At 44.1% G+C, this 71049-nt stretch overlaps 3 protein-coding genes across 4 annotated transcripts; 2 read left to right on the top strand and 1 right to left on the bottom strand.

Annotated features, from left to right (window-relative positions):
• Window positions 1–14722: 14722 nt before the first annotated feature.
• Window positions 14723–41829, top strand: exoc3l4 (exocyst complex component 3-like 4). Of its 2 annotated transcripts, XM_030116705.1 has the most exons (14): window positions 14723–15071; window positions 18752–19004; window positions 22033–22143; window positions 23604–23846; window positions 25825–26443; window positions 27873–27990; window positions 28874–28999; window positions 30486–30586; window positions 32552–32647; window positions 35857–35980; window positions 36652–36774; window positions 38222–38374; window positions 38635–38756; window positions 40267–41829. In XM_030116705.1, the coding sequence occupies exons 2-14, from the start codon at window positions 18764–18766 to the stop codon at window positions 40496–40498; spliced, it is 2409 nt and encodes an 802-aa protein (XP_029972565.1). In that variant the 5' UTR covers window positions 14723–15071; window positions 18752–18763; the 3' UTR covers window positions 40499–41829. The 2 variants fall into 2 exon arrangements, with proteins under 2 accessions (XP_029972565.1, XP_029972567.1); XM_030116707.1 differs by lacking the exon at window positions 14723–15071 and having other exon boundaries at window positions 15172–19004.
• Window positions 41830–45329: 3500 nt separating this feature from the next.
• LOC115406586 (tumor necrosis factor alpha-induced protein 2) lies at window positions 45330–55051 on the top strand. The gene is made up of 12 exons (XM_030116708.1): window positions 45330–45379; window positions 48443–48697; window positions 48879–49536; window positions 49856–49961; window positions 50052–50174; window positions 51199–51293; window positions 51378–51470; window positions 51550–51673; window positions 52404–52523; window positions 52601–52756; window positions 52847–52968; window positions 54238–55051. The coding sequence occupies exons 1-12, from the start codon at window positions 45346–45348 to the stop codon at window positions 54386–54388; spliced, it is 2037 nt and encodes a 678-aa protein (XP_029972568.1). The 5' UTR covers window positions 45330–45345; the 3' UTR covers window positions 54389–55051.
• A 1174-nt stretch (window positions 55052–56225) lies between these two features.
• LOC115406386 (uncharacterized) lies at window positions 56226–69435 on the bottom strand. The gene is made up of 11 exons (XM_030116387.1): window positions 69286–69435; window positions 67248–67689; window positions 66385–66478; window positions 66161–66265; window positions 65946–66046; window positions 65731–65817; window positions 63658–63766; window positions 63475–63579; window positions 59036–59191; window positions 58739–58860; window positions 56226–58139 (listed from the first exon to the last, which is right to left on the bottom strand). The coding sequence occupies exons 1-11, from the start codon at window positions 69362–69364 to the stop codon at window positions 57995–57997; spliced, it is 1545 nt and encodes a 514-aa protein (XP_029972247.1). The 5' UTR covers window positions 69365–69435; the 3' UTR covers window positions 56226–57994.
• Between the last annotated feature and the right edge of the window lie 1614 nt (window positions 69436–71049).

The raw sequence follows: 71049 nt of genomic DNA, 5'->3' as shown, positions 1-71049 counted from the left end.
ACAGCGCTCAGACTGTGACTGGCTGGTATGGACGGGCCTGAACGTCCAAGAAAGCACAGTTGCAGCTCGACCAGCAGCAGCCGCAGCAGCAGTCGCAGTGGCAGCCTGGCAGGTTGGCTCAATGGATCCGTGCTGTTGATTCTGACCCGCCATCTGCAGCCTCGGCAGGAACGGCCCATTCCACAGACCAGGCTCCGTCTCCCCGGCTTCAGCTGCCTCGTCTTGGTGAGTTTCCACAACCAGGCAGCCTGTTGGTGGATTCTGGTTTTTAAATGAGACGAGTCAAACCCAAAGTGCTTTCACTTCAGCGAAGCCTCTCAAGCTGCATTTCTGCTAAAAAATACATCTATTCAATCCGAATGCCACAAACTGTTCTACACAAAATGTGAATAACACACAACAGAAACTTTAATCCAGTTTTTTGTTCTAGAGGGTTCGTCTGGATTTCCAGGTTGGGCAGAGACAGAACCTGGACCTCCTCCCTCCCAGACTCTCCCCTCCTCTTGGTGAGTAAGTCACTCTACTCGTTTCCTGCCGCCCCGTGTCTGCATTCTGGGGTTCATCTCTCGTTTCTACTGTAGAGTGCTGAAGCGAAGCGTGTGGAGAGTGAAGGCCGGCCTGTGAGGCTCCATCGATGGCTCCACAGCTCAAACCGCTCCAGACGATCACTCTGGCTCTGAGTGAACGCTGTCAGAACGCACATGAGGCCATAAAGGTCATTATGCTATCTCTGATTCACTCTGCATGCATGTGTGTGTGTGTGGTTTCATTTCACTTTGGCTCACGGCCCATTTTTGGGTCTGGACCCACCGGTTGAGACTCAGTGGTCTCCGTCGAGCTGTAAATCATCTTCAGACTTCCTGTGAAGCAGTTTTCAGTGTTGTGGGAACAGGTGGAGCTTCGCTTCTCCTTCTTTTATTCAGTAAAATGGGACGAAGCCAGACTTTCCCTCGTCGCTGGGTGATATTGAATAAACTGAAATTGTTTTTTGGAGGAATAAATTAGCACCATTTTAATGGAACCTTTTGTTGAAAATTTCTTTCAAGTTTGTATCCCTGCTGGTATGAAGAGTGTCAAAGCCAAATATTTAGTAGAAATGTGTCCTCTCTGTTCCACTCTCACACTGAGTAAAGCCTCTACCTGTCAACACGAACCGCTGGACACTCTTTTCTCACACACAGATCTACGCCAACCTCAGAAAATGTACTGCAAATCCACAGGGAGCAACAAACTAGGCCACAGTCAGTGTCACAGCAATCATTCTCATATTCGCCCCTGAGTTTAGAGGAATGCTTGCGCTGAACGCTCCATGTGTCTGCATGACGGATGGCTGCAGGAACGAGCAGCAGATCTGAACATATCTTCACACATGGAGCCGAAACCCTGCAGGCTTCTTCCCTCCAGCACTCCTCTTCCTCACGTCAGATAAACACACATAACCAGATATTATTAAACACCAGTGACTGACAACTCGCTAATGCGTTACATAATGCAGTTCCTCCGCCTCGTGCCTCCGTCTGATCCTTTTCTCACAGACAACACTCTGCTGCAACACGGGAGCAACGCATGACGGCGAGAAAACTCCCGTTAAGGTTTATTTGTTCTCTGCAAGAGGCTGAGTGGGAGTGTGTGTGTGTGTGTGTGTGTGTGTGTGTGTGTGTGGTGTGTGTGTGTGCGCGCGCACACATGTTTGTTCTTCTGTACTCATGGGAACCTAAAAACTGTTTGTACAAACAATCAAACATAATGGAGGTTCCTATGTCACAGCAGGTTAGTGGTTTCTGCAGTTCCGTGTGTGTGTTTGTGTGTGTGTGTGTGTGTGTGTGTTAAGTGTTTTGTGTTTGTACGAATGTGTATTGGAAACGTGTACATGACTTTTTCAAGTGAAAATGGAAACTTTTCTAGCGTTTTGGGCGTCCGTTTCTATGGCAACGAGGCTCGGGCTCACAGAAAGTTTGAAACTTTTTGAAAATGTGGATCCCATATTGGCAGCTGATGCAGGTGCAACGAAGAGCGCCCCCTGCAGTTACTGACTGTTCCACCGGCTGTGACGCGGCTGTTTTACTTCCCGCTCGCCGTGGCTGAGTGGAGGAAGAGGCTCAAACAGCCGCTTTCGCCGCTGAAACGCAGCCTCGTGTCTCTGATCCACGTCGTTAACTGAATGCAGTCCTAAACAGAACCACGCATCATGAAGCACGACTGATGGTGGAAGCAGAAAACCAACAGCACCAACTAGTGGCCTGGCATGTTAACTACAGCGTCTTCCAAACTGTTCTGAAACGAAAACACAAAAATCAAGCGTTTTGACTTGAAACGCTGTGAATGCGGCTGAAGCTGATCGACTGTGGCCTCATGTCTGCTCACGTGTTCATGAGGGTCACAGTGTGGATTCGAGGCGTGCTCGTCTGTCCCGGCGGTCTCTTTCGACCACATGAGAACAGGAACTGTTGGACGCCACACAGATTCCTCTCTCTCTCTCTGTCTTCAGTCTCCTTCTCAGACTTTCATTATCCCTTCTCAGGCTTTCATTATCCACATTTCCATTCTTTGCCAGCCAGCCCTGCTCATTTGACCCGAAGCAGACGGATCTTTTGTGTCCGCATGCCGAAATATACGGGCGGCTCATATCGGTTCATCGCCTTCACATGAGACCAAGAATTGTATTTTTGGAGGCAGACGGAGCGTGAACCGAAGAACAGAGGAGCAGGAAATATTCTGTGCTGTTAAATCTTTTCAACTGTGCCTCATTGTTTCAAAAACACACCTGAATGTCTCCTGATCCCTTCAAAGAATGAGAGGATTTCTCCTCTCAGTCATGGTTGGGAGGAGTTTTTTTTTTAGGTACTTTTGTTACAACACATTTAAACTGGTTACTCCGCACATTATCAGAACAGGCTGAATTTGAGAAGAACGTCATGCTTTCTTTACTACTGAGACTTCAACAGAAAGGACGACGGCTGTAATGGACAAAAGCAGAATAACTCAACTCAGTTGATCTCAGCTGTATTTCCATCACACGTTAAAAACCAAAGCTGAAGCAAAGTGCTGTGCTTACATAATGAGTTAGACAAAGGAGACTCGAGAGCAGAGCCTCCTGCTGTGTCGAGGAGTCAAAATGTGATTTAAGCGCAGTTTTAAATAACTGAAGCAGCTTGTCTGACGTGCAGATTTAAGTTATCAAGTGGTTGTGTTCTGTTCCAGGAGCAGCTGATCGGCCGAGCCGAGGCTTCCAGTGCGGGGATGAAGCAGCTCAGAGGAACAAGATAAGAACGATTAAAACACAAAAATCTTAAAGTGTGCTGCAGAGTGCACAGACAGCCAGTGAAGAGAGGCTAAAATAAGACGAGCAGCAGTTTGGCTGACTCCATGCGTTTTTGCATCCTGTGTGAAACAGTCACAAACAGGCCATTGTTTGAAATTCTATCTGGAAAATGTCGTGCACACCTTGTGTGAGGATCCTGGAATATTGTGAGATGGAGACAAATTTCAGCCTAGATGTTTCCTGGAATGGCAGCTTGATGTGAAACGAGCTCTGAGAAAGTGGTCTGAGGGCAGACATTTGAATATTTAATGATCTAATATCATCATATGCTCCTCGTTCTCAGCAGCAGCGTTTCTCCATGTGTGGCCTCATTCGAGAGGAGCTGACTGGACACGGGAAATGTCCACCGCCAGCCTTCACAGAATCAGTCTGGAGAGCTAACAGCAGCGGATTACGGACACGCAGCCGGTGCAGCGGCGGAGTGGTGTTGCCGTCCTCGGTCGGCGGCTGATCGGACCGTCGCTGCTCTCCCACTTGTTGCTTCAAAAGGATTCGAGAATACTTCACCCGATTTGCATCATGCAAAGTCCCAATTTGCGTCATGAGATTATTTCCCTTTCATTCATTTCCCTATTCAAATGACAGCCTGCAGTCGGCCATGCGTGCGAGAGGTCTGGGGCTTCAGCGCCGGCCCTGGAGGACCCTTCGCTCTGCATGTTTTAAACGACTCTCAGTTTAATTCAAATGAAAGGATCATTATGGAGCTCCTGAATCACGGCTGCCGGAGCGACAGGACCCGAGGAGAAACTCCCCTGAAGCAAACTGCTAGCGTGTAGCTTTAGAAACATCTGACAGAGAATTCAGGAATAAAGTAACAGTCAAGTCAATCAGCATTTTGCATTTTTACCATTTAAATGAGATCATGAACGCTCCAAAGTGGAAAAAAGGTCTGATGGTTGGTTTAAACAGATGGCCAAATCGCAGTGAAAGTTTTCCATTTTCACTTGAACACATTGTTGTGTAAGCGGGGCTTTTAATTTGGTAAAGAGAAACGGTGTTTTAACAGAGCCCTGGGTGATTACATGGCACAAGTGTCTTCTCCTCCTGAAGTACAGTGAGGACGTTTTATTCAATGCAATTTGGAATCAACTATCCACATTTCAATCAAATCTTTTTTTTCTAATTCAAGTAGATTTTTCTGGATGATTGAATCAAAATATGTTTATACAAAAAAAAAAAAATATATATATATATACAACATTTATAATGTTGAGAATTTCATGTTCTTGAAGTATAACAGTGCTGCCTGACTTCCTACATTAGATTTAAATGTGTTGTATGGAACGATCGCTGGCCTTCCGAGAGCGTTTCCGCCTCGACGTATGTGAATACTGGAAATAACTGGCGGCTCTGAACAGCATTTAATGACCACGACCCTGTTTTATAAGTCAAGCCTTTTGTTTTCAGACGTTACTTCCTCTTCTGTCTGATTTTATTCGTGCTTCATTCGGCCAAGGTGCAATTACCCACCGCCTGTTTTCTTTCCCTTCCCATTTCCAGTATGTGCGCACTGTCCTGACAACTCTGCCTTCCCACATTGGTTTTCCGTCTCAAGTAAACCTCAATTAAGTAAAATGTTCTACCAGCACTGATTAACACTCCAGAGACATTCTTGGGTTAATGATAGCAAAATGCCAACACCTTGGAGAAGGCTGTAATTAGCAATTAGCCATATACACTGCTGTGTTGACTCATCGTGAAAGGATTGCAAAAGTTTGGGTTAATGTAGAGAAGGATGGCAGTTTTTCCTGTTTAATCTGGAGATTCTAGCAGGTGAATTTCAACGAGCTTAAATACACTGGGAAAATTGAAACTGTCACATATTTTGCATTTATTTCACTCACACAACCTGAGATGTTTCCAGCATTTTCCTTGATAATTAGTTATGCTGCTGTCATATTAGTTCAGAATTTCAAACATCCTCCAATAAACAGGAGTTTAAAAAGTTTTTCACTGGTGAAACAGCTTCTGATAACAAAAAAATATGTTTCACAGTCTCAGCATTTCACTTCATTGACAAAAACTATGGTTAGCATGAGATGCTTCAATATGCTTAGCTTTTCCGTTTACACAACAAGGGCGCTCAGAGCCACTGAAAACTCATCTTTTAGGAAATGTTCGCCGTCCATGTCCATGCAGACGGCAGGAACGCTGCTGCTGCGTCCCTAAACCAGCTCTGCAGTCTAGCAGTGGAAAGCTTTCACTTTCCTCAGTGATGTATAGAAACTCTAAAGTGTTCAAGGAGAAAAATGTGAAACACAAATCTGCCTCCCACTTAAATAAACCCAACACTCTTCACCATATGGTTCCTCTTTGTCACTTCATCTCAGGCCGACACTTTCCTCTCCTCCGCTCTCTGTTCTCTGTCACTTTCCTTTCGCCGTGGCTCCACAGCTTCATGTACCTGTCTTCTGCTTTTGTTTCTTTATTCTCTTATTTTTCCCCCCCAACACCTGCTTCCATAAAGCCAGCTCTGACAGCGCGGGTATGGAAACTCAGCTCACCTGTGTGTTTCTTCTTCTGAGCAGAGCGCAGTGAAATCAGTGAGTCACACAGCAGAACTCCAGCAGACAGATAAAGGAAAAGACAAAGAGAGCGTTTCCACTTTGCTTGTGCAGCTGACACTCTCCTGCCATCTGCCTCTTGACTTCTTCTTTTGTTTTGTTTTTTTAATCTTCCTGAATAATTTATGTTGTTCTTTGGTTTCTGCTCCCAAATGCTTTTAATGTCATAATTCTCGATCTATCAGTTGACGTCTCGCTCTTCACACACAATCGAAGATTTTTTTATTAGAGTGCACGAAGTCAAAACACAGAGTAAAGTTTTGAGCATCATCAATAGAACAGAAGGTTCCTGAAGGTAAAATTCATTTCAAACCACCAGTTACGAGGCAGAAAGTAGTACTGTACCCCAGACCACCTAACTTGAGAGAGTCAAGATCAAAACAAGTCCAAGACTTAAGGGAGCTGAGACCAAGTCAAGACCCGAACCAGAACATCCAAGACTTGATACCAAGACTGAATCAAAACCAAGTGTTTGAGGGGCCAAGATCAAGTCAATTCCAAGAGCAAAGCATCATGTGACCAGGATGTTAAGGGCCTGAGGCCGAGTCAAGACCAACACCAGAACATCCCAAAACCAAAACCTGATACCAAGACTGAATCAAGACTATGAGGGGCCAAAAGCAAGTCCAGACCAAGACCAGAGATACCCAAGACCAAGACTTGATGGATGGAGACTGTGTCAAAGCAAAGACCAGAGCATCCCAAGACCAAGACTTACAAAACATGGTCTTGAGACCAAGATCACTCTCAAGTAATACAACACTGTTAGAGACTGGTAGATCCAGACCTCTTCTAAACCAGTGGTCGGCAACTGGCGGCCACGACTGCATTCCAACACACACACGCACACACACTGAACGGACACAACGCAACCGGATACACGACGGCAATGCCCCCCTAATGCTGAGACGCTGGCACTTCTGAACACGCAGAAACAAAAAGTCCAGGGTCCTTCGTTTCAAAATGATGAATTTGGTGGGAAAATGAAACTGCAAACCTCCAGAGCATTTTAACATTCAGTAATGGAGAACTCATTTTGAGGTCTAAATACTCACATGGGGCAGTGGTGGATTAGAGGTTAAAGAGATCAGATGTTTACAGGTTGGAATCCCACAGATCTAGGTCCCTGAGCAAGACCTTTGACCCACATCAGCTCCCCAGAGCACCTTAATGTGGCCCATTCTGGAACAGGACGGGTCAATGCAGAAAAGAGGAATTTCCCCGGGGGATTAATAAAGCATGATTGGATCTTCTGAGTCAAGCTTCATTTGAGGGACAGACCGCCGGTTCAGGCTGTGTGAGGACTCCACGCTTCACGCCGTGTCTTCACGGCTCCTTTCAACAGGCTGATCTCTGACGATCTCTGAGAGCGAGCTGAGCCGCAGCCGCTCCGGCGGGCCGTGAAGGTCAAAGCCGCCGAGAGCCCAGACCACCGCTCAGCTTAATCTGCGGCGCCATACGCTGCACAGATCGAAGAGCACCGACTGCTATACCGCTTAGCCGTGACGGACCGTGAAAGCATTGTTGAGCCTAACCGGATTTCAGCTCTCTGTGTCTTTATCAGATGTGACAGATGTGTTACAGATTCTACACACACACACACACACACACACACACACACACACACACACACCCTCTCTGTCTCTAATATGAAGGTTTAACGAATCAAAATATCCACATGAACATAATGAAGGAGTGAGTTACTTACAACACTACAAGTATTTTTGTCAAAGATTGTAAAAGTTGTATTTCTACTATATGTTTAGGCAATTTCACAGATGTTTTGGGGGAAATATAATTTCTGTTTTGTCTGAGTTTAGGAGAAGAAAATTGACTCATCTCATCCAGATTTTTGTCTTCCATAAAAACTTTTAGTTTTACAAGTTGATCGGTGTCATCTGGTTCATAGATAAGTAGATCTGTGTATCATCTGCATAACAATGGAAGCTAATGGAGTGTTTCTTGATGATATTCCCAACAGGAAGCATTTATACTGTGAAGAGTATAGGTCCTAGGACAGAACCCTGTAGAACTCCAGGTTTAACTTCAGTATACGTTCTAAGACAAAACCCTATGGAACTCCATGTTAATTTTATTATAGGTCCTAGGACAGAACCCTGTGGAACTCCATGCTTAACCTTAGTCTGAGCTGAAGCGTCATGAACATGAACAAAGTGGAACCTGTCTGATACGTTCGAGTCTCTGTCAGATGTTCTTATCAATAGTATCAAGTGCAGCAATGAGCTCTAACAGAAGGAGAATCAGAACAGAGACCAGTCCTGCGTCTGAGGCCATGAAGAGATCACGAGGAGCTTTGACCAGAGCTGCCTCTGTGCTGTGATGAGCTCTAAAACCTGAGTGAAAACACTCTAATAGGTTGTTTGTGTGTGAATGTTCCCACCGCTGACCTCGGTGCATGAATCCCCTCGATGTTTCTGTGAATCCTTCTGTGTTGATCTGTTGATGGAGATGTGGCTCGATACAGGCTCCCGTGCTGCTTCCTGTGATTGATGGGAAGAATACCTGCCAGGGGTCTGGGTCACATGAAAACAACGGACTGACTGACTGACAGGCATGAATGGATCTCATTTCCATAAACCGAGCGTGTAATTCTCAGTTTCATGCGATATTTCACGCTGATAAAATGACTCTGTGGTATTTCTGTGTGCTTATCAGTGTCAGTGCATTTCAATGAGCAGCATCAAGACTCCTCTCCTCGGCTCTCCTCTCCGGGGCTGCCCATGGGCACAAGGTGACACCACGCAGTGTTGGTGGGTGGTGTGTGTTCGTGTGTGTGTGCGTGTGTGTGTGTGTGTGTGTGGGTGTGTGAAACTAGTACTGAGAGACTAGCAGCTAAAGCACTGAAGAAAAAAATCCACATCAGAGCAGAACAGAGCAAAGCACAACCGATCTGACAAAAACTGAGCTGAAACACAGCGACCGTGTTGCAGAATTCAACATTTGGAGTCCACTGAACAGGACTTGTGGTGTATTTTCTAATTACTGTGTAAAATACAGTGGATTATGTAACAGTGGGAGCGCAGCAGTCAGAAATAGAGCGACTACTAGAGAACACGATGGAGTGTTTCGCCTGAAGGTTGAGAGAAAGCTGAGCAGCACACGGAGCGGTTACCCGATCAGATGAGCTGGAGAAGAAATGCAGGACCGACCACCTGATTCACACGCTTCCACAGCAGCGGGCAGCCGTGAGCAACCCCCCGTCACCTGGGTCACAGGTTTCCAACCTCTGATTCCCTGGAAAGTTACGTTTTCATCCGTCTCCACGGAGACAGAGAATTTTGAAAGAGTTTTTAAAAGTGACTCTGAACACCACTATTCTGCAAACAGACGGCCAAAACGTAATAAAACTTTTCTGTGATCACTTGAAGATGTGTAAACGGGACCTCAGCTGCTCTCATGGGAGTCCGGAACAAATAGGATTGATTACACAACTCTCAACACAAATACAACACAACGCTCACAAATTCTTAAATACAGGCGTACAAATTCTATTTTACACGTCACATATTCAGAAACTTACATGCTCCTGCTGTTACAATAAATTTGGTGAAAGACATATTTAGTGCTCCCGTATCAAACAGTGTGGCGTCTCAGACTGTTTCCTTCAACCAGGACTCAGATTGCGGCCGTCTTCTGAGACACCCGCTGAAAATGGAACAGACATTACAAGAGGCTGTTGGACACTTTTCACTTCCTACTGTGAAATAAAATTGTTGCTGATGCTGCCACATGTGTTCGGGTTCGGCTCAACTCGTTGATCAATGATCAATTAAAAAAAAGCTCAAATCAGTCTGATTTAAATGAAGCCAGGTTGGAGTCAGGCTTTTTTCTTTCTATTTGTTGAATTATTCCTCAACAGTCTGACACTAAAGATGTCCCAAAGCCGAGCTCTCAGGTGAATTGCATCAGAGAAATCCCTCGTCCACGCCACGATTACTCCTCGGCGTCTCTTCAGCTGCTTCGAACCATTTCCTCCATCCACTTCCTTCATTCCAACAATGAGTTCAGTCCAGGGATTTCCACGACGCTTCTTAACCACACAATGGCTGCTATTGAGCACAGGCATCAGATTAGTGTTGCATAATGAAGGGGAGCGGCGGTGTGAACCGTGTGTGTGTGTGTGGGCCCAGATGTCCACCAGCTCAGAGCGTGCTGCAGGTTGGATTATGCGGCCGTATCGCGGCACCGGGGAAAATGTAATTGAGATGATCTGATAGCGCCTTTTGTGTCGTCGTGTTCTCAAATGAAGAGATGTCCCTCCACCTCGCCTCCCATATTTACTCTGGGATCCTTTCATTGAAGTGTCCTCGGTTTGTGTTTATTCCAGTCATTTGCATTTTGTTACCACAGAAACTAGTTTGAAACGGCAGGTAGTTGCAGGTAAATGTGATATAAGGGCCTGAGAGCAGCAGAGAGAGAAGCAGGGGAGCGAGGTTCAGGCCGAGGCCTTGGCTGGTCCTACAGCGCTTCTACATTGGATACCCTGAGATAACTCGAGTGTTTTCATTCACTTTTCACTGTAAAACTGATTTTCCAGCATCTTTTAATCCGGGGGATGAACAAAGCTCGCATTGCGCTTATGTTGCTCCAACAAAGAGTTTAGCATTACGCTAAGAGGTTAAAAGCTGCGGACAGTAAATCTTCAGCCCGGCGTTTTGCATGTCGGTCTTTATACGCATCCTCAACCCTGCCTCCACAGAACAGAGACAACTGAACTGCATCCTCATTTATATCCTGCTCAGAAGAGCGAATATTGTCCCTAATTCTGTTCATCTGCGGCGGATTTTCATTACGTTAAACTCTATGAGCATTTCCTCTGACAGTGGGCCGCATGCTCGTCGTTACCACCGGCTCTATAAACAGGCTCGTCCCGAGCTCCACACCGCCGAGACTGCTTCAACATGTGACCAAGACGCAAAGCATGATGGGAACTCGTCAAAACAACAGCTGCTAACCAGTTAGCCTTCTGCTACCGGACAGCACTAACTGCTCAGGTGAACGAATAACATCGACTGGACCGAGCTAAAAGGAACCAGTTGAGGGGGGTTCGGGAGTTTAAAGACAGACAACTGTACTTGAATTTTTGCAATTTTATAACTGCTATTATTATATGTCGTGTTTGTTAAAATCAATAAAGAAAGTTGGAAAAAAAAATGAACCAGTTGATCTGAACCGTGAAAGATGAAAAGGGAAAAAAAAAAAACACACACACACTTCCTGGTTTATTGACGCTAAACGTGACCGCTCTACCCCATGGGCTGAAATCCAATCTGGCCCACCAAACCACCAAGCAAATGGCAAAAATTTCAAGTAAAACACTGATTTTTAAACAGATTTCTACAGAGTAACGGAAAAAAACACAACCCTGAGAGCCGGGCTGCATCCTGCTTGATCTCACACTGGCCTCCAAGCTACGCTGTCAGGGGGAGTTTGGAAAAACTTTGGAAACTTAAACCATCGTCTGAAAGCAACAATCAAGCAAGAGCAAGAGTCTGAAGGGTCTGCGCTTGGTGAGTTTCTAACAGGAAACGACGTTTTCGCGTGTCTTTGCGTGTAGAGAAGCTAGAGCTAAAGAGCTAAAGCTAGCCCTTAGAGAAGCTAACGCATGACGTATTTGTTTTGAAGCTCTGATTGGTTGAAGTACGCTGTCAGTCAACGTCCACAGGGGCAGAGGCGGGATTTTCAGTGAAACAGAGCGTTTAACGCCTATACTAGGGTTTGGACTAGCTAAAAAAGCATGATACAGCCCCTTCAAAGCTTAAATGAGGGTAAATTAAACAAACAGCAAACTTTATTAACAAGAAACACAAAGAATTGATCCATAAGTAATTACACAGCATTGTTCAGTGGAAAATATGCTCATATAGAAAACTGCAGACGGGTTAAAGTTAAACTGAGTGAGTCCTGCCGTTTGATTATTAAATGTACAGAATGAAATATTTGAGTTTCAAGTATATCAACATTAAATGAGATTATCAGCAGAATGAGACAATGATGTGAAGCCTCAGAGACTGTTTTAAATCCTCTAAAACCCGCAGATCTTCCACTGCGCCCTGTCCTGGTTGGTCGACCGCTGGAGGAAGGTCACATGGAGGCGGAATGTTCTTTACCATGAGTTTTATGAACCCTGTTCCCCAGAGGGCAGAAAGAGGATTCCAGCTGCACCGCATGATTAAAAGATGCATCTATTATGCTGAAGAATGATGAACACTACTCAAAAGGACACGAGGGACCTTGAACCTTAACCCCAAAGCTTCAATTAAAAAAACAAGAGACCCTTTGACCCCTGAGGAGCATCGACTGCAGGGTTTCTAAGCCTGCTGCCACGAACATTCAACCAGAGCACAGAATTATTTGACTGGACTTTGAGATGCAAACAGTTTCATCAAACTTCTCAGATCAGGTAAAACCAGAGAGCTCAGTGAGCCCATCGTACCTCTCAGCTCCGCCACGCTCGGTGCGTTCCACGGATCCACTGATCCGCTGACTTCCCCGTGAGAGGACGGAGGACTTCCTGCTTCCTGGTTGGACGCTGGACCTGGGACCTGCTGAGTGAGAACAAACCATGAGAACCAGATCTGGCGACCGTCTTCTGATCTCTGGGCCCAATGTGTCAATATTCCAATGTCTGTAGAAACGATGAGGACATGGTGGATTTGCAGACAGTTAGCAGAAAGCGGCGGGGCTAAGCTAGCAGGCTGGAGCCTGGACCGTCCAGCAGCAGGAACCAAGCCGGGGGACAACGACACGACGTTCAGCCACTCATCGGGCCTTTCTGAGCACATGGACTTCGTTTTCCATCGTTTTAAAGGAGGCATTCAGTGCATTAGGATGTTTGTGTGTGAATATGCTGCAATTACTCCCAAAGAGTTGTAATTCTACTGCTCTGTGTAATGAAACAACATGTAAACTACACTGAGTTAATACAGATATTTTCATCTTTTCTGTCATTTTCAAGAAGCTGTGCCTGAATCTGTGAAACCTCCGCTCTGTCCAAACTTCAGTCTGTAGCGGCATAAAAAGACGTGCAGAGGAGGAACGATGGATGTGTTGACGGATGAAAACAGGATGCGATGACTTCTGATAAGCCGACAGGGACGACAGATCAGCGCAGCAGTTTGTTCCATTTCCTTCTTCCTATAATCCCACACACACACACACACACACACACACACACACACACACACACACACACACACACACACACACACACACTTCATATTGTTATTCCTTATGGGGGCAATGTGCTGAGTTACACTCACTTCCTTCAAACCACCACACACACACACACACACACACACACACACACACACACACACACACACACCAATGACCAGCTCCAACAAACAAACATCCACAATCCTCACTCAAAACCTGATTTAACTGCTTCTTTTTCTTCCGACTGCAGCTTGAAAATATGATTTATAAATAAAATAGGGTTTATATTTATTCAAACATCTTTACAAAAAGCTTAACGCAGTATAGACAAGCACGGAAACAGCTGTGAAGGACAGCGGGGGTCTGGATTCATTCGTCCAGGATCATCCAGTCTAGAACCAGTTCAGGATTAACTGACTGCACTGCAGACCGACCCAGGATGAGAAGACGGGGATTCACCAAGCAGGTGAAACTGATCCTGGATCAGTGATTGATTAAACAGACCACGGAGACGCTGAGAATGGCTCCCAAGGTGAAATTTTTGGAAAACACTGCAATTCCATTGAGAAGGTGAAAAAATATGCAACTTTCTGGAAACACTTAGGCTCCGTCTCCTGGTCCTGGTCCCGGTCCAGATCCTCCCGGTCCTGATCCATATTCAATCAGAACTCCACTGAACTCCATCGATCCAAATGAAACTGCTTCAAAGTATTTTTATTACTTTTAATTTGCATTCATGAGGCAACAGTTGAACATTCAATGTTGTTTCAGGTCAACAGAAAGAGATTTTTCTTTACATTTTTTTTGTAAATTTCAAAATAAATGAATCACAGTCATGAATATCAGCATGACAACCAAAAATAATTACCGAGAATCATGGGAGATTCATGACAACATTCAAAATGGCCACCTCTGTAAATCTGGGGAACTTTCAGCTTTTGCTGACATATGATATTCAGGGGGAGGAACGGCAGCTATTAGCTTGTCTTTTTCACATTTTACTGGATAAAAGCAGCAGAGGAGTGGAAACCTCGAGCGCTGCGACGTAGAGGAATGCATAAATCTATACAGATCAATACCAGAGACATTCTGTTGACTCTCCGCTGTGGCGAGCAGCTGCTCAGTGTCCTGCTGGAGCCGGGGACACACACCTGAAGACAACCAGCAGCAGACCACACCAGGTCTGGTCCTTCACACGACTCCAGCTCTGAGTCAAAGCAAGGGGGATGCATGCTGCCCCCTAGTGGCTGTAAATGACTTATAACTGTCTGAAATCAGGATTCATTCAATATTAGAGATAATTTTTCCCTGCTGTTAAGTGAAAAAATTAGGTTTTAAATCAAATGTGCATGTTTATCTGATAATAAACAGGTTTTTTTCTGTCTTTAATTCCTTCTGTTTAGCTGAAGATATTTTACTTTCAATAAACAGTTTAGAATCTGGATTAAACAGACAATTTTGCGAGTGAAAGGCTACTGCCACTAACTTTTCTGTAATAAGGGACTATCTTTCCACACTTTGCCTACGCTGGAGATTCCTGATCTTGAACGAGTGCTGAAAGAGGCTCTTGAACGCAGCATGCTTTAATGCCACATTCCTGGAGAGTTAAAGAAAAAAAAAAAACTGTAAAATGATCACATTCAGCGCTTTAAAGGAAAAGCCCAGTCGTGAGGGCTGAGCAGGAGTTTAGAGGCTACGAAAGTGTTTGTTATAATAAGTAATCTTGTCATTACATCCTGCCAAGCTCAGTTTAATGATTAACTTCCTTTCTTTCTCTTCTCCAATCAGAGCAGGTGATCTTTGAAACAGAGGAGCTGGTTTTTTCCTTCACAGGTTTTTATGCTTGATTTCACCTTCATGTTCTCTTTTTGCTCTTTACTCAACGTTTTGTTTTGAATTGAGCACAGAACCAGACCGACCTGAAAAGGCACAGAAAGTGAAAGTACCGTAAATTAAACAGGAGCCGACAAAAGTGTGTCGATCACCTAAGCAGGTTCTTCTCAAAGGTAAGGCGACACCTTTCTCTCCTTATTCTGTTAGTTAGAGGCGATCTGCAGCTACAGGTGAAGTTTGATCGCTTTCATCACGACGAGGCATCTGAAGTTTTTATTTGATAAGTTTTAGCGGGTCTATAAATCTGTACGGTTTGTGATAACAGTGGAGTCAGTGGAAATGTAGAAGCTCTGATAGGCTGTCTGCCCTCAACAATGTGGAATGAATACAGTCAGTTTTGTAAAGTCGTGACTCCAACAGGGTTTATATCTGAACGATTACATCTGGAATGCTGTGTAGGTTTTCAGAAATTCAGCAAAACTGAACACAAAAATGCACACTTTGATGTGTTGGATGCTGTGAAATTAAAATAATGCTGTGATAATATCTCATATTATTCATAAATTCCACATAATCTATACAGTCAAGGGCAGTGTAAACGCCACACAGCATCCCAGGAATACTGTAAATGTACCATCGATTTGCTGGTATTCACACAATCAAAACTGAAAGAAGCTGGAGGCCTGAGAGGCGACAGAAGGAAAACTGTACATTCACTGAAAACTGCCGTGTGGAAAGTCCCGGAGGTTTTAGATCTGAAACACTGCGTCGCAAATCCTGCAGACCTTCTGTAAATTCTGTGCTACAATCGTTAAAGAAGAGTGTAAAATCTCAATCTGACTGTACTGGGATGCTGTGAAATTAGAAGAATGTAAAATCATAAATTAATGGTACATCCCATTAAATTCGCAGAGTTGAAAATGTAGGACACTGTGAACCCCAAAAAAGATCCCAGAAATACAATAAACTTTCCATAAATCTATTAGAAACAGTCAACATCCGACACTCAATCAAAACTGAAAGAAGCTGGATACCTGAGCGGTTATGGCAGAAATGCAGTAAATCTACTGTCAATAAAGGGTTAGTGATGAAAATATAGGAAGCTATATAATTATGAGAATACAAATTTACCATAAAATTTACCCTCAAATCTGCACATTTGAAAATCTGGGAGACTGTAGATTTAAAAACCAATGTGAGAAACACTAGAATTCTCCCATAACTCATCAAAATATGCCTCATAAATCTCTGGGAAGCCAATTCCCGTAACATTAATGCAGCAAAAATTACAGAAATATGTGCAGTTAAATCTCTGAAACCCTGAAAGATTGTCGAAGAAATATTTTAAATCAAATGAAAAATGCACGGCTGAAACCGAACGTCATGCATACGCCTTAAAATTAGAACGCATCCTGTAAATTTATTGCAAATTCACTGAACACTGCGCAGTCGAATGTCCGGGAGGCATTGTTCTTCAAAGGAAAGTTGGGGGAATATTGTGAATTTCCTAAAATGTCATCTTCATTCGCACAGTCAAATATCTAGGAGGCTGCAGAGCTAAATGAACGTGACTGTAAATTCCCTGGAAAATGTGCCGCCGAAATGTCGGGTGATCTGCACCTTTAAGATGTGGCAGGAAACAGTAACTTCACCTCAAATGTCCAGTGAAACATCAGTATTATTGAATACTTGGAGGACTGTGGGAGAAGTATTTGTAAAGCCACCATAAATTCACCGCTCGATGTGCAATCAAATCCTGAGTGTCTGTATTCTCCACAATAACTGGCAGGAAGGCAGTGGCGGAGCCTGAAATACCTCGGTGACACATAAATCATCATTATAAAAACACACATATGTGTCTCATTCAAAAACAGTCGTCTGTTTAAATGGCACAGACACCAAACACCGTTAAATGTCTTTGAACATGCAGATTTGTTGCAGGTTGTCTTTGCACTGTGGAAACATGTCTATTTGACGTGGCTGTCATAAATACACATCCGTCATCAGACCACAGTCTGTGTGTTCTCGAGTCCAGACTACCTGCATGAGTCTGCAGGGTCCTGCAGCCCAGGACGGTTCTCTCCCCGTCTCCCTGCAGCGTTTCAGTCCCAGCTGGATGATGGGACGTCCTGTTCTTGCTTTGGATTGTCTGTTAAAAAAAAAAAAAACAAAAAAAAAAACGTTGCATCAAATGCTCAATTGAAGCAATCAAGATGTTTAATACGCTTTAAAAAAAATTCATGATACTTGTGATCATTCATGTCTAAGCTGATATCTTTTTAAAAATGCTGTGAAACAGACATATAGGAGGATGATCAGGCCGACAGCTCTGTTTCCAGTGGATCACATTAAAACGGAAGTGCAATTCAAGTGTTTAGTATGTTATTTAGTAAACCTTGAGTCCCAACAGCAACTTCATGTCATTTATCCGATTAAAAACAAGCAACTATTGAATTTCTACCCAACCACATGATGCACTGATATTTTTCGGTTTACTAGCAGGAACCGCGGACACCAGTTAACTGGGGCGCCAGTTGAACCGTAACACCTGTGCAGTGCTCTGATTCCCGTTATATTTGATATAAATACCACACAACGCGCGGAACACAGAAACCTGACCACTTGTTGAGATTAACTGATTACACTTGGACTGAATTGGTGTCTCAAATAATGAAAAGTCCGAAGAACGTTTCTATAGGTGGGGGAAACTTTAGCGAATAAAGTTAACCGATGCTAATGTCAATAATAATTAGTGATATAACGTCAAATAGGCTAATTAAACTTCTATACGCATAAATTCGTGGTATATTTATTATAATTACATGTGTGGAAGCACCGTGACATTATAAATTACCTGTAATTATTGTTTTTTATCTTTCGCAAAGGTGCTGCAGGTGGTGCGCGGTGTTAAAGTGTCCGGTCGTCCTGATGTGACGGAGCACAAAGGTTCCTACCGGGGTCAGGCAAAACACTTTAGATATACCAGATTCACCAAAAATGCTCAACTGGATGTCTGGATGGGAATTTAAAATTCTGGCAGGCTGTACCTGAATTGCAGCAGAAATATTGTAAACTGACTAAAGATTCACTTAAAAAAATGTGCAGTGAAGGATAAAGAAGGCTGTAGATTCCCCCAAAAGTAGTCAGTACTAAAAATTTAAAAGAGAGAAAAGTTTAACAGGCTGTATTCCCCCATCCTGTAAATTTATTGGGGAAGGCTGTCCTTCTAGCAGAAATCTTCTGAATGTATCATCAAACCGATGAAAAATTAGCAAAATTTTTGTTAATTTTATCCGTCCAAAAAAAATCAGTGTATCTTAATTCCCCTGCCAAAAGTTTAGGAGACTGTACATGTGAAAACCGCTGCAAGAAATTTGTAGATTTACTATAAATTCACTCAAAAATATCTAAAGATGGCAATAATTTACTGCAAAATCACAAAAAAATGTTCAGTTTAGAATTTGTGAAGTGATTAAAAAAAAAAAAAAAAAAAAAAAAAACCTGTTCTCTGGCCGATATTCACTTTCCTCATCACTGGTTTTATCTGGATCATGAAAGCTGGAAATTGATTCAACTTATTATTAAATTATCAGTGTTTTAATGAAAACTCAAGTTGAAACAACCGTTCTACTTGTTTGGGTCAGTTCCTCTGGGCTTCTTGCACTTGCTGTTCTCCTTCACGTCCACAGGTTTTCTCACCTTGTCTTCAGCTCTGTCATGTTGTCAGTAAACAAAACTCCTCCTGATCCAGCTGACTGTCATATTGACTGAAAACACACTGTTTCACACGCCTCTCTGAGAAGAGAGCGCAGGGCCGCCTCGCCGTGTGGCTTTAACCTCTTCTTCCTCGCAGTGGGATGTTGTGATGCCTCAGACCATGGAGTCCATGGAGAACTCGGACGAGGACAGAGTGTCCCTCCGCAGCAACGGGAGGACGCCGACCGAGGCCAAGGAGTCTCTGGGAATGCTTCAGAGCCTCAGGAAGAGCTTGAGACGCACCGCGGAGAAGAGCCCGCTCTCACCCAGAGGCAAGGGGTCAAAGGTCACACCAAACGCAGACACCAGCGAGTCGGGGTCTCCCGCTCTGGCGCCGCCTCCATCACCCAGTGAGTACCGTCCCGAACCCTCAGAGAGCCACAGTAACATGGCCGCTCAAGGTCAGAGGAAGCAGACCCAGGGAGGAATGTGGAAATTCACATTTTTAAAGTCTGCCAGCAAAGGTCGACACATCTCTTGCATTTTACTGTAGATATAAGAGCTGAAAAGACATGAAATATCAGCAAAATTCATTTAGTTTGTATTGAATGAACTCTTCTTCCTTTAATGTCTCTTAACTTTTTTGTTTTCACTGGTATACGACAGCAGAAAGAACGTTTCAGCACTGTGATGTGAGCGTGCCGTGAAACACCATCAGTTACTGAATGAAAAGTATTATATTAGCTGAGACCACAAATATTTTCTACAAACATCTCGAAGGTATAACTGCCAGGTAAGCAAAAGTGTAACATAGGGGAAAAAAAAAATCAACAACAAAGTCAGAGTAAAACAGGAAATTGACTCAAGCAGTAGCCGATGTACTGATAAGACTGAGCGTGGATGTGAAAACCTACAGGTTGACTTCATAATGTAGCTATACCACAAATCTCTGGAATAACGTTGTCAAAATCTTGAGTTAGAAACATAAAAATGTAGTTTTTTAGCTATTAATGTGAACGGAATATTGTCTGAAACATTCCAGATATTCCATATACACAGGGTTAAACCTGCTGAATGGAAATTAAGTGTTTATCAGCCAGATGTGATCCTCAGTGTGTCCTAACAGCAGATCGAAGACGAGTACAAACTCGCTCCACCCAGCTGTGTGTGTGTGTGTGTGTGTGTGTGTGTGTGTGTATGTGTGTGTGGATGGTACTGGCAGAGCAAGAAAATAAACATTTCCAGTTGAGAAAAAGACATGCAACATCAACAAAAAAGGTAATAATAATGATAAAAGATCAAATGAGATTAAACCTGTGGGTACATGTCTGAGGCAGTTTTCCAAACCGATGATTTGACAGATACAGAATACATGACTGTATAGTTGTGTAGTAGTTACACACTGAGGTAGTTTTCCCATAATAAACCCCTGAAAGGCTAATTCAGAGTCAAAGTGAAAGTTAGAGTGATTTGAACTGTTAAACACACTGAAGCTGCAGATGGTCAATCAATCATTCAATCAATCATTCAATCAATCACTCTTTAAATGCAGTTTTCAAATTTAAGTAATGCAGCACAAAATATCCAACCAGGTCATGAGTGAATGATTGAGTTACATCAATACTGACTGTTGGTGAAGACTTCCTGTTCCTACCACCATCACTGTTATTTTTACACTTTTTTTTTTTAGTTTCTCACTGAACATCAAAAGATTCCATTTTTGCTGAGTTGCCTGTTTAACAAAAAGGATGATATTATGTAGAACTGAAAAAAGAAAAATCTATGTAATATTGTTTAAATCACAGCACATAATATCTCTCATCATCCCATCATTACTGCATTTCTCAGATTATTCTTTTATTACCCAGTCTGAACGTCTGTCTTCCTGAATCGAATGACGCTGCACATTTTGGACTCCTGTTTGCTTACACAACACAAACCAGGCAGATTTATTGAGTCTTTAATGATTCACCAGCCTTTTATGAACACCATCTCTGTAATTGTGAGATTTGTTTTGTACATGAAACGTTCATTAAAACAAAACCCACAAACAATCATTAACTTCTTGTTCATCGCTGAGCTTTAAAAAGGACTTCTGAAAGGACTTCTGTGGGTTTTTCTGCTGCTTCTCAACATCTCCCATGACTGAAGAAGCTACCGATGCTGCTATGAGCCATTACCATGGAAACCGGCAGATCAACAGTGGATGAACAGCAGAGTAGAAAGGAGGATTTTAACTTGCTGTGTGGCGATGTGGGCGTCGGAGGAGGAGAGATCTCCACACGTCAAACCGAGGAGAGACGAATGTTTGATCTACCGCTTGACTGCAGTCGGCATGTCTGACGTCCCTGCGCCAGATTAATCCTACTGCAAACTGAATCTCTCCAGCATTTAGTTAGATTAACTGGCGCAGTCTAGTTAACAGCCTGAGTTCATGAAGCTGTTTGGAAGAGAGACGAAACGACAAATGATCCAGTTCACTTGATCTGATTCCTTTAGCTCTGAGAAGCTTCCTGCTGGAACACATGAGACAAAGTTGACAAGAGTCCCGGGACAAGCTGTATTGTCCATAAACTGACTGCTAGTTAGTACTCCAACCACTAGGTGGCACCATTTCCCATTTGGTACAACAAGGTACCAACGAGGTGCAAATGAAAAGGTGTCAACTTTGAAATGATTATCTGTAAATAGAAGCTCCAGTGAACGTGCGACGCACTTTATTGGATTGTGGTGGTGAAAAGCATCTGATTCTTCATGCATCCTCAGAAATGCACATTAGCTAAAGCTGCTAGTGTCCGGTGCTTTGTGGTGATGGGCAACATCTGCCAATGAAAGCATCCTGAATCTGTGCAGAGACTGGACGATCGCACAGCTCAAAGAATCGATCGATCACACACGCTGGTAGCTCATGCATGGGTTAGAGTTTGTCTCCATGTAAAATCAACAAAAGGATGATCAATGCGTTGCGACCATTGCATGTTAATTTGTATTTGTTAAAATGAGCAGCATGATTGACAGATTTCTGTGCAAATAACGGATCCATTATCTGCGTAGTCCAATCAATAGGTCATTTAAATCACCCAAAAGTGCTTTGCAGTAGGATTGTCAGTGCGTGCTTCGCCACATCAGCAGCAGAAAATGACGAGTTTCCTGCGAGTGAAGCTTAAACAGGAGCTCCGTGTGTTTGACTTTGTCTGTTTTTGAAACTCTGCTGGTGACTTTCATTCTTGCAAGCTGACCTCCTGTGTTTTCATCATGGTTTAATCTCTGCATTCCTCAGTTGATCTGATAGGTCACAGCCAGGACAAAGCATGCACACGCATGAATGTCAACATGGAGCCTTTTCCAGTTTGGTTTCTTTTCTGTCTACTTGACTTCATTGTGAAATGAGGAGGCAGTTTCCTGGAACCATTTTAATGTTATCGCCTCTCTTTTCAGGTCTGAGCACCAGCTCTCTGGTCACCTCTCCCCTGAAAAACTTCTTCCAGAAAAAAGAAGAGGAGAATGACGCCAAACCATCGAAGATCAAACTGGCGCGTTCGAAGACCGGTATGAAGCTCTGTGGTTGGGATTAACGTTCGGAGCTGGTGAAGGGAACCTCGATCCATACATGAGCACTAGAAAAACACATTCAGCAACTGATCACAGTAACTGATAACAGCCACGAGTTACATCTGAAAATAACACACACACACACACACACACACACACACACACACACACACACACACACACACAGTCACGCCGCTGACCGTCCCTGACCTGGTTTCAGACCTCCTTTTGGATTTTTGCTTGCTCTCGGTCACAGAAGCATCAGAGAGGTGCTGCTCTGATGTTTGGCGATAATGAAAGTTTCAGTTCATCCCCGGCGGAGTGAATGTCCTGAAACGGGCCTGCAGGGCTCCTCTCATGCTTCAAGGTCAGGAATGAGCAGAAAGAGCTCAAAGCAAACATTATTTTGGGCTTGTCAACACCATTTTTTTAAACGTGTATTTTAATCACAGTTTGGAATGTTTTTAGATCCACAGTCACCTTTAGCCTCATGTATATGTTGATGTTGTCTCTCGTGACATGTTAGTGTGAAGATGGCCGACATACAGCTGCTAGAAAAAAAAAAGAAATCACATCACCGCACTTCATGGCCAAGAGGTCTGCAGCACACGAATGATGAACACGTTCCAGTTGCATGTTGTGTAGGATACAAATGCTGCAGTTTGAAGGCATCATGGACATGTGGTTGGCGCGACTCTTCAGTGGTTAGAAATGATAATTCACAGCAACAATTCCTGGGTTGGATCCCAGACCATGATCTCTTTGTTGTTTGCACATTCCCCCTGTGCCTGTGAATCTCCTTTTGTTCAGTTGCTCAGTCAGTCAGTCAGTTACGTAGACATTCTGGAGACTGGTTGGTCGGTTAGTTGATCGGTTGTTTGATAGGTCACACAGTCAGTTGCTCACAGTTATTGGTGTGATGGGTTAGTTTAGTTAGTTAGTTGGTTGGTCAGGTGATTGGTTGGTTAGTTGGTTAGTTGGTTAGTTGGTTGGTTGGTCGGATGACTGGTTGGTTTATTTTTGGTTGGCTGGTTGGTTGGTTGGTTGGTTGGTTGGTTGGTTGGACATTTGGTTCGTTTGTTCAGTCAGTTGGCTGGTTTAGGTAGCCATTTTGGAGATTTGTTGGTTGGCTGGTTGGTCGGTCGGTTTTTTTGGTTTATTTTTTGGCTGGCTGGTTGGTTGGTTGTTGGTTGGACATTTGGCTTGTTTGTTTGATGGTCAGTTGGTCAGGCAGTCAGCTGATCCGATGGTTGGTTGGGTTGTTGACATTTTTGAATGAGCCATGAAAGAGTTGTGAAGCTATAACGAATGTGTTAATAACAGTTTTTTAACATTCAAGAAGAATAATTCAAAGCTAACATTACAGTTTTCAAAAGATTTACAATAATAGAAACATGCCGATCAGAAATAAAGACCGAAAATAGTTTATATTAATGAAACTTGCTCTCTTTTCTCAGATCCTAATATACCCAAATTCATGAAAAGAGGAGGGCAGATCCGTCGGAGTCTGAAACTCAGGATGAAGAAAGACAGTGATAGAACTGACAAGCCGGAGGAGCTCGGACCCGTCGGCGAAGGCTCCACCAACGAGGAGGTGCAGAGAAAGGAGGATGAGGAAGAGGAAGAGGAGGAGGAGGAGGTGGAGGAGGAGATGGAGGAGGCGTACACACTTCCAGAAATACCACACACTCCGCTGTCAGGTACAGTGTACACCCCTCAGATCAGTCTCCTCATGTTCCCAAACTGTTTATTCAACTCTGTTCTTAATCTCACCTTGTTTTCGCAACAGAAACAGATCTGAATCTTGTTCCAGGCATAAACACAAAGCAGCTCATGAGCAGACAACTGGTTTTTCAAGCTTTAACTGTTGAATTACAAACATTCATTCAAATCTCTTCAAACCTCTGTTTCTCCTCACTGTGTTCTCTTTTTTTTTTTTCAATCGAAAATGAAATTCAGTCCCACTGGTTTATCAAACATGAGTGTCAGATAAAAAAATATCTGTCAGAACTTTTGAATCATAAACTGGACTGTTAGTTCAGACTAAAGTAGACCTGGACTCATGTCCCAGACTTCCGAAAAGAAACGATCACGTAGGGTTGTTGACATTTTTGAATGAGCCATGAAAGAGTTGGATCATCATCCTGAATGTACCTGCATGCTATTAATCCAGGAAACATCTGATGAATGGAGATGATTCAAGTGATCGTCTGAACAGCAAAATGCTTAATCAGATACAGTTAGCAGATTGTGACGAGAAATAGGATATTCTTCCAGGAGCTCCAATTGTGTGTGTGTGTGTGTGTGTGTGTGTGTGTGTGTGTGTGTGTGTGTGTGTGTGTGTGTGTGTGAGTGAGTGTGCGCGCGTTTTTCTATGCTTCTGGGGTCCAAATGTCCCCACAAGGATAGGAAAACCTGGCACGATGTGCCTTGTGGGACCTTTTTCCGGTCCGAATGAGGAGAAACAATGTTTTCTTGACCATGTTGTTGTTACTGAAAAAAGTAAAAGTGCAAAAACATTTCTTTAGGGTTAGGCTTTGTTGTGGTTTGGGTGAGGATAAGTGTCATGGTTAGGGGCTAGTAAATGCATTATGTCAATGAGTGTCCTCACAAGGATAGAAATACTAACCTGTGTGCGCGTGTGTGTGTGTGTGTGTGTGTGTGTGTGTGTGTGTGTGTGTGTGTGTGTGTGTGTGTGTTAAAAAAATAAGAGATTGTACAGAATAGAAGTAACATGATCAGGGGACAATTGCTTGATAAACATCTAGTGCAGCAGGAAGGTGAAGGTAAAAAGAGAAGGTGAACTGGACGTCAAGACTAAAAATGTTAAAACAGCAGACAGAGTTGATTTAAAAGTCAACGGTAAAGCCAACGACAAAATAATGACAAAGCTAAGTCAACGATAAAACAATTTTTTAAGGTAACGAAACCAATATCGATAAAATCTAATAAAAAGGTTAACAAGCTGATGAAGTAAATATAAATATAAAGCAGCAGACTATCGACCTCACCATGTTAAATATAATTAGACTAAACACTTAAAGGTGCATTAAGGAGTTTGCACGTTTTATGCGAAACACCAGCCCCTGCAGGCCTTGGGTGTAACTGCAGCTTAATGAAATGCTCGTGTCTGTAGCTTGCGCCCACGGAGGAGGGGATCTTCTTCCTCGCTCTTTTAGTAGCGCTCGAGTAAAATTTAAGTTTCTTTTGCCTGGTGGGTCTGTGCTGGAGTTGTGGCCGTGCTAGAAGCCGGTCCTTTCTTACTTTCTGGAAGCTCCATCCTCAATACTGCTCGGTTGCTGCTCGTTAAGCATCTGGTGGAGTAATGGCGGACAAAGCGAAACTTAAGGATATCAGGCCAGCCGGAGCGCGCATTACGTCACATCATCTCAAATTATAAGCAAAAAAATTCTGGTGCTGGACCGGCACTGCAACTTTCAAGTGACAATTTAGCGCTGTTAGCGGTACTTACAGTGAATATATCAGGGCACATTGTACACGTTATTGAATATTTGTAACATATTTATGGTGGAAAATAAGTATTTTTAAAGTTGAAAAACTCCTTAATGCACCTCTAAATAAACACCAAAATAACAAAAAGTTTGAATGGCTTGGCACCAAGATGGAGCTGATGGAGCTGGTGGAGCTGATGGAGCCATGTGTTGTGTTTGCTGGCAGTGATGCAGATCAGCAAGCTGATCGAGATGGAGGTGCTGGAGGAGGCTCACCTCAACCTGCTCGCCCTGCGCCGCGAGTTCCAGCAGCAGCGGGAGCAGCACGCCCAGGACTCGCCGATGGAGCTGGCCAAGAAGGAGAAAGACCTCAACCTCCTCTACGGAGACCTGAGGAAGAAGATCTGCACCATCGTGCGCGACTCCAACTCGCTCCCCTCCAGAAACAAGGGCCTGCTGGTCCCCGTGGCCCGGATCATCCAGGAGGAGGAGCGCAGGGCGGAGGAGCCGGGGGGGCTGCCGGACAGCTGGATGGCGGCCTGGAGGGAGGCGGTGGCGGACGGCGTGCGGGCGAAGGTGGACGGCGTCCACCTGGAGAGCGCCGAGCAGAAGGCCTCCTGGCTGGCGGTGCACCTGGGCCTGCTGGGGAAGGCCGTGGTGGAGGACCTGGAGGGCGTGCGGAGGGAGCTGCGCTGGTCCTACCCGCCCAGCTTCGGCGTCTTCGGCACGTACGTGAGGAGCTACCACCGGGTGGTGGGGCAGCACCTGAAGAAGCTGGAGCGGCAGGCCACGGAGCTGCGGGACCTGTACGCCCTGCTGGACTGGATCATCAACAGGTACCAGAGGTCAGTGTCTGCAGGAGCTTCACTCCCACTAAACACCACATGAAGGAAGGAGAGCCAACTCACGACAACCCCTGGCACGAGGGGTAGGGTCAGAGGGATTTGAACCAGGGAACCTCCAACCGTATGACCTGTATACCTGTGTTTTTTTAAAAGCCCTAAAATACTTTACAACAAGAATCACTGCATGCAATCAGGCCAAAGTGTGCTTTAGCGGCTTGCACTCCCCTGCTTGGAGTCCAGCTGGAGCTTCATGTTCTCCCTGTGCATGTTTGGGTTTCTTGAAGATCGTCTGGTTTCGTCCAACAGTTTAAAAAAAAAAAACCTGTGCTTGAGGTTCATCAGTGTTAAAGGAGTGAATGTGTTAAAGCAGCATCAGAGAAGAATGAATAGAGAGGACAGGATAATAACGAGAAATAAAACAGTCAGAGGAAGATTTGAATATTACAAACTGCATGCGCTGTGATTTCACTGCGAGTTAAAATAGCAACAAAAGCAGGTCTGACTGTCTTCATGTTTATGTTCTCATAAAGAGTCTAAAATTACAGCATGGCTGCCCACATAACACGCAGTCCTGCAGATGGAGCAGACAAAGAGGGGTTTGGACGGCGCCTGCCACGGGCGCAGCGCGGCGGCACCGCGGAGGACGGAGCTCCTGACACGACGCGTTGAATCAGGCCACGCCGAACCAGAACAAGAAAAAAAAAAACAACATTTAGAGGAGCGAAAATAAACAGCTGATCTGATGCAAAACGAGGCACAAAACTCTCTGGAGGCCCGAATGGAAAATAAGAATCAGGTCATGTCCACATTTCGCACACAGGATGTAAAATAGAGTGTTTTTATAGAAAGTTACTCACAGCACAGACTGGAGGTTTCATACTGAAGCGTGTTTACTGCTAGTTTGATTTCATAAGAGAAATTCATGCATGATGCATCTTTTTTTTTTTTTTTTTTTTTACTTATTATGATGCCGTTATTCTCATTACAGGTGCATCATTATCATGCTGCTGTCAATGTGAAAGCAGAATCAGTGGTCTTGTTTATTTATGAATAATTCTGGAGGGGTTTGAGCTGACGAGGCAACAACAGGACCGATCTGCCGCAAACAGCAAATGAGCATCAGTGTAGTAAACAGTGAATCAAATTCACTAATGAGACATTTTCTTCACTTCAGCAGTGTCAAAGTGTTTTACACTGTTATTTACACACAGATGGCTACCCACAATGCCTTGCTATTTCCACTGTTTCTAGTGGAAACCCTCCCAGGATCCTTTGCTTTTCACTCAATATAAAGCATGCAGTAAAATATGGAAGCAACTCTAATTTTTATATGTGTAAAAGAGGAAATCAGATCTTTTGTTTCTTCTAACCGTGTGTGTGTGTGTGTGTGTGTGTGTGTGTGTATGTGTGTGTGTGTGTGTGTTGACAGTGAGAGGATCCTGGGCAGTGTGTCCCTGCAGCTGGACATGAAGGGTGAGAGCACCGAGCTGCAGCTGGACGACGACTTCCTGCCGCAGCTGAAGGAAAAGTACTGCTGCAGAGTGAAGGTGCAGACACACACACACACACACACACACACACACACACACACACACACACACACACACACACACACACACACACACACACACACACACACTCAGAATGTTCACACTGTTATTGATCCACTTACCTGTGGAAATGCCCTTATCAGGGTGTGAAACTCATTTCAGTTCTGTTCATCTCAGTTCAGGGTTGATGGCAGGGTTTAACCTCTAGAGGGCGCCAGTACATCACAGAGCAAACCGACACACACAAACTGCTCATAGAACACAGAATCAAACCAGGATTTTTCAGTCATTTGAGCAAACCACTTCACCGACCAGAAAAAAAAAAATCACACTGTAAACGTGTGATGATTATTTAACTTGATAAGTGTTTGATGTTTTGGTTCTACAGTGGTTTGCTCTATCACATCACAGTAAACACTCCTGGGTTCGAGCTCCAACGTTGGAGTGTCCTGAGTTTGCATGATCTACCTACATGTGCACTGGTTGCTTTTTAAAAGTTGGATAAATAGGTGAAGAAGACGCACGGATGAGGGAGGTTACTAAAAATGTTGGACCTGTACTTTAATTCAACTGTAATGTAATCTTCAATAACAATTTCTTGTAATCTTGATATTTAGGCTTCTAAAAAAGTTATTTTTCAACTTGAGAAATTTCCAGCCACCGCTGTGCTTTTAGTTTAAACAGCTAATTTAGTGTTTGAGTAAGGAAAATGCTTGAAACATTTGAGAACGATGCCTTCAGGAGCACGAACTGCGTGTTCAGAAAAGTTGTCAGTCAGCGTCAGTGAGACTCCAGGTTTCATTATCCTCATCAGAATAGTGTTCAGAAAGCTAGAAGCCTTCAAAGTCTGACCTCCACCCGCACCTCCACCCACCTGCAGGAGGACATGAAGTCTTCTCTGGAGAGAGTCATCGAGCTGGAGTACGAGGAGGTCTGGAAGGACAGCAGATCCCCGGAGAAGGAGGACACCTTCCTCACGTCTCACTTTCCCATGGACATCTGGACGGTATGACGGTGAAAGAGTCTGAACACAGAAACAAAAAGAGGAAGAAACCCTCAGACCAGTTCGAACTACATTCATCTGAGTGTTTCATCCAGCATCTGTTCTTCATGGCTGCATTTTTCAAACATTTGTTTGTTGGTTTTATTATGAATATGTGTATTCCTTCCTTCCTTCGAATACTTTCCTTCCTTCCAATTCCTTCCTTTGAATACTTTCCGTCCTTCCTCCCTTCCTTCTTCATTTACTTCCCTTCCTTCTATTCTTACTTCTGTCCTTCCTTCTTCGCATCTTTTCTTGTCACTTTAACTTGTGCATGACTCATTCATTCATTCAATGATTCGTTTTCCACAGTGGCTGAGAAGAGGCCCAATGACACACACACACCATTAAATGCCACAACACAACACAACACAACACAACACAACACAACACAACACAACACAACATTATGAATCCAAAACGGAAGCGGAGAACAGGCTTTGTTTGTGTTTCGGTCAGCAGAGGTGTGTATTTTCCCGTCCCACCCTCTGTGTTAGCTTTACTGGCTAAGATCTGGTAATTCTACCTAAAGAAAGGTCCTCCATTGTGAGTGCCTGCTTTATTTCCACAGAGAAATATTCTGTCCTTTGGGGGCCTTAGATAATTGGGTGTATAATGATCAAAACAAAGTATTGTTTATGGTCAGTGGAAGTAATGTAGCTGAACTAACTTTGTTATTATGTAAAGTGAAGGAACGCTGCTTCTGAGCAATTCATTAAATTATTATTGCTATTATTCGATACATTATTTTATTTTCACTGTCTTTGTAACATTATAATAAAATATTTCATTAAATTCAATTCAATTTACTTACATTCATTATTCTTTGGTTCCGGGCGGGGGGACAATGTTTTCTGACGGAACCAAACGATTGCCAGCGGAACACATACGTAACGTTTTCATTATTTCAACACGATGACAAATATTACTTTTTAAAAAAAAAAAAAAAAAAAAACCGCATTATTCGAGCAGCAATGTTTTACTTATATTTAATTAAACTCCCTCAAGTAAACAGTTCGTCATGAAATATTGTCCCCTGGAAACAAAGCATGTTCTCCACTTCCGTTGTGGTTTTTTGGGTCCACTTGTGTTTGGTAATGCACTGTGACTTTTTGTTGTTTCACTGTGGCTCTTGATGTTGTATTTTGATTTTTGTTGATGCGTGGTGACTTTTGGTGTTGTGTTTAGGTTTTTGTTGTTGCATTGTGGGGTTTTGGTGATGCACTGTGACTTTTTGCGGTTGTATTGTGGCTTCTGTTGTTGTGTTTAGGTTTTTGCTGTTGTTTTGTTGATGCATTGTGACTTTTGTTGTTGTGTTGTGACTTTTGCAGTTGCGTTGTGTCGTTGGGCCCTCTGGGCCACCATAGTTTTCCGTCCTGCAGTGTGTGTGTTTCTCCAGGTTGTGGCAGCAGACAGCTTCACTCCTCCCTCTCACTCTTCCTCCCTGCAGAATGTCAAATCAAATGTTGTGAACTCTGGGAAGATTGACCCTCAGCTGGAGGTCAAAGTGTGTTCATCCTGCCTGGACGAGCTCAAACATTTCCCCAAAAGGTACCAAACATCCTCACTTCACACGTCTCCGTCATGTTCTGCCTTTTTGTTCACCATGAAGAATTCACTTTGAGTTCTTACACAGCTGCAGTCAGACTCATGTAAACAAGTTCATCTCTTCGTGCGGCATGGAAAAGTCATTTCTGCTTTTTTTTTTTTTTTTCGGGAGGGCATCATGTGTCTTCATTTCACTGATTCTCACGTGAGATTCGTCAGATCATGAAGCAGTGATCACGAGTCTGCAGACTGAACCTGTCCCGGCAGGCCCTGAAGGGAGCGGCCCTCCAGAGACTTAAAGCTTTTCTTTGGGGCTTGGAAAATCCCAAAGCACTGTTTGTCATGAAATAAGTGAATTCTAACAAAGGGCATGCTTACATGAAATGATTTGTGCATTTTGCTGGTGATTTACTGAGAATTACACTTCATGCACAAAGAGAAGTGTTCAGATGAAGGTTTCTGCACAAGCTCGATCATCTGGAAAAACATTATATCATCAGTCACAAAGTCACAATTTTAAGGTCCAACAAAGAAAATAGGATAAAATTCACAAACAGAAGTTTTGGGGAGCCAGCTGAGGAAGTGTCTCTGTCTGCATTAACAGCAGCACACAGCTGAATACTGCAACAGTCTGCGCCTCACTTTTACTCACTGTAAAAACAGGTGCAAAGCAAGAATTTTCAGATGTGTTTGGTTACACTGTACATTTTACATTATTTTACAGCATTTTGCCCGATCGAGCTGACATGTCCGATCTTCCATATTCGCCGTCGTCGTTACCTTGTGTTATTTGCTGTATTTGATAAGCTCCTCAGCCCTGTTAACAGATCAACGTTCACACGTCTGTCCTCACTGTGATCCGAGCAGAGCTCAGAGTTAGTGTCCAACAGCCCAGACTTTTCTTTGTTCCATTCATTTATTCATCTCAAAAACATAAACAAAAAAAAAAAAAATGAACAAATTAAACAGGAGAACCTCTTTTTAGACTATATGAGACATTTCACCAGCTCCAAACCAGAGAGTTGGTCAAACACTCGATGGAGACTCCACATCTCACACACTGGGGTGTAAATGAAAGCCTCATTTCTCCACAGAAATACCAGACGTGTTTTCAAAGGTTCAGTTATGACTCTGCACCAGAGAAAATTTGATTTTTTTGTTGAAAGAAGAGGAGGAGGGAGCCAGAAAACAGGATCCTGACCTTTCTGCTCCAAACCACCAACCTTCTGCAATCCTCCTCTTGGCTAATTTGAGAATCTTCAGTGTTTTGGAGGATCCTGTGTGGGACTTCCCCTCCCTCCTCTGCAGACGACTCTAATCTGTCATAATAGACATGGAAGTGCCTTTTTTATTTCTTTATTACTTTCATTTTTTTTATTACAAAAAACACAAAAGACCTGCAGAGAACTAATGCTGGTCAAATATTCTGTTTCTTTCATTGTGCTCAAAGAGGAGCAGGAAGAAGAAAAGTTGTTTAATGAAACCCCAAAGTCGCCATCAGTCTCTCCACATCATGACATTTCAAGACTTCCTGTTGTCATTTAACTCAGAACCAGTTGGAACAACAACATCTGAAAGGTCAGGGGTCAAACACAGCCACTCAGTGAGCAGCGACAAACACCAGGCAGCTTCGTTGGACAGAATATTGATGAAGTATTGAGACCTGCTGTCTTCATACGGAGACCAGTATCAGCACATCGTCTGCTTTTACAGCAGCTCGTGCAGACAGATGTTGTTGCAGCTTGTGTTTGATTTCCAGGCTGTTCCAAAGTTTCACTCCACACACAGACATCACAAAACATTCACTGGTGTTTCTAAATGTTGGTATGCTCTCAGCTTGTGAGTTCTCCATTGAACTGTGAAGAGTGTTTAGGTTATACTGGATATGTGTTGTTTGTGTTTTCACTCGTCACCCGGTAGTACTTGGTCATATAGTTGTGAGTCGCCTGAACTTGAGCTGTGCTGCAGGTTCGAGTCGGAGTTCAGACGTCTCTGCAGCAGCTCGGCTCTGCCTCTCTGGACCGAGTACCACATCGCCTACATCAACAGCTTCACCCTCTTACAGTAAGTCATGTGACGCACGGCGCAGCGCGACCACAGCTGCCAGGGACGGATATAGAAACCCGTCAGCTGTCCCAGGCCACTCCAGCCGGCGGAGGAGGAAATGTAAACAGACCCGCTCTCCTCTGACACTCAGATTACACCATCAGCACCGACCACCACCTCAGATTACTAATGTTTCAGATTAAAGTCCAATGAAGCTCAACACATTAGGATTTTTCTTTTATATTTTTATATTTAATATTCTATGTATTTGGCAAACTTCATAATCTTTAGATTAGATTAGATTAGATTAGATTAGATTAGATTAGATTAGATTAGATTGTTAATGGTTGTTTGAGATATTAGACATTCCTGTAAATTCAAATAATTTCTTTAAGGAAAATAACTAATAAAGAGGAATTAATAACAAAATGGAATAAATATTTGTAACACAAGTAAATATAAAAATTTTAATAATAATGTCATTAATGTTATTAATAATAATAATTTGCAAATATTTATTCATTTTAATGTAGTTTGATTGAATACATTGCAAGATGAATATTCAGTGGTGGTTAAAGGGATACTTCAACATTTTGGCAAATTGGCCCATTTAATGCAATTCTATAGTCATTTCGAACAGCATACTTACTTTTTTTGTGAGGGCGAGCTGTTGTTTATTCAGAGGTGAGTCGGGGAAGGTTTTCGGGACGGACACAATGGAAGTGAATGGTATTTTTGGTTCCCTTCTTCAAACTCATCAAATACACAATCCAACAACCCCAAAACACTTTGGTGGACACGTTATAATCCGCACATTCACTACGCTGTGAAATATTAAAGGGGCTGTATCATGCAAAATTCACTTTTTGTATGTTTTAACCTTGTTATATATTTATGTACTCACCAAAAACACCCCCAAAGCATTTTTTTCCTTCGTGCCTGCATGTTTTAGCTTTCCTCGAGTTTGTGCTGCTCAGAGAGGCAGCCCCTCCCATACCCGTGAAAACACTCTGTTTCCCACGTGCAAGTCACACGGAGAAGACGGCTCCCCTGAGCCCCCCCCCCCCCCCCCCAGGCTCTCGGCAATCAGCGTTGCTGCTTTTTTCTAACTCTGATTACGGAGATAAACTTTAACCATCGTCTGAAAGCAACAGTCAAGCAGGAGCAAGAGTCTGAAGAGTCTGAAGGGTCTGAAGGGTCTGAAGGGTCTGCGCTTGGTGAGTTTCTAACAGGAAAAGATGTTTTCGCGTGTCTTTGTTTGGAGAGAAGCTAGAGCTAAAGAGCTAAAGCTAACCCTTAGAGACGCTAACGAAGCGCTGGTTGGCTGAAGTACGCTGTCAGTCAAAGTCCACAGGGGGAGAGGCGGAATTTTCAGTGAAACTGAGCGTTTTCTCTTCCGGGTTTCAGAATTAGCCCGAGAAAATCTTCTATTTCACACAAAATGAGTTTTCCTTAGCGCCAAATAAACAAAATAAACAAAAATAAACTATTACCATGTTAATGCCATTTCTAGGGTTTGGACTAGCTAAAAAAAGCATGATACAGCCCCTTTAAAGCAAAATTACCAGATTGAGTTGTTTATGCGAAGATTGCTAAGACGCAACTACTTACTAAACATGGCGTCTGGGCGTAGTGATTTCCAAAGAAAAAGTAGTTCCCAGTATTTGCTTCAGTGTCGTAACGCTACAATATTATTTGTTGGTGTTCCACAGCGTAGTGAATGTGCGGATTATAACGTGTCCACCAAAGTGTTTTGGGGTTGTTGGATTTTGTATTTGATGAGTTTGACGAAGGGAACCAAAAATACCATTCACTTCCATGGTGTCCGTCCCGAAAACCTTCCCCGACTCACCTCTGAATAAACAACAGCTCGCCCTCACAAAAAAAGTAAGTATGCTGTTCGAAATGACTAAGGAATTGCGCTAAATGGGCCAATTTGCCAAAATGTTGAAGTATCCCTTTAAGAAATGACATTACAAATGCATATAGTAACATGTTATAACTTATATAAATAGACATAATATAAAACAATGAGCTCTTTTCCTGCTTTTCGGACTCCTGCAGTTTGAAATTCTGAGCTTTATGAGTCTCTGCAGACTGTCAGTTACATAACAGCTTCTGTGCAGCACAAATCAAAACCTGAAGCTTCACTTTAATGCTGTGGAAAACTGAGGTGAGGCTAAATCTGCAAAACACACTTTTCTTAGGACATGTTAGTGTTTCTTTTAAAAGCAGATCACAGCAGCAGAAGCTGATATTGAAGAGTTTCCAGAGTCCATGCTGCAGGAAGAGCGAGGCCCCGAGCTGGGAGGCCTTCTATGGAGCTCTTGTTGACTGCTGGCAGATATTCCCTGTTTGTGTCGTTCTGCTTGTCGAGGAGTCCATTCACAGCTCGGATCTGATTACACGCCAGCGCAGACAGAGTAGTGCCTGTGGCGTGTTAATGGAAGGGGTTTGTTCAGCTGTGGAGACGCCACCAGCTCACGTGACTTCTGGGAAACCGGGCTGTGAGAGAGAAAAGGCGCAGCGCTCTGAGTGGGGTTGAAGCGAAAGCAGTTACAGCACACATGCTGAACCTCCAAAACCGCCGAAGTGCTTCAGTCGGGCCCAGCAGGAGGAGGAGGAGACGTGATGTGTGTGTTTGATGCCACAGCTCATGTGACCCTGTCTGATCAGACAGTCATCCGTCTGTTGCCTTTTCTCAGCTGTAAAAGTCTTTTTACTGCTGGTGGACGAGCGCCAAGCCACAGATTCAAACATTACACACTTTCCTGCTGCAGCATGAGCAGCAGCTGCAGCCACAGGAGCTGTGATTAGCATTAGCATGCTTAAATACAGGCTAGCTTCCTTTTGCAGGAGCTGTCTGCATGTTGGAAGTTGCTTTGTCTTTTCCTCTTCTTGTTCTTCTCATGAGTTAAGAATGAATTAAACAAATATCCAGATTAGAGAGCATTTTCCTTCTACTAAGCTACATACAGTATATCACAAAATACTGAACCGTGATTATTCATTCTTAAAATTTCATCGACAAACATCTCGCCAAAAACTAATTAAACAGAAAGCAACATGTCAGATTTACCAAAGTCCAGACAGAGCTGCTGTGGAAATAGAAAGAGCACTATTTGGAAGAGCACAGACATTTCTATCATCGACATAAGTGTTTGTATTCATCAGGAATGGAAGCGGTACTGCATCCAGTGATGCTGATGCTGTTTCTCCTCCGGCAGGCAGCACATGGAGGGATACCAGGACGACTGTCCCAGGGAGGTGGAAGGCTTCAGGAAGGAGGTGAAGTGGCTGCTGGTCCGACTCCTGCAGAGTCTGGAGGACCAGTTCAAAGACGACGTCAAGGTACAGCACCGTCCTCAGAGACCCGACGGGAGGTCCGTCCGTCAGGCCGGGTGTGGACAGACGCCTCTGGCAGGCGGGCCGTCTCGCCACGGTGGTCACAAAGTTCACGTTTGATCACAAGAACCTGAGAAAGTCAAATATGGCAAAACATGTACATGTGTAAGTGGGGATGTATGAACGGAAATACTGAGGTTTTCTGTTCAGCACTTCAAATTTATTTAAACCAAACTACGTCAGAAACAACCTTTTAACAAGCCAAACCAGTTTTCATGCATGAATGTGTAATAAAACGGATCAATATTGAAATGTAGTTTACTTTTTGATGACCTTCATGTGACAAAATCACGTCTTTGTCCTCAACATTACGAAACGTATCGCTCTTCATCTGCCGTTCTTTTCTTTACTGTGTTCACACGGTTTGTGTGATTTCCTCGTCTGAGCTCACGTTACGGTGGATTACTGCCCCCTGATGATGAGGAGTGGGATTACTGTCATTTGCAGCGACCGTAAAACTCTTGATTTTTATCTTGCGCCTTCAACCCGCCGCTGCTCGTTTCCTGAACAGCCCAGATGTGAACTCATCCGTCCTGTACTGTCTCCCTGTCAGATGACAATCATACTGCAGAGGGTTAAAGGTCGTGTCCTCTCCCCCCTCTCCTCCTGTCTTCCAGCCTTTCCTGAGGAGGATGATGACCAGGAAGTGGCTGACCAACGACGAAGACTTTGAGCAGCTCCACAAGCGGACGAAGCAGCTGTCGGAGCACTGCGAGCTCATGAGACCTCCACACAGCCAGGTGAGGGGGGGGGGGGGGGGGTCTCAGGTCACCTGTCGTAGTGGAAGTTATAAACTTTTGCTGTTCTGAGCTTCAGTGGATTCTTCTTATCTCACCAGAAGATGGAAATAATTCTCTGTGAAGTTACGTAAACTGACCCAGTAGGGTTTTTTATTTTTAATTTAATACTTAAGTTTGTTCAACACGCGTGTTTTCTTTTTGTTCCTTTTGGGAAATGTTTTATGATAATGAGTTTTTGTCAGCCTTGCTTGGAGGGACAATCACGTTACTGCGTGTGTTTGTGCAGAAGTTACATCTTAAATTTAGTTTTTGTTTTACCTTCTCTGTTTGCTTGAAGGGACGTTTTTCTGGTTGAGGTGTAACCTTGCCGGCAAGCTGAATGCTCGCAGTATTTGTTCTCACACACCACGAGAATCCATCTTGTACCGCTCGTGCTTATGTGCTCGGGATCGGATTTTTTTCGGTTGGACCAATCACGCATCGTTTAGGGCGGGACATGAAGCTTTGATGGAAGCAGGAAGCGACGGACTGCTAATAGTATTAGCATGTCTAGCGAAAACAATGGATATCCCGACAGCGATTAAATCTGTTTGGATGAATCCTCTATTGCGTCTTTGAAAAACGATCAGCAGGAGTTTTTTTCTTTGCAGTGATTGGCTGAAACCAAACATGGTTAGGCGGGCGCACTGTGTCCTTCCGTCCAATGAACGCAAAGAGTTCTACAGCCAGTCCCTCCTTCCCCGAACGGATTTGCCGAGTGAAATCCCAGATTGACATGTGAAGCAATTCGTTGCTGCACATGTCAAGATGGCTTTTGCCAGGTTAGTTGAGGTGGATACTTTGTAAAGAACGACGGAAGTCCCTGCTGAATATGGCACTCAGATTCATTTCAACTGAACATTTCTGTATTTCAGTAACATTCAGCATTTTGAGTTCTTTCTATTTCATACAGTTTTAGTTTCACACTGAAGTCGAGCTCTCTTTTTTTCTTTACATGCACCAAAACTCCATCATAAGGGTGTAGTTTTATACCAGAGATCTAATCCATTGTTTTCATGCTGATATATTATTAACTGCTTTTATCAGGCGTCATCGCAGTCTGTGCTAAAAATACACTTTGCTGGACGGCGTTTTTGAACATTTTCTGCTGAAAGTAAACCCCGGTGAGCTTTCCTGGCAGCCCGGCGGATCACTGGCCGCTGCATTGTTTCTGTGCGGATGTGAGAGTGTTGAGTCCCGGCAGCAGGGCGGATGAATGTGTGGAAGTGGAGGTGCGAGGCCAGATGATCACACGCTGCTGCTGCTGCTGCTGCTGCTGCTGCTGCCGCTGCCGGTCGCGTGACGGATAAATAAAGACTCCGTGGCCTTCTCGCTCTCTGCGACCCCTCCTGCTGCGTTTCCTCATATCGCCCGTGGATGTGTGTGTTTGTGTGTTTCCTGGAGACAGGACTTTGCCAGCCGGCTTCACTACCACGTGGTCAAGGAGTACGTCGGCCAGCTGATGAAGAACAACTACAGATGCAAGAACCACAAACACGAGAAGGCGGCGAAGAAGATCCGTCAGCAGTGGAACAAACTCAGAGATCTGTTCCAGGACATGGTGAGCAAACCCCTCCACCCCCCGTCAACCCAACTCAACGCCACCCCACCCCCTCAAACACCCCCCACCCCCACGTCAACCAAATATCTGGTCCTTTAGTAGAGCGTCCTGTGTTACGATAACATTACAAAACCTTTTTAAAGAATGCTCTATAATCTAGATGTTATTGGGAGGAAGATGCTCTATATTCTGGGTGATGATCTCTCGGTCAGAGAGCGACAGCAGCTCTCTTCCATCATCCTTCCCGTTGTGTTTTGCAGGATTCCAGTCACAGCTGGCTCGACCCTCTTGGAGACCACCTGAGCGACATCATCGGACAGAAAAACAAGAGCCAGATTAAGAACCACCTGCAGCCTCTGGTGGAGCTCTACCCCGACTTCAGGTAAGGGTTATCCTCCGACGGCGGCTGGGGGTCTGTGTGTTCACGGTTGTCCGGGTTTTGCTCAGTTCGGAGTCAGAGCGGGGATTTTCTGCTCAGTTACTGATAAACCAGGCAGCTCTGCTGGACTGAATCACGCACTGGGATTAACGGAGCGCTGCAGTCTGGGATTCTGGAACAAGTGAGAGAAAGACCAAAGTTACAACACATGGGACGACTGAGCGGCCTGAGAGGTCACACTGTGTCTGTGAACGTTTTCCCAGACAGAAGAAGAAGGAATGAGCAAGTTGGACGTGAGCAGCGATCCTCTGGTTTTCAGCTTTAATGGGGAAATGACTGAACTGAGTAACTTCTGCATTTCTTTGAACTACAATAATCACAGTTCATGAGCCAAACATTAACTTCATTAACCTTGTTCATCTGATGACTGCTTGCTCATCATATTGACATTTTTCTAACATGTAAATCAAATGAAGTGATCACGGTGTGACTTTATTTAAACACTCATATATATGATTTTAATCTTTCTGTTGCTCGTACAGCAAAGGAACGCTGCTCTTTTTTATTCAGGACCAAGTTTTGACCTTTTTAAAATGTTTTCTTGTCACATGCACACCAATATGTGCCAACAGCCTCATTTCAGAAGTGAAACCGTTGGATTTCCAACGCTGGTGATTCATTTGTGTGGCTTTGTCTTCCCCGTTTGCTCCAGGTTTTATTATGTAACACTGGAATATGAGCGGAAGTGAAATATAACCAACACAATCAGGTGCAGAAAGGCTCGGTGTGATTTACTGACATGCAGGGCGTCAACGCACAGCGCATGGAAACGCTTCATTCAGTCTCTACTGAAATGTTGAAATCACAAACAAGATGAATTTTCAATACATCGTGTAGACAACTCCACTGAGGATCTATGATATTTAGATGTTTTCAAAGCTGTTATGTCGATAGGAGGTGCTTTTGAACGGTTGCCTGAGGTTTTAAATGGGTTTTAAACCGGGTCCTTAATATACATCCTGAACACTAAATCCACCAGACACTCTGCAAAAACCCAAACAGAAAGTTTGAACGGAATGAGTCACTCACAACAGAGGCTACAATATATGTTTAGAAAAAGGTCTCACAGCATTCCTCTGACTTCACATCGAGGAAAAACACACAAACCGAACCCCAACACTTCACCTCAAAGCAGAAGTGGAAAAGAATTTAAATCCATCTTCTTATTTTAGGGAAATTTTTGAAAAGAAATCAGGTGACTGCATGCATTATATTTTTTACTAACATTATTACTATCTTTTTTATTTATTGCATTTTTCTTACTGTTGTTGTAGAAGTGTGACTATATTTTAATTATTGTTACTATTTATTAAATTTCAATTATTAATCCTTTATCTGGACTTATATTTCCATGTCTTACTCATCTTTTTTGTATTGTTACATAGTAATAAACATTTGAGGAGTTTTTCTTCGTTGGTATTCACCATGATTTGTTTTGGTCCTGTTCCTGCAGCAGGAAGCATCTGGTTGCCATCATGGACTTCCGGGGTCTCCTGAGGGGCCGCGAGCACCAGCTGATCGTCCAGCGCCTCGCCGCGCTGAAGAAAGACGCTGCCGGCGCCGCCGCCGGCGACAGCAGCGCAGAGAGCCGGGTCCTCTTCGGCGACATGCACGTCACCGTCAACTCAGACTGCCTCTCCAGCCTGCCGCTGGTCTGCCTCGCCGTCCTGCGGCCCGACAGCTAGGAGAACGCCGGCGGCGTGCCGGGTGGCGTGCCGGGCGGCGTGCCGGGCGGTGTGCCGGGCGGCGGTCCGGAGCACCGTAGACCTGGACGCTGGAAAACCAGCGCTCTCTGTGGGAACACAGCGGATTTAACAGACTCAACAGACGCTTCACGTGATGATCCACATTCACTCCAACGCTGAAGCTGCTCATGGGCTCGTTGGCAGGGCGACGCTGGGGATCGAACTGCCGTCCTGTTGAACAGGAGCTGATCCACTGCAGCGCCCGAGCTGACAGGGAACAATGACGAGGCTTCTGCGGTGGTCTGATCGAAGATAAAAACTGCATTTGTACTCACAGATTTCGTCCCTCGGCCACTGACACACACACACACACACACACACACACACACACACACTAATACACGACCTCAGTGTGAGACCTGAGTGTGAGATGGGGAATCGAACCGCTACCCCTGGATTTTGAAGACAGGCCTTTTCTCCGTCTCAGCCCACGGACAGTTGTTTCTACTGCTTCTTTCAGGAGTTTAAAGACATTTTTCGTGCATGAGTTCGATGTTGTGACGTCCGTGCAGAGTTTGCATGTTCCCTCTGAGCATGTGTGAGATTCCACCTGACTCCCCAGTTTCCTCCCACGGCACCAAACAGCCATCTGACCTCAGCTGGTGACTCAACTGTTCATGTGTGTGCATGTGTGTGTGTGTGTGGTTTCATTACAAAAACAATCGGCACCCACACGTTGCCTCATAAACACAAAACCTCTCAAACATAAACACAAAAAGATGCACTGTCACCTGAAACGTCGTTGTGGAAACGGGAGCCTGAATGTTAATAAACCGAATTGGACAAAGTGATAAAAAGAGACGGATGTGGTTTTATGTTTCATGTTGCATTGATTTAAAACCAGTCAGATCATTTTAGAGAAGCCGATGCAGGTCTGTGGTGAGAAGGTTTCATCTATTCAACTCAGTGTTTTGTTTTTCTTTCATTCTGAGAGGAAAATGAGTTCAACATGTGGTCTGGAACAGTCCAGGATTCCTCATATGTTCCCGATTATGCCCCTGATCGAATGTGACGCGCTCACGTATTCACTTACAAAACATCTTTATGGGAAGAGTTCAGATAAAAATCTGAGAGAAAAAAAGCAAGATTACTAAACCTTAGAATGTGAAACAGATTTTAAATAAGTGATCCGTCAAAACGTCTCATTAGCTGATAAGCAGAGAAGCTGAAGGTCAGCCAGGAAACTGTGCAGCCCGGAGGTCGACGGACAAAGTGAGGACAAAGAGAGGGACAGACTGCGCCTCCCCAGGGTTAATATGAACTGAGGAACTAAAAAAAACAGACCCGCACACACATAAAGCCATGACAGGAGACAACGGCTTCAGTTCAGCATTCCAGTCCCGTCCCAGTGGACCCACCAGTGTCCATCAGCAGACGAGGGAAGATGGCTGATAGGTGGGGTGTGTGTGTGTGTGTGTGTGTGTGTGTGTGTGTGTGTGTGTGTGTGTGTGTGTGTGTGTGTGTGTGTGTGTGTGTGGTGGTGTGTACTGTTTGATCTCAGTTCTCGTAAGTCTTCTGGGGGAGTTGTTGTTGAATCTAGTTGCCAAATGAAATCATTGGTATGTTTGTTTAGACGAGGGAAGCAGCCATTCTGCTTTGCTCTCAGCTCTCAGACAGTGAGGTTAACCCTTTCCTTGCTGTTATCCACCTTGTGTCTCAAATCGACCACAACTCCAATCAGATTGTCCATCTTACGATTCAGTTCCCCAACGTCACGGTCAACATCAGCCGTTGGACGTCTTTTATTGTGGCGGTCTATTTAATCCTCCAGCAGCTCAAGCTGCAGCACAAGCCGATCAGCAGCAGACCTGTCATCATAAATCCCAGTCGATAAACATCTCCCAGGCACCTGGCCCCCCCTCCACTTCCCCCTGGCATCGATCACATACCCAGCAGGCCGAGTCCCGTCCCAGCAGGAAGGTTCCCCCGTACCTTTGCACTTTGTTGCGATGACCAATAGCATTGAGAGACCTGATGATCAATTCCATGATTATTGGTATATTCAAAAATCCAAAGCCAAGCTACTGCTCAAGTCAAACAGACGAGACAAAGTTTAGCAGCAAGCAGAGACTCTTGGGAGAGGGAGAGGCAAAGAGAGAGCGACAGGAAAAGCCTCCTGCGAGAGCCGAGCAGCTTTGGTCCTTTTAAATGTTGCCTGGAAACTTTCAAGAAAAGCCCCAAACCTGTTCTTATCTGCACATTTATTCTCTCATTAATTTTTTTTTTTTTTAATTTTTAAAAAAATTAATTAAAAATCAAATTTTTGTTTATGAAAAGGTGAAAACCTCTTGGTCTCCATCTTGGTTTTTCTCACTTCTTTCATCTGATTTTGGGAACAACTGTCAGAAACCCGACCTGTGTGTGAATGTGAACTTAGGTCAAAGGGCGTCTAATGTTCCCTGGATATTCAGTCTTACATATCAATAAAATTCATCATACAAATACCACCACATCTGTCTGTCTGAGAGATATCTTGTGGAAAAAACAGAATACATTATAGAGAAGCAATGTATTGTTTAGTAGCGCTGATTTCTGCACCTGAAAGTACAAACTGCTGAGTGAGCTTAAACTCTCTGAAGGTCATCATTGAACAAGATCAGTTTTACCTTCATGTACCTCCATCAGTTGGACCTCTGGACAAATCAAGGTCTTAAGTCTGAGTCCGCAACCTTCAGCTGTGGAGCCACATGAGGCAACGCAACAGTGACTCCAGGCGGCTCTTTGTCATTTATATCTCAGTTTGATTACAGGCGGAAGCATCCAGAATGGTTATACTACCTGAATATCCAACCATCCAAAACATGCACAAAATGGCGATCCAGCTCCACCAATTAAACAATAAATCGACAGAATGGGTAACCGCATCAACCAGCCAACTACTAAACCAACCACCAAATGTACAGAATCCATCTGCAACAAGCACCCAATGACCAAACCAACCAACCAAACACCAAACCAACTAACCAACCATCAGGTCTGCAGGATTTATCTGTACCACACGATCAATCAACAAACAAACAAACTTCCAGCCAACTCATCGCCAGGATCTATCTGCACCAACCAACTAAAACCAAATCAACCAACCAACCAATCCTGTCCATCTCACTCATTTTCTACTATTGGCCATGTGACGGTGTTTCAGGTAATCTCACTGGCTCTAACTCCTTCCTCTGAGGAGCACGGCCAGAAGCCGGGGCCATACTGTTCTGTTCTGTTTATTTCTATCTGTGGTTTCTTGCCTCATATCAAGACGGTTCACCACTTTGAGTCTCCGTTGGGTTTGACTACTGTAGGATTTCTCCAGCGTCTTCTAAAAACGTGCACTTGAGCGCAGAAAGGCCTTCAACCATAGCTCGCTGGGATTCAGCCCTCAGGCTCTTGAAATGTCCCTGCATTTCAGTGGATTTCACTTATTCAGCACTTGTTCTTTTCCTGCTCCGGCAGTCCCAAAGTTCCATGAAATGTACTCAACGTCAATTGTCTTGCTCAAGGACACTTTGACATATGACAGGGCGGACAGAGGATCTTATCTGCAACCTTGAAGCTGAAGGACGGTACAGTCCACCAACTGAGCCACAGTCGCCCCACTTCAGCTGGTTTTAGAGGATTCTCTGTATGAAAAAAATCCTTTTGACAGGATGTGCATGTTTTTATGTAGAAGTGACACATCTGAGCAGGCAGCTCAGGCCGTCAGCCACGATGAGAGACCGTAGTCCAGTAAAGAAAGCTTGCTGTGACCTGTTAACTTGTAAAGAAGGTGATTTTTTGGTCATTAAAGCATTCCACACGTTCCCTGTTCAACGTATATTCTTGTAAACTGACTTTATTGAGACGTAAAGGTTGACAATCTGGAACTGAATCAGAGTTACTTCAGGATGTAGTCCAGCGTTTTACGTCCGTGGGAATCTGCAGGACTGCTGTACCTTGGATCATCAGCTGCTCTGCCATTGGCTGAGTTGGCTCGCGGCGCTATGCAGCTTCTTTAAGTCAGTGACTTCGAAGAAGATCTCAGGCGGTCTGTGGTCGGGTGACTGTGACAGTCGACTTCTTATCGAGGCCACAGTGGCTTGTCTGTCCTCACACGGCTGAAACGACGCCTTGGGCTGTATTCAGCGTAACAGAAGATAGGCGGAAGATGGAAAGAAAAGAAGACCTTGTTTCCAGTAAAGACCAGCTTTTCTGAAATAGGCTGAAATCTGGAGAATTTTCTGTGGTCTTGGTGGCGCTTTGTTGCTTCCTCTTTTTGAGAAACACCTGTTTCTTCTTCCACTGTTGATGCAATCCAAACCAATACACGTTTCTGCTTCTTTCACTTTTCCTTTCATGCTTTGCAAAGCAACGCAGTAAAAACCCAGTCGGTGGAAAAGTCTTGCAATACGACAACTTCGACAACTGCAGGAAAGAAATTCTGCTGTGATGAAACTTTTTCAGAATATTGTAGACTTTCTCGCATTTTAAATCATTCCATTTAAAATTCAACCAATCTGAACAGATCATCGTTATAATTATTATTAATTCTGTGTGTGTGTGTGTGTGTGTGTGTGTGTGTGTGTGTGTGTGTGTGTGTGTGTGTGTGTGTGTGTGTGTGTGTGTGTGTGTGCCTGTGGCTTTTGCAGCCTTGTTTTTCTACTTGCAGATTTTGAAATCTTTCATGCAGCAGTGTTTCGGCTCACTGACTTTCAGGGAAATGTATATTCAATTCACCACGTCACGTTGCTGACTTCCTGACATCAAAATAAATCTTCTGCACTGACTGTCAGGCGACAAACACACCTGCGACCACAGAGATGTGCGGCTGCTTCAGGTTCTGCAGAAGGAAAGGTACGTGGCTGGACTCAGTGTGCTTGTGTGTTTGTTTTCACTGATGTGTCCTGTCCTCAGACACTGCTGTACCATGCAGTGGTCATGCAGGGGTCATGCAGGGGTCATGCAGGGGTCATGCAGGGGTCATGCATTGACACATTGAGATCTGTGGTACTCCTGGGTTAATATAGGATGTGCTAATTTCTCACTTGGAGGGTTTTTTTTTTTTTTAATCTTATTTTTAGCATTAAAATCTGCGGAATTGGAGAGTTTCTCTCTGGGATTAATCAAGTGTTTCTATTCTATTCTGGTCTGTTTAAAACATCGTTCATTACATTTAAAACACAACTGGAACAAATCTGATCTGGAGCCTGTTTGATGGGAGGTTTTCAGGTTGTGTTTCAGGACTGGGATCAATGACATGAGGACGTTTCTTTGGTTTGTTAAAAGTTTGCTGCATCCTGAAGTTCATGCAGACTTTGGCAGGTAAAAACAAGAACAGGTGTGGCCGGGAAAAAGTGTGTGAAGACTAATCATCCTCAGATGATTTAAAAAAACACACGATTTCTCACATTTTGATGTGTGAAATTCAAATATTATCATTTTATGCAGGTCATGTAACATGAACTGTGACTGTGTGACTGGATGCTTTAAAAACATTACAAAACTATCACTGTGAGAGGTTTTATGGAGATTACCGTGTTTTTGGGGGGGGTTATTTTTGCACTTTTAAATTAATAAAACAGGCAGTGTAACAGGATGCTGAAAGAAGACATTTCCAGTTCTGTTTTCATCTCAGGTTGCTGTTGATTCAGTTGTTCATTTGGCTGTTGTGTGTGTGTGTGTGTGTGTGTGTGTGTGTGTGTGTGTGTGCGTTCATGCTACAGAATGGGAATCGGAGCAATTTTTTGAACACCAGACTGAGGACGTCTTCAGAGGCAGACTCGCCTCCTCAGGTCAAACGGATTGATCGGATTATCGAAGTTAGGATGGGAAATTACATAATAATTATTTAATTACATTTTCAGATGTTTTTGTAGCTGATTTCAGTGGATTGGTCCTTCATGTTTGGCATTTTTCAGACAACGTTAACATTTTAGAATAGCACAGCCATACTTGATGACTCTGAGGGGGAAATTCCTTGGAGCCGGTTGTGTCACACAGACCCTGGAGGACTGCAGCCCCGCATGGTTTCCACCTCTTCCTGCTTCAACACAGCTGACTGGAACCAGTGTGTGTTATCGGCTTCCTGCTGGCCTTGGTGATGGACCTTCATGACAGGCAGCTGTGTTGACTCTGGAGAACATGGAGAGCGGAGGAGCTCCAGGATCTCAGTTTGACACCCCTGATTTTAATTATTATGGGTTGTTTTACCCACTTTGAGAAATTCGAGTTACTGAATCATTTTTCCAATTTCATTGTTACCATTATAGACATTGAGCCTTTTTTGAGTCTTTTTTTTTATTCGAGAAATAAAAGTGATTTTGAAAACAACTCTGCTGTGTGAATGAAAAGAAAATGAAATGTTTCTTTTTTAGTTTATCCCTGCAGAGGAGCTGAAGAGCCACACTGTGGTCGACAGCGACCAGACAAACATTTCTAAACGCATTCTCAGCGAGGAAAATGTTGTGCTGTTTGTCCGGCAGGAGGTTCTGAACCGGTTGCTTCTCGTAGTTGTGAGTATAAAGGACGAGGAGAGTATCAGTGACATGCTGTCTAAAAATAACAAACCATCCGTCTGCCTGCAGTGAGGGAGCCAGTCCTCACTCAGCGGCTCCATTCGCTCGATCCACACTGGGCAGGAAGTGTGTGTGTGTGTGTGTGTGTGTGTGTGTGTGTGTGTGTGTGTGTGTGTGTGTGTGTGTGTGTGTGTGTGTGCTCTTGGATTTTCCAAGGGAGGAGGAGTCTAATTTTGGGTGTCTTTATATAAGCAGCCTCTCAGGCTCTGTACAGCTGAACTCTTTCTAACAGAGCACAGGGTGAGTAACTACTGACATGAAGACGCTCCACACACACACACACACACACACACACACACACTTTTTCTGCATGTCTCAATGTATTCATCATCTTCCTACTCCAACGTTTTCTTCCAGTTGAATCGACCCGAACAGGGTTCGATTCAACAGTCTTCTGGGACGCTTTATTGATCAGTGAGAAGCTAAAATGAGCTTTTCCGTGATCTTTTTCACCCTCTGTGTCCTCACCCTTCATGTTTTAGGATGTGTATACATATTTATTGGCTTTTGTACCTTTATTTTACTTTGAAAATAGAGCTGTGAGTGGTTCAGGGCTGCGCTGCTGCTGATTCTGTGGCGTGACGACATGGTAAAGCAGTGGATCGTTCAGAATAACAGACAGAAACGGGTTTAAACGCTCCACTTAAGCCTCGTCAGCATTGAAATGCTCCATTATATTCTTACTTGTGGGTGTGTGTGTGCAGCTCTGCTTCTTTTGTGCCATGTTTTTCTCCCAAGCTGTCTATTTCTTGTTAAGTTTTTCAGCTGCTTTTGATCAGTCTCAGAGTAATTTTTGCTTCTTTGTTGTAATTTTTGGCCCTGATTCAGTTATTTAGCTCTTCAGCTCATTTTGAGCCATTTTGGTTGTTTTCTTCACATTAATCATTTTTGGGGAGAATTTAGTTTTGTCTAGTTTATTGATTGTAAAAATGAAAACAAAACAATTCAGTGCAATACAGAACCAAAGTTTTTTAAATTCTGAATGAAAGGGAGCAGAAAGAAGAAGAAGCTCCAATAATGTGGCCCTTCGGCTCAAACAGTCCTTTTCATTGAGCACTGCACAGCAGTGGTTTTGTTTTGGTGCTGTTCCATCATTGGACCTTCTCTGTGTCTCGTGATCATTTTGGCGATTTTCAGAAGCTGTTCTGGATTTCTTTATAACCACAGTAGTGGCTTTCTGTGCCATTGTGGTACTTCTGTACGATTTTAAAGCTGTTGTGTGTCTGTTTAGTGTACATTTGGCTGATGTTATTTTGTATTCTGGTCCTCTTGCATATTTTCGGCGTCCTTCTGTGTCTCTCGTGATGAAGTTCTTCTGACATTTTGTGGGGTTTTTTTTCAGCTTTCTGGCCCCGTCGCGCCGCCAAGATGAAGATGCGTTCACACTCAGACACGTCGTCGGTGGACGGCTTCGGGAGGAACCACCAAGACAAAGGGGCCAGATCTGCAGGAGCAAAGCTGATCAAAGGCATTCAGAGAATATGGGGGGGCCCCACCAACCAGCCCCCGCCTCAGATGAGCAGCAGCACTCCGTCCAGCATCGATGGACTTCATGCAGCCGTCCAGGAGGAGCCTCAGCTCGACACACCACTGACGGGTAATCTCCTTTTTTCCAGATTATATTCTCAACTGGCAGTGAGAATCGATGTTCATTCTGCTGTTTGGTCAGAAGTGAGTTTGCGTCTCTCTCGTAGAGTACGTAGCTGTATTTCTCAGAATTAGTCTGAAAGACAAGCGTTTCAGTGGGAGCTCTTATTGTGACGTGTCTGTCCGCTCAGGGGCTCGGACGTTGGAGCAGTGCCTGGAGGGCCAGTTTTTCCATGAGGCCAGCCAGCTGCTCATCGAGCGAGAGAACCGCCTCTTCGGAGATATAATGGGGATGGAGAAAGTGGAATCTCCGGAGGAGGAAGTGGCCAAGCTGTCGGCGGAGCGGGCGGCCCTGGAGAAGCTGATCCTGCAGACCGTGAAGCGGAGTCTGTCTCTGAACCGGGACCTGAACTTTCGTCTGGCCCCGGCGCTGTCCTCGGCCGTGCGGGCCATCCAGCAGGAGGAGCATCAGGACCAGCTGTGGAGGCGGAAAGGCTGGACGCCTCCGGACTGGAGGCCCTGCGGCTGGAGGAGGCTCCACGACGCGAGGCTGCGGGAGCTGGTGGAGGAGCGCATGGAGAACCCCCCGACGCCTCCGTCCGAGCCGCAGGCCGGCCAGTCCTCCATCAAGGCCAGCATCCACAGCATGGGCCTCCGCATGAAGGAGGACCTGCTGCTGGTGGTGGAGGCGGTGAGGACCTGCTACCCCCCGGAGATGGACATCTGTAACTTTTACGCCGCTCAGTATCACCGGACCTTCAGCTCCAGAGTCAGCAGCCTGGCGCAGTTCGTTCTGGATGACTCGGACTGCAGCTTCCTGCTGCGCTGGGTCAACGACCATTACCCCAGGTGAGACATGGCCGCGGCGTCTCGCCTGCTTCTCCTGACGCGTCTCTGCACAGCGCTTCAGTCCACATGTTTACCTGGAGCTTCAAGTGAAGCTTTTACTGGACACACAGCTCATCCAGGCACCGGCTTCGTTTTTGTTTCAGAAAAGTTTCACCTTTACACGTCGACGTCTTTAAAACGGCGTCTGTTTCCACGGAAACAGCAGAAACACTGATGTCGTTAGCATGAAGTTTCACACCTGCAGGACATTTACAGCCAACAAATCTCCTCGGAAACCCTGAAAATGATTGTACTGATGAGTGTTTGGTCGGTGTTTCAGAATCCTCCAGAAGCTGTCAGCTGAGATCGACTCTTCGGCGCTGGGAAAGCTGCTGACGGACGATCTGCTGGAGCCTCTGGAGGAGCAGTACCTGAGCAAACAGCAGGTGGGTTGGCTCGGCCTAGCTCGACTCGGCTCGGCTCGGCTCGGCCCGGCTCGGCTGTCCCAGAACCCATGGCGTTTGTTGTGTGTTCAGACCGAGCTGACCACCTACATGGACCGAGTCCTGGAGGAGGCCAGAGACAACTTCACCAGCGGAGAGGAGCCGGCCATGGAGGACGGCTGCTACGTCAGCACCATGGCCTTCGATATCATCCAGGTAGAGTTTAAACTGCCGCATCAACGTGTCAGAAGAACAGGAAATGAGTGCAGCACCTCCCGCGTGGAAATATTCCTTTTGTTGCATATTCAGCCTTCTAATTTACTCACATTGCAGTCCATGTGATATCGTACTGTATTATTTTGTTCATTGGCATCCATTGATGCTTTTTCTGTCTTTAAGAATCGAGTCCTTGCTTTAAATATTGACCTGTCTCTACTTATGTACGACTAAACAACGTGTGTTTGCAGCCTTGGAAGAAACAGTGCAAACTGAACGTCTCCTGTTACAGTTTACACAGGAAGCTTTGCTTGCTTCATAACATTTCCTGACTTTCTTCACACATTAACTGGAGCCAAACTGAGGAAGAGTCCAAACTTTTTAGAAAATTGTTGACCAGCAAAGTCCAGGGGATCATTCCTGTGGATCCAAAGATCTGCTGAAAGCTGCAAACTCACGCGATTCAGAAGCTTTTTGACCCTGGTTTTTTGACTTTAATCCAGTGTTGTTTGATTTAATCTTTAATCTTTTTCACTGTTTCATGTGAGTTGTCCAGCACTTTGCAACACAGCATTTTTATTTCTGCAGTTCTTTTTGACTATTAGTGCTTATTACGTTAATGTTATGGGGTTATGGAAAAAGAACAAAAATAATTCATGGAATTATTAATTACTATTATTGAATAATTTTGATTTTTTTTTACCTTTAAAAAATAATAATAATGTACACAGTAGATTAATTTTATGAAATGTGATGTGCCTGATAATTATTTAAATTAAAATAATTTATTAAATTTCTGTTTTTGCTGCCAAAATCTTAAATTATTGAGTTTGAGTCCATTATTTTTATTTAGATAACACGAGTCTCTACGCTCATCTTATGAATTGAGGTTTTCTTTAATTCTTGTTGTGATTATTACTACGATCGGTGGATTTCAGTCCATGTTGTCTGAACTGACTGTGCTGTGAAATCGCCTGTTAGCTGCTCGGGATTCTTGGTCAGTGTGAACCTTGTCTCCTCGCAGTTCATTCACGGCATGGTGACCTCCGCAGAGGCCATCGTGGGAGACCTGGCCAAAGCCCAGAGGATAACCTGCGAGCTGAAAGGTTTGATGCAGAGGTACGAACGTGCTCCAGCTTCTTGGAAGCGTCACCGTCCTCGCTTCTTCTTCCACGCTCAAAGTTTCCCCCCGACCTCCTGCAGGTTCCAGAGCTTCCAGGCAGCCGTCATCAAGCAGAACCGAGCGACCAGCAGAGCTCAGGTCAAAGCCAACCTCAGCTGCATCGCCCAGTTCAGGTACGCTTCCCTCCAGACGGACTGACTCCGATCCGGCTGCTGGATCCGGGCTGACTCTGGCTCTCTGTGGCGTCTGCAGCGACGTCCTCAGGAAGAAGCAGCTGCTCCCGGCGGACCTGCAGGAGAACTGCCTGTCGGTGCTGAGCGACATGAAGCAGAGTGCGCACACTTACCTGCTAACTCCCGTCCACAAAGGGCTGAAGGTGAGTGTGAGCTTCACTGTCTTCTATCACCCAGTGGCACAAACAAGTGAAGAAGCTCGAGTGTCTGATGTGAAAAATGCTCTGTCAAACATTTCAAACATTATTATATGTTTTTAGTATATTTAGAGGATCTGAGATTGCTTTTTCAAGAGCTTCGGGATAATTAACAGGATTTTTCTGCCCCACTGAGTTCAGTTCCCACCCAAAAATAATGCAGTGTGACACCAGATAACAAATAGAAAGATGAAAGGTGATGCAAACACAAACTTTTCATATTTTCATGGGATTTTTAAGGTTTTCTCAGGATAATTAGTGATAATCCTGCCATACATGTTGAAACCCAGATTTCTTTTATTTATCGAAATACCACAAAGCTCAATAAAAGCCTGAACAGAATTAAAGAAAACACATAAATGATCTCCACTGTTGCACCAAAATGACAAATATCAGTGTTAAAAGAAGTTTAAATTGCTCATGATTCCAATACCAATTCCTATTGATACTGTGAACTCAAGTTAGACAATCATAATTCTTGATATATTGATTTATACTATTTCTCTGCACCACGGTGCTGAATTTTGCCCCATAACCAATAAAAGATGAGTCAAAAATGTCTGCATTGATTTCTGATGTTAGCCACTCACACCCTCAGCTCTGCTGCTCATCTCACAAATGCAAGTGCAATAATCAGGGATTAAATGACGGTGTGTGACGTTTGTGCCGCTCGCAGCCTCATTACCAGAAGCTGGGAACCAACGACTGGCTGCACAACTCCCACTTCGAGAAGCTGCTGGTCGCCGTTGAAAAAGAGCTTCAGGAGCTTCAGGGTTCGATTCCGTCCAGCAACCAGGTAACGTCGGGAGACGGAGGAGCGCCGCGCCGACCGCCGTTCCTCCCAGGAGGATTAAACTCTGCTGCGGGTTTCAGGAGCTGATGGGCCAGCTGCACCGCGAGGTGACCGAGGAGTACGTCAAGAGGCTGCTGAGGGGAGAGGTCAGGCTGAAGGACAAGGAGAAGCAGCTCAAAGCGTACGCCACGGTGAAGGACGACGCTGACAGCCTACACCGGCTCTTCAGCAGGATGGTGGGAATTCATCCAGCATTACTCAACAAAAGAAATCCCCCAATAACCTGAAGAAACACACTGATGTGCTGCCATGCTGCGTCTGCTCAGGGATCACAGGAGGACTGGTTAAAGGAAATCCTCCACAAGATCGCCGAGGTGCTGAGACTCCAGGACGTCCCCGCCCTCCAAATGCAGGTCGTCTTGCTGGGATCCGATTATCCTGACCTCAGGTAACCTTGGCCGACGCTGAAGGAAACCCTCCCCGGTCGGCTTTCTCCTCTCTTCCGCCTGGGAATGACCAGAGTGGTGTCGCAGTTATTAAGGCGGCAGAAGGGTGAGAACAACACGGCGGTGATGAAGGGAGGAGGAAGCCGAACGGCTCCGACGGGCCTCAGATGTTTCCTGGAGTTAGCTTATCCACACTTTACTGAGCTGCGGTCAGAAGAAGTGTGCAGACGCAGGAAGGGTTAGTCCCCAGAAGCGTTTCAGGAACTGAAGCCGAAGCTGCTGCTGACGATGGAAACGACTTGTTCGAGCTCTTTCCAGACTCTGACACAGGTTTGGTCCCGTTTACACGACAACGTTTCCAGTGAAAACACGTTGTTCTCACTTTCATGTTTCAGACCATTTGAAAATGAGGTCTGTTTCCATGGAAACAGCAGAAACACTGAGAACGATGCCCCTCATGTTGCGCCATGAAGTGGCGCTGTTTACTGTTTCTATGATGAAACCACACACACACACACACACACACACACACACAGAACATTCCCTACAGCCGTGGTGCCATGTGCATCCATGGTGTTGTTTTCGTGGCTCCATTGTCGTGTAAACGGGGCCTGAAAGTGCGGTAAATCTTTAACTCTTCACAAAAATATAAACTATAAACAAATGAAAACAACGGTCGTGTTCGTGCTGAAGTTTCCAGCGAACAGCATGAAAAGAATCTTGATAAGGAATTCATTCAGTAATTCATTCTTTTGGATTATTTCACATTTTTTTCTGTGTATATTTACTATCAGTCTTTTTATGTTTGTATTTGTTTTGCTCTGATTTGTTTCTTTGAATTGTTTAATTAATTTAATTATTTATTAATTAATTTTTCCTTTTTTTTTTTGCTTTGCTATATATTTTTCTCATTTTTGAAAGTGCTCGCATGTTTCTCATTTATTGGAGCTGAAATCCATTGTTTAAACCTGCAGCAGACCGATAGAAAACACAGGTTCAAGTATTTAAATAGTACATTTATTTTTTTTTTACAAGCTAAATAAAACTCCAAATTTAAGAAAGATACAAACAATAATAAAGGAATGAATGTTCTTTACCTTGGTGAGCCTGGTAATGGGAAGTAAAACAGTAAAGAGAAGTGATGTTCTATAATGAGAAGACAAGGAGGGAGCTGGTTGCTGAAAGTTGTTTCCTTTTTCCTGATTGGACTTCCTTTTTCTTATCTTATTGTTGATGTTTCATCTTTTCTTCCCGCGTTGTTCCTCCGGCAGTGAGAAACACGTCTCGGCGCTGCTCAAACTGAAGACGAACATCAGCAAAGTGGACCGCAGGACGATCAAAGCCACCCTGGTGGAAACGCTGGACGGCTGCAGGCCCGACGTCAGTACCCAGACCTTCTTCTCCAGAGTGGACGTCAGATGATCTCCAGCATCTGCTCTGGCCTTTAAACACTCCTGTCCCTTCACACAACAGCGGTTCTCAAAAAAGACTTTTTGGAAATGACTCACACGGTGGAACTTTTTGAAATGGCGCCACGCCCTCAAGTAAATAGTTCTTCTGCACATGTGTGACTAGATGGACAACAAAAATCATGTTGATGATGTTTCTAGCTTATCGTTCTCTGCACGTGTGCCTGTGTGGTTTCATCACAAAAACAAATAGCACCCACCGGTGGCCTGGCATGCTAACTGCATCCTGATGCCATGGATACGGACATGGTTTTCAGGACACTGCTGTGTAAAAGCAAAACTTTTCTGAAATGGAAACAAAAATGAACCGTTTTCACTTGAAACATGGTGGTAAAAAAAAATGGACCTCGATGACTAGAAGCCCGTTTGTGTGTTTTGGAAGAAGTGGTAGTTCTCAGTGTTGCTGGACGACGCGGCGCCGTTCACTGCTTCGCTCCTGTCAGCGTTCGTCAGATGGTGCGTATATTTTTTTTTTTAACAAATCTTTGTTGTTGTTTTCCTGTTTCCTTTCATGCTGTGCATTAAGTGTTGGATTAAAATTAGATTTATGAATAAATTTCACATTTGAAAACTGTTCTGAAATATCTGGTTCACTGAGTTTACAGAATTAAAATGTTCCAGCCGTGCAGTGGTAAGGTCTCTCTCTCTCTCTCTCTCTCTCTCTCTCTCTCTCTCTCTCTCTCTCTCTCTCTCTCTCTCTCTCTCTCTCTCTCCTTGAACCTGCCAAGTGCAAAGATATTATTCCCTTTGTTTCTATAAAAGTGTTTTTCTCATGAAGGTTTTTATGATCACAATATTGCAATGGTCACTTTTCAACATGACTCATTTACAAGCAGCTCAAAACCATCTTGAACAATTCCTGGAAATTAACAGTAACCTTTGAGCCGTGGCGTTTCCCGTTTATTCCTGTGGAAAAATCACCTGCAGCTCGCCGCTGCTATCTGGAAGCTGGAGGGAAGGATATGGGCCTGCAGGCCGTGCCATAAATCACAGTTCACACTTTATTATTCGTTTGTCTTGGCACATGAGGAGGGTTGTCTTGGAGAAATACGAGGTTCTTGCTACAGATCTGTTGGGAGGAAAAGAGGAGTGAAGGAAGACAGAGTCAGTAGAGTTGCCGCTGATAAACTAAGTGGATAAGAAGCTGGAATCCTCTCTGTGTCTTCCTGCTGTGAGTCAGTCACTCAGAACTAAAAAAAAACCCCACATTATTCAAACTGTCTCATGATGACAGAAGGAGTGGAGAGTGAGGAAGCCGGGTGAAGCCAGAGATCAGGGCAGAGTGACTCCCACACGTCTCTGGGAGATTTCATCTTTCTCTTAATGAGCCTCACAACGGGCGGGAGTGTCAATCTCTTTCACGGTGAACAGACTCTAATCTGAGCAGAGAGAAAACGCCTGAGCTCCTCCTGAGAAGAGCAGATTTCTGATCTTCTAGTGTCTGCAAAACAAATGAATGGCACCAAATACAACAAGGACATTTCAGGACACTTTTAGAAATGTAATAAAATAAACAGTTGCACATGAGCAAGCAGAGTGTCACGAATCGAGGTGAACCCAGAGGATGACTGGAAAACATGCAGATTCAGAGCAGGTTGACTTGAGCAGACCAGACCACAAAGAGTCATCAGCAGAGTCTATAAACCAGAGAATCAGAAACAGAAAGCAGACGGAGAAGGAGCTGGACCTCCCATCAGACAGTGAACACGCCAGAACAGACACAGGAAGACTGGACTAAATACACTCAGGGGGCAAAGAGCTGGAAGGGGATTGGTTCATAGGGAGATAGGAAAACAACAAGAGGTGCTGAAGACGCGAACAGACAAAACAGCTACAGGAAAACCTCCCTGAACAGGAAGAAATCTGCAGAACCAGACCCAGAGGAGACTTTCTGCTGTTCCAGTTGGATTACAACAAAACAAACAAACCAAAATGTATATTTTGTTGTTTTATTGAATCGTGCTGAGTTTCTTGGTTACAGTACAACCTTTGAGCCCTTCTTCCCCTCAATTTAAAAATGAAATAAAAATAAAATGGCAAAGAGTAAAAGTTCAGACTGTTTACAGAAAAGACAATCTGAGTTTAATGGAATGTCTCATAGCCAAGGTTAAAAACCATTTTAAAAATTCACCGGGCTTTACACATCAAAACACAAACAGTCTGGATTAATTCACAAACGTCTCAGATAAAAAAGAAAAAAAGAAACAGATTTCTCTGTGAAAATTCAAGTAATGCTCAAATAACTTAATAACTTATAAACAGCATAAACGTTTCTCTTAATTTTAGTCAGTGTTGCTCATTGATGAGACAGAATAAATCAGTGCAAACGTTCTAACAAACAAAAGACAAAAAACAACAACTCAAATTTTAAAAATGGTAAAGAAAAGACGCAGTGAACCACGTTTCCTTCTTTTGGACTTTTTACTGCAGTGTGACATGAATCAAGGTCTTTGATTAAAACCTGGATTCTCATTTTGCTGCCGCTGATAAAGAGAACTAAAAAAGAGAAATCACCTGCAGTGTGTGCTGATTTCTGTTGACAGAACAACAGACAAGAAAATGTTTTTTCAACAAAATTAATTCACAGCATGAAGAAAAATCATGGAACGATTAGGTAAACCTGGGAATATGTAAGAACACATTTTGCGTCCCCTCCTGGTGTCTGATCGCTGCCCTGATGCCTTTCACCTGTTCCTGAGTGTGTGATTGTCGTCACCTGGTGTCTGGGGTATAAAGTGGGCCGTTCCCGTCTGCTCCGGCTTTGGTCCGTCAGTGTTTCTGAGCCTCACTCAGGCTGTTTTCATGTGATTCTGCTCTCATGTGTTGAAGCTTCTGTGTCTTTTTTGTGAATTTAACTCCCTTGAACTGGAGACTTTTGGTTTTTGGATTCTTGTTTTGATTATAAAAAGTTTTTTTTTCTCTCAAACATACAGCAGTGTCTGGCGTCATGAGGGCACATCTCTCAACCTAAATCTGATAGTTTAAAAGTAAAAGATTGGAGGTGAATTCTTCTGTCCTGTCATTAATGAAGTGAAAACTGGATTTCATAGGAATTTAGACAACTAGCTGTGTCTACATTTCCACGTTCTGTCAATCTGATTGTTTCAGCCTTCATGATCAGATCATCCCGTACAGATTTAGACGTACCCATAATGCTTTGTATAGATGCTCTTGTCCAGCATAAAGTACCAAGCCTGACTCATCAAGGTTATTTCATTAGAAATAGAATAAATAAAAACATTCTGCTTGTTCAGGAAGAGAATAATCTGTTTTCAGAGCAGCTTTGTTTCCCGCATCCACCAGTCGTGCTTTACGTGAAGCTACATAACAGGCCTGCTGCCAAAACTACGACAGTGGGAAGAAATCTGATGTACCGTTTACATGGACTCTGATCGGATCAGACTACAACAGGAGTGTCAAACATAAAGTACGTGGGCCAAACCCAGCCCGCAACTGTTCAGTCCCACCCACCTTGCAAAGAGTAAAACTTTCAGAGAGAACATTGGGTTCTTTTAAAGATATTTAAAGTTTTCTGTGGTTTCGATCAAGTGCAGCAGCTTCAACAGCGGCAGTACCAGCAGGACTGAAACGGCCAGAGTCGACTGCTGGGCATGGGCAGAGGGGAAGGAAGCGCCTCCATCACCCTCATGACATCCCTGCGAGGATAACCTCTCCACAGCAGGAGGCCAGGAAGCAGGCCTTTACTGGAAGAAACAACACAAACTTAGAAACACGCAGCTTCGTCAGTGAAACAGTCTGAACTGCAGAGGAGTCAAAGAAGCCCCGTCGGTCCCTGTTACTTCGTGTTTCTGTCATTAATCAGATACTTCTGGGCTTCCGTCGTGGGACAGGAGGCTACTTGTCATCATTTGTGCTTAATGTTGTGTACTTTGAACTAGTAGGGCTATCGTAGTGTAGATGGCCACAAGGCATTGTGGGTATTGTCGCTGATGTTCAGAGTCGTGGTTCAGCTGATTCTCCTGGAAGTTCGGTGCAAGTATTGATAAACCGGTTCACGTGTTACGATGTGGATCACTGACCCCAGACTGTGTTTCAGTTAGATGTTTGCATCGATCTTCCTCCACTTCGTAGCGTGTCGTAAACACTCAAAGGTTTCATGGACTTTGCTTGTTTTGGCCCCTTCTCTGGATTTGCCCCTGCAGACGCCTCTCTTCCTGTTTGTTCGGCTTTCAGACTCTTCTTCTGCTCTGACTTTCTAACTTGTGTGTTGATACTTCTGCTTCTGGGTTCACCTCGGTCCGTGATATTAAACATAACAGGTGTTGCAGGGTGGAGAGCTCACCTCTGTCCGTCACACTCGTGCTCTATGAACGCCATGGTGACCTTCATCCCCTCCACGTCGGAGCAGGTCAACACTTCTTTGATCTTCAGCAGCAGGTTGTTGTGTGGTTGGACATCTTCCACCTGAGAAGAGACAAACGGACCTAAATCTTGATTTGGTGTCCGTTTCCATCTTGTTCAATGAGCCCACTCTCAGCTTTAGCAGTACAGTCATATCACTTTGTCTCCGGTGAAGAGCAGCTCAGTTTGCGTATGAACAGTCTATTTTCAGTGATGCTCACCAAACTGCAGGTCTCACCCGATTTGAAATGATGTTGTGAAGCTCCACAGCGTCCTGATGGACTGTTGTCCCGATGTCCTCACTCCACTTCTTCCTCAGCTTCCTCATGCTGGTTCCGATGAGATGTTTGAAGTAGACGTGAGCGACGTCCTTGTAAATGTCCCCCATCACTGCCTGAGAGACAAAACACAGTCTATATGAGCAGCTTGTGGAGAATAACGCCTCCGCCAGGCTCCTCTGGGGGACTTAAGACTTCAGCAGTGCCTTGAACACCCTCGTCCCACAGCAGCCCGTGGAGGACTGCCATCTGACTTTATCATTATTAATGAGTTGATTATGATGATAGTTATTTTTTCTAAAATGAACAGGCAATTGTGTGAAATTCACTCTAGTTCATTTGATAGCAAAAACATTTCAATAATAGGCCACATTTATCAATACAAAGAAAATTTCGGAAACAGTATCTCATCGTAAAAAATGACAACAATTATATTTGTGTGCCGTAGCACTTAATTCCCGTGCTTTTATGTATGGTATATACTAGGGCTCTAACAACGATCATACTGTTGTTGTTGGCCCCCCATAATCTCGAGAGATCATGGAGCCATGGGGCAAAGTTGTGGAGGAACTGAGATGCCGAGTTGACAGATCCCCCGTCTCAGCCTCTCTGGTAGTGTCCAACGGGAGGGACAGGCAGGCCAGCTGGCAGCTTTGTCTGGGCCCGGGACAAGATAATGTTAGATGGGCCCTGTTGTAACTGTAGGGCGGGGGGATTAGGGGAATAGCGGCAGGGAGCGGTGCCTGCATGCGGTGTCGGACGGGGGGGAGTTGCAGAGCAGAGCAGTGTGGTGCAGCGCGGTGCCGGCATGCTGCATCGGGAGCCGGGGGTGGGGTGCTGGATGGGCCCCCCCACCGTTAATTCTGGGCCCCCTCCAACCCTAGGCCCGGGACAACAGACCCGTTTGTCCCCCCCTGTCGGCGGGCCTGGGGACAGGCCCATACAGTTGGTACCAACTTGGCTGCAGGAGTTGCCGGAAGGTGCCGCAATGCATAGAAGACCACACAACCTAAATGGCTTAAAAAATCTGCGGCTCATATTAAAACACCTGCAGAGGTCAGTGGTTCTAATTTTTGGACTGATCAGTATGACTTACTGCTCTTCCTTGTTCACAGTTAACATTTCACAATAACGTCCCTATAATAGTTTGTATCTTGCTGGCTTCTATATCAAATAACACATCAGAGCTGCAATAAATAGGTTTTCATTTCTGAAATCCACACTTCATGTCAACTTGATCGCATAAAAGGTGAAGCTAATTATTCTTGTTCTAGCACGACAAAGTAAACAATTCAGAAAACTAGCTCATATCATCATCACCTCATGTCTTCTTATACGCAATTTATTTTTCACCGTGGGGTGATTTATGGTAGTCTGGTTTGAAATCAGGTGTGCGGGAAGGTTTTTTAAGTAGAGAGGGCTGGCAACTGAATGAATGAAGGAGTAATGTCATTGCATTTTTTGCTGCATGGCCACTCAGGCTACCGGCTGGAAGCCATACAGCTAAGCTGCTAGCTGACATGACTTCAGTTTCAGCTGCCACAATGTTGTTTTTACCTTTGTCATCCTCGGGAACATTCGATTTAGATTTTTTTGGAAGTATTGTCTGTGAAAAAATCCGATAATCTCTCCTGCTTGCCATCGTTGTTTGATTGCAAAGAAGCTGCTTCCAGGTGAGGAAGGAGTCTCCTCAAACAATTTAAATTAAAATTCTTTGAAATAGACTTTTCCACATATCCCCACAGCTCTGTGTAAATCCATTCCACACATACCATTTATATTTTTATATATATATATATTTTTTAATTAAAGGTGCTGTAGGCAGGATTTTGCTAGTCAATGCTAATTTTTCTGTGTTTTCTTTGGATTAAATGTTGGAGTATCCACTGATAATCCTTTAGGAGTGTAGCATAATTTCACTACCGCGAGGGCGCAGCGTTTTCATCTGTCTCTGTTCTGAGCTGAAAAGGAACCTCAACAGCTCCAGGTATCTTTGACCAATCAGAAGAGCCCCTGAGGCTCTAACCGTGATTGGTCGAGGGGCGTTCGTCACACGTTCTTGTGGGAGGGGCTTAACTTGCGTACGAGCGTGATGTCAGAGAAAACAGGACAGGATTGGCTGTGCTGGGTTTCAAATCGCCATCTTAGATGGGTCATCATCTTGCTTAGGTAACCCTAAGCAAGATTGCGGAGATGCTGAATCCTCCCTACAGAACCTTTTAGCTTAGAGTCAACGCTAATGTATGGTGCTTCAGCTTGCAGCCGCCACCAGGGGGGGCTGCAGCCCCAGCAGCATCCCCCTTCCGGCATTAGTGTTTGAAGCTATGAGATTTCCTTTGCTTCTTCAGTGTTTTTACAGAGGGCATAGAAAACACTTGAAGCAGGTGCCTGTAAAACACAGGATTGCCATGAAACAGAGACAGAAATAATGCTTTTTCTTGATTGGACCATGGGAAACCATCAGGGTGGCAATGGGAGACACCTATCTGTGTTCTCACAAAAGCATATTTTGCGTGGTCTGAGTTTCTTCAACCGTGGTATCACAGCAGGGCTGGTCCTGGGCATAGGCGAACTAGGCATCCGCCTGGGGCGCAGTGTACAGGGGGGGTTGCCGAATTGCCTTCCCAAAAGTTTCTGTGACAGGTGAGCATTCATTATCCCAGTGCATTCAAGTATAGTGAGGGACGCAAGGCGGCACCCAGCCCCGTGGATGAGGACGCTCGTCTCGGGCTCGTCTGAGGTGCATAACAAGCCTGGGCACTGGCACCATTTGAACACCTGAGTTCCCTCACTTTTGCCTTAAGCCTGCCCACCTCTAATGTCAGATTGGAGCACTTCTTTTCTAGAGTGTGTATATGAAGACCACTGGACATGGTAGTTTGTCTTCCACATCCTTCTGGGTTGACTTAGTGCTAATGTCCACAACAGTTGTTGTGTTTGGAGCACTTCGATCTGTAGGCACTGCATTCCACTTCAATCCTGCATGAACATCTGATGGCCTCTTGAACTGGCTGGTGTCAAAGTGTGCCCTGCACACTTGTAACTCTGATGGAGTTTCTCAGAGCTTATCCCCTTCAAAGATGGATTGCACAGCCTCTGCACCCATAAGGCACATCTGTCGGGATGTTTTGGGAACCGATGAAAGGCGAGGTGCGCAATGTCACATGGATAGTTTTTACAGTTAAAAGCAGAGCATTGTTTTCGACTGCTCCACTTAGGTACTGTTCTCGCGCTCATGGTGTTTTACGGTCCGAGGAGGAAGGACCCACACGCAGGCAGCCAGGTGGAGTTCAAACAGCTCTTTATTGCAGGTAACAGGAACGGGAACGCAGGGATACAGGAACGCAGGACTCAGGAAAGCCGGGCTGAGCTGAGCAGATTTGCAGGGACATGGAAGCACGCAGACAGACCCACAAGGAACCAACACGACACACCAGGGGAGCAAGACTTAAATAGAGGTAGACGCAGGTGAGGCACATTAGGGAGTTAACGAGACAGGAGACCAGACAGGAGAACATGAGGAGCAGGCAGGTGACCTGGCAGGAGAGCATGAGGGCAAACAAACACAAAACTGGACCCGAGTGCCCCCACATGGCCGCAGGGGCACAGGGCGTGACACGGTGACTGCCTCGATCACCGACGACCCTGAAGCATAGATCGTTAATATAATGGATGGAGCTTTCGTGACGTCACCCATTGCGCTCCCAAATGCCGTTCTGCAGACTTCAGCGAGTCCAGCAGGACGTTTCCATATTGAGACATTTGAAACCGGATGTAAATGTGATTGGTCCAGCGCGTCACGTGACCGCATCACGGGGACAGAGAAGGCGCTGTGATAGGGCGATTTATGCAAAACTTTAACTCGTAATATAAAATCAACAGATGATTTATGTGAAAATCAGAGTCTGGTGAAGCCAGCATGGTTGTAGAAACTAGCGACAGAGACCAAAACATGTTTTGAAACCGGGCACTTTGTTTATTTTCACTCTGAAAATCGGCATTTTTGAATGGGTTCCAATGAGACTGGGGCTCTTTTTGAAACCAGCATCATCGCCCCCTGCTGGAATTTCCCCGGAATTACAGCTTTTTTGCACTTCCGCATTATCTTCATGTTTTATGAGCGGAGGTTGGCGCTTGCCCTGAAGATGTTCGTTACGCCTCAGATGCACAGCACAGTTTGGAAAATAAATATCTGCCGCTGGTCTCACTGGCACAGTTTAGTTTTCTTTTTGTGTTTCATCGTGATGTATACCATTTCATCCATTGCACCGCAGTGACTAAGCGAGAGAGGAAATTTCATTACTTTGTGTATGGAACACTGAAGATGACAAGTAAAATCTTTGAAATTCGACCAAGCTCTGATGAAGATATCTATTTATGATACAAGGAGAATCCTCACCTTGTGTTCAGCTGCAGCAAAATCCAGTTGAGGAAAATGCTTCTCCAAAGGCCTGAAGGGGAAATTCCGTCTGTTGTTTGATTTGAAGTATTCTTTGATGTTTTCCTGCAGGACAAGGAAATGGATCTCTGTTAACTCACACATGAATCTGTGTGAATATTGATTGTTGAGTTGATGGGATACCTCCACTTCATCAATGACAACTACAATGAGCAGCTTTTTGGTGGAAGTCTCCATCTCAGTCAGCAGCTCCACCGTTTTCTCCTCCATCTGTCGATCCTGGACGTATGTCCTGAAACCCACATATTCATCACGAGTTATCACAGCAGTTTTTCCTCAGCGGTGTTTTGGTACAGCTGCGTCTTTAAATCTTCATTCATGTCCTCTTTGTAATTGTCATTTTTAACAGATTGATTGTGGACATATTTTGTGTCTCATCGGCCATATTTGAGAAAACACTTGCTGTTGTCTTGGCCGTGGCCATCTTGATTTGGAGTTCAAATTGTCCTCCCTCTCTCTCCCTATTTGTGCCTTCATCTATAATTTTCTTGGGAGATTGATCTTGGACTGTTGTCAGATTTCCCATCATCTCTCAGCGCTTTGCGTAAAGCCACATAACAGCCGGTTTTGGTTCCAGTCCTCACACAAACACACTCCTAAGCAGAGCGAGTTCATCGGTGAGAAAGTTGTATTAGACTCACATTGGCCCTCATTTATCAAACGATCGCACGGAGGTAAACGGTCGTACGGCCATACGAAAGACGGGATTGGCATTTATCACTATGATCGTGATTGTACGGAAAGATGCAATCTCACGACAGGTCTGACATTGGGTACGCAAATGTGAGTCAGTGTGAATTTGCGGTGCAACACAGCAAAACGTGGCGGAAGGTAAAAATAATTATAAAGCAAGCCTCAAACACGTCATAAAAATAAAACAACGCCCTTGCAGAATATCTAATAAAATAACCCCTTGTGGGATTAACGATGGATTTTTTAACTTTTAATAACTCTGCTGGTCCAGCCTGCCACGGAGTGGAGGCAGTTTTAACAGTGCGCAAAGACACTCTTGCTGCTGCGAAGCAGCTTCAGACCCAGCAGGGGAAACACTGCTGTATATATATATATATATTTATATATGTGTGTGTGTGTGTATGTGTATGTATATATGTGTATCAGAATCAGAATCATTTATTAATGACCACACAACAAAGCTGGTGGAATTTGTTTCCGGTACAGCACTTAATGCTCACATCTCACAGGGTCAGTTACAGTTTCGACAAACAGATCATTACATTTAAAACAAATGATTATACAGCAGTTTTACATCAAGGCAATGATTGGTTTAAAGTCTGTATAGCTAGTGGAAAAAAACTGTTTTTAAATCTGACTGATTTAGTTGTCAACTAAATCAACAGGTGAAACAGGTGATGAGCAGGGTGTGTGGGGTCTGAGGTAATTTTCCTTGCACGCTGTATGATGCGTCTTCGGTACAGTGTGTCCACGGATGGAAGAGTGTGGCCAGTGATTTTGGGGGATTTATTGATTATGCGTTGGAGTTTTGTGTGTGAGTGACTGTCCAAATTTCCATACCAGACTATTATTGAAGAGGTGAGAATACTTTCAATAATGGCTGTGTAAAACTGAATGAGGATGTTGTCTGACTTTGAGTTTCTTGAGTTGTCTAAGGAAAAATAGTCTTATTGGCTTTCTTGTAAATTTTGTCTGAGTGCTGCTTAAATTTGAATGAGTTATGGATGTGTGTCCCAAGGAATTTAAATGAGTCCTTAATGTCTCTAACGTCAGTGCTGATGGAGATGGGTGCTTTGAGAGTAGGTGAGCGTGAAAAATCAATGATCATCCTGATTCACCTCCACCTCAGACCTGAGAGGATCGATTTCCAGCTCTGAAAAGTTTTTTTTTGCCAAAATCAGTCCTTTTCCTTGTTTGACCTCAGTGGGCGGGGCTCCAGCACCATCAATATTTGAGAACGTAACATGTTAATGACGATCAAATTCAGCTGCCGCATTTATCAACGCCCGATGATTGAAACGCTGAGATCGGCGAGGTAAGGAAGTGTTGTTAATGCCACGCGAGCCCCATCGTATGATGAGCTCACCGCTCAGATATACACCCGTTTGAAAGATGGATTGATAAATGAGGACCACTGAATGTGGACTGTTCTGTGTGAAACACTTTCACCTGCATGATGCACTCCAGGAGCTGGAGAGAAGGGAACCGTCCTGAAACACTCACCTGATTCCTCTACATGTTCTCAGAGTCTTGAGGAAGTGAACGGTCTCTGGTTGTTTCTTTAAAAACTCTCTCTGCCACGTGATGTACCTGTAAACAAAGACCATACGTTCCCTCAACACCTCAGAACTGTTTATCCAGCGGTTTGCACTGGAAGAGATTTAGCTGATGATATTTGTGAATCTTTGTCATTTTCTGGAGTAAATGCGAAGTCTTACCTTTTAGCAAACGCCAGAAGCTCCTGAGAACAAACCTGAAGAACTCTATCACTCAGTTCTTGGTCGATCGTTTTGGCTTTTTCAAACTTGGCATTAGTGCTCTTCAAGAGAGACAAACATCATCAGGAATGTCTCACTGAGCAGCAAAGTAACAAACAGATGACATTAACTTGAACACAGTGTGAAGATCCAGGTACTCAGACGTGTATTTCTACCTGGATGACGTCCATATCAAGTCCAATATAAGACTCCTCGTTGTCGCAGGTTTCCTGAAGTTTATGATCCCGCAGGATTTTGTCAAGGTGACCTTGGAGTTCTTCCTGTGTACCAAAAAGATTTAAAAGAACAAACACTCAGTGAGGCGTATTGGCGGGAACATTTAACCAGACCTTGCTGTGATTCTCACCATCTCTTTGTCCAAAGCAGAAAATGTTTTCACCTGCACAGTTTGAATCAGTATGTCTTTCGCTGTGCTCTCCCATTCGTCCCATCCGTCGATCTTCTGGTCGTCATGGTTGGAAAACTCCTCAATGCTGGGAAAGCAGCAGGAAAATCAACATCAGATCTGCTTATGATCAGTTCCCAAAGAGCATAGCCGCGGGAACGTATTCTCAACAGGGGGTGCTGAGAGAAAAAATGGCTCAGCGCCTGAGATGAGTGCTTTCATCCAACTGGGGGGGGGGGGGGTACCAGCGGCGCACCAGACACGTTTACCGGGATTTTTTTTTTTCCATCGTGACAAATACAATGTGTGGCGTGACTGCGTGACAAAAGACCGGGTGCTGCAGCACCCCCAGCACCCCTACTTCCCGCGGTAATGTCAAAGCGGTCAGTTACTCAACAAGTACAGATGATAAATGTGTGAATTCCACTTAGAATGTTGTTTTTAAGAATTAACTTCATGATGAGGGGTTTCTTTCCTCTCCTCCTGATGCCTGATGGGGTTGTAAGCACATATATGATGGGCAGCACCATGAAGGCTCTTCAGGGAGCTCAGGGAGCCTCAGTGGTCACCAGTCAGCAGTGGGATTTCAACCTGCAATCTCTCCATCCCAATTCAGTTTCTCTAACCTCGAGGTCAACACTGTGGCTGCTGCATGCCGGGAAAATAGTTCTGGAGTTATAACTGCATTGTCTTCAGATCATTGCTGTATGAGAGATAAATTTTTCTGAATCATAAACACAAAAACGGTGCGTTTTCTCTTCAAACATTGTCATGTGAACGCGGCCTGAGAGGCTGCTGACCTCCTGAGTTCAGCCAAACGGGGAAAAGTCCAGAGTGGACTGGAAGAAGATGAGTACCTGAGATACGAGTGACGAGCCCAGTACAGCAGCTTGAAGCCGCTCCTGCAGGAGCTGACTCTCCGGATCAGGCTCTGCAGGTGTTGGATCATCCGGCGGTGGCAGCAGTCCTCCAGGTATCCCATCAGCCCATGGGGCTGTATCCATGGTCTGAGCCTCTTCAGATGGAGGACCACGTCCTCCTCTACCTTCCTCAGGTGCTCTTGAAGGTTCTCCTCGAGGTTTTGCGGCGGCTGCGTGATGATCTTGGTCCAGAACATCATCATGTGGGTGCTGCATTTCTCTTTAATTGTTCCTGCCTCTGAGGAACCAGAATGAGGATCATCTGGAGGATGAATCAGATCCTGAAAGATGGTGTTCACGTCCATCTGAGAGCGCTGTTCCAGCTCAGCAATGTGGATATTCTTCACATTGTTGTTCAGATGACTGTTACACTCAGAGTCTGTAAATGAGAAAAAAACAGATAAATCAGACTGTAAGACTTCCACCACACCTGGAAGCAAAGCCTGAAAAGAGGAACTGGGACTGAAGTTTGAGTGACCAATCTGCTTTGATCAAATGTGAGAAACGCTGCAGAGCTGCTGTCTCTTTTCTCCTCACTGCAACGATCAATTCTTTCAAGAACTAAAATCCCGATCATAGAGCATCTTCCTCCTCTAACATCCAGATGACAGAAAAACCTCCACCACAAACTGATGAAGCTTAAATTAAACTCAACAAGTAATTGCTAGGTTACACTCTTGTATTTACCAATTGGTTTTTGTTTGGTAACACCTTACTTGAAGCCCCTCTATATAACAAATTTTAGTACAATATAGCACTGTATAACTGTAGTTATAAACACTCATAAATGGTCACAATGCTTTATAACATCAGGAGCTAACCCCTAACCCTAATCCCTTGCTGTAGAGTCGGTTATAAAGCATTGTGATCTTTTATGAGTGTTTATAACTACTTATAATGTGTTATACAGGGGGGCTTCAAGTAAAGTGTTACCATTTGTTTTTCTTCTGGATAATTTTTGTTATTCTGATTATTTTGCTGATTTATTTAAGGTACATTTCTCAATCAACAAAGGGTATGTAGCCTATAAAAGTTTACAACTCCTTGTATCTCCGCTCAGGTGAGGAATGTTTGCACATCCACTCCTTTCTCTAGTTAATACTTCACCATTTGACAGTCTTATCTGCTGCCGCAGAAACCAGGAAAATTTAGCTCGTCCAACTCCTGTTGCTGAAATATGCAAATTTCAGGGATAATGTCAACTCACGGCCTGCTGTCTGCACAGGGACACACCCAGAGGTGAGCCAGTAGTTCAGCTCAGTCAGGTTTATCTCTGATAACAACATACAACCAGGAACGCAGCTGGGGCGTTCATGCCACACACACTGAAAACGAAAAGTCTGTTCAACTAACATAATAGAATGATTGAAAGCGGTTCCACTAAATATAGTTACGTTTGGGAACATAATAAAATCCTGTGAATGTTTTTTAATCATATGTGACATTTTTCTTGAAGATGTTTGCTCTCCTGACGTAATTGAACAGAGATTTATTGTATTAAACACAACAAAAAAAAAGTGATCGCTTTACTTGGGTTCCATTTCAGAATTCAACCAACACAGAGACAGTCAATCACACATTCACACCAATTTTCAATTCCACATGCATGTTTCTGGAATGAGGAAGCTGGAGTGTATCACAGTCACATTGCATTTTCATAGACAGAACATCTTCCATAAATGTGTCAAAATCAAATGATCGAATCACGTTTACTCCTCAAACATGAAGCAGTCGTGACGAAGCCGTGTAAAGCTGCTTTCAACGAGCCATTTCTTCAAAGCAGCTTTGACTTCTACTCGTCTGTCACCGATCACCATACCAGTAAATATGTGTATTTGTGGCTTAGTTTAGTTGAAAACCTAAATTTCTTTGATACTTTATACAGAAAGCTTTCAGCACAGAGGATCAATAGAATAAAGAGCCCAGCTGGAAAACTTCTGCAGACAAAGAAAAGCCAAGAAAAACCATCTCTTACCATCTGGTAAATCGTCGTTATTGCTGAGTAAAGGGTCCTGGCTTTTGCTCTTCGGGACACGTTTCCGTCTGATTGGCATGATCTTCTGCTTTAAAGGCTTCAGTGTTTTTTCTCGTCACAGTGTCTCTCTGCTCGGTGATGCTTGCTCTTCATCTGACAGTCCTCATTGATACAGTCTCTTTTATAAAAGCCAGGGTGGTGGGGGGGGTTTCCAACTCCACCACTTTCACTTTCTGATCACTGCCTGGTTCCAGCCAGCCTCTGTTGGCGTGAATGACGGAGCTGTTGCATCATGCCGAGGCTGCACAAAAGAAGCTTTATTTACTACTACTGCTGTTATCGTGACTGCATTGATGACAATGAATGATAACGTCAGATTATGACAAGAATAACCGCAGTTTATCAATCAGGCCTGCAGCTGATAGATAACAGTAGAGAAGCCACAATGTTTTTTTTTTTTTTTAAATAGATCTTTAATACTTGTTTTAGTCTTAATTTCTTACAAACATTTGGTTAGTTTACAATAAAACCAGCAGTGTGAGACCTGGAAGTTGCTGTGCAGGTATTCTGTGGGAAAATCCTGCTCCGTGTTTACACACTAGTGAAAACAGATCAGATCAGTGAATCTCAGCTCTGAGTCATCGGTTTAACAGGTTTTATGTGAATGGAGAAAGTCGTGTAAACTGACCTGGAAATGAAAGAGAAAAGCTTCAGAGGAAACGAGACAGTTTAATTTGATAGCTTGTCGTTTTATCCAGCACAACACAAATGATAGTTAATTGTGGTGAAAAACTCTGCTTGTTCATTGATATCCTGAGGAAATAAATCATTGCGTTTGCTGTTGACCAAGTGAAATCAGGGAGTGAAGTTAATGTTTGTTTTCTTAAACAAACAGATGGATGAAAAAGGAAACGGCGAGCAGCTCAGTCTTGGTCAGGGGTGTTCAACCAGCGGCTCTGGAGCCACATGTGGCTCCTCGGTCCCTCTGTAGGGGCTCCACCAAGCTTTCACAACATGGAACATCAATGAACATTAAACATTTTTATTATACTTTTATTATACTTTTTATTATAGTTACACACCACAGTACTATTCTAAATGATTCGTTCAATAGGGATTCAAAAAGGGTACCAGTAAAATTTGGAAAAATAGCCAAAACCACAAGAACTGGGGAAAAAATAATAAAACGGCTTAAAAAACATGAAATGTCTAGAATTTCTAGGAGAACATAAATATGGTTGGATGAAAGAATGCAAAACACCTTAAAAGGAGGTAAAACGGTTAAAACTGGTAAAATTTCCAAATTGCCAACAAGAAATACTTGAAAACAGGAGCAAAACTGTTGAAATCAATTACAAAAATAGGCTAAAATTCATAAAATGTTTACTATTTTGAACCCTAACTTCATAGATGCATCATAACATAGTTTTTATATGTGCATCAAAACTATATATGAAACCTTCTGAGCTGCATGAGGCTCATTTTAAAGGTTAAATGTGTTTTGCGGCTCCAGACCAACTTGACTTGGCTGAAAGTCATAAAAATGGCTCCTCTGGTCATAAAAGTTGCAGAACCCTGGCCTAGATTAATGTGAATCTGCGTCAGTTCCACAGTCTGGAAGTTGTTTTCAAAGGGAGACATTTAGAATTGATTTCTTATTGTTCAGTAAACAAGCTGCTAAAAGATAGAAAAGTCCTGGAAAAGTATTCCAAAACGTGATGGAACTGAAAAAGCTCTTGACTGTTTGGTACTTTCACATCTCCC

The sequence above is a fragment of the Salarias fasciatus genome, chromosome 19 (genome assembly GCF_902148845.1).
Source record: "Salarias fasciatus chromosome 19, fSalaFa1.1, whole genome shotgun sequence".
Classification (NCBI taxonomy): Eukaryota; Metazoa; Chordata; class Actinopteri; order Blenniiformes; family Blenniidae; genus Salarias; species Salarias fasciatus.
The sequence above is the reverse complement of the archived record's forward strand: the minus strand, read 5'-3'. Positions and strand labels throughout refer to the sequence as shown.

Excerpts from the sequence above, each read along its gene's own strand:
- exoc3l4 (XM_030116705.1), top strand. The coding sequence starts at position 18,764 with ATGCCTCAGACCATGGAGTCCATGGAGAACTCGGACGAGGACAGAGTG. Across the intron at positions 19,005-22,032 it reads GGCGCCGCCTCCATCACCCA|GTCTGAGCACCAGCTCTCTG; the intron begins GTGAGTACCGTC and ends CTCTCTTTTCAG. Across the intron at positions 38,375-38,634 it reads GAGATCTGTTCCAGGACATG|GATTCCAGTCACAGCTGGCT; the intron begins GTGAGCAAACCC and ends TGTGTTTTGCAG.
- LOC115406586 (XM_030116708.1), top strand. The coding sequence starts at position 45,346 with ATGTGCGGCTGCTTCAGGTTCTGCAGAAGGAAAG. Across the intron at positions 51,471-51,549 it reads AGCTGCATCGCCCAGTTCAG|CGACGTCCTCAGGAAGAAGC; the intron begins GTACGCTTCCCT and ends TGGCGTCTGCAG. Across the intron at positions 52,524-52,600 it reads CGATTCCGTCCAGCAACCAG|GAGCTGATGGGCCAGCTGCA; the intron begins GTAACGTCGGGA and ends TGCGGGTTTCAG.
- LOC115406386 (XM_030116387.1), bottom strand. The coding sequence starts at position 69,364 with ATGCCAATCAGACGGAAACGTGTCCCGAAGAGCAAAAGCCAGGACCCT. Across the intron at positions 67,690-69,285 it reads TAACGACGATTTACCAGATG|ACTCTGAGTGTAACAGTCAT; the intron begins GTAAGAGATGGT and ends TCTCATTTACAG. Across the intron at positions 59,192-63,474 it reads TTGCTGCAGCTGAACACAAG|GCAGTGATGGGGGACATTTA; the intron begins GTGAGGATTCTC and ends TTTGTCTCTCAG.